Raw genomic sequence first — 72089 nt, 5'->3', positions numbered from 1 at the left:
TCTCTCTAGCCCAGGCTGACATGGAATTCACTATGTTGTCTCAGTGTGGCCACAAAAACACAGCAGTTCCCCTACCTCTAATTTATGAGTGCTCTGTGATTAAAGGTGTGCAACATCACACCCAGTTACATATGGGTCTTGTTTTAAGGAACATGTTTTTCAATGTTTCTGACATAATGATTACTTATCCTTTGATAATGTGCTTGGGAGTTATATTTCTGGTATGTTTGATATCTCTGTTTTTAAATTTTCACAGAACTTCTATGTAATGTTTTCCGTAATGGTTGTACTGATAGCATTTCAATAAATTTTTCTCTACATGCTCACCAATACTTGTCAGTTCTCTCTCTCTCTCTCTCTCTCTCTCTCTGTGTGTGTGTGTGTGTGTGTCACTCTGATTTTTTATTTTTTTTTGAGGTAGGGTCTTACTCGGGTCCAGGCTGACCTGGAATTCACCATGTAGTCTCAGGGTGGCCTCGAACTCATGGCAATCCTCATACCTCTGCCTCCCGATTACTGGCTTCTCTTTTTTATTATAGCCATTTTAACAAGTTTAAGTTGATACCTCTCTGTATATTTTGTTTGTATTTCTGTAATCATTAGTGATATTGAGCAATTTTTAATTGTTTTGAATTTAATGGCTTGAATATATGTCCCCCATAGACTCAGGTGTTTTATTCAAGCTTGTAACTTGGGTCTCCAGCCACCCGGCTGAAGGGCATGTCCCTAAAAACACATCTAAATTCCAGCCTAAATGTATGCATAACAGTCTGACCTCTGGGGGTCCTGCTTTGCAAATTCCAGACACATGTGCATATAGCTTTATGTGGGTACTGGGGAATCAAACCTGGGTCCTTAAGCTTTGCAGGCTAGCACCTTAATTTCTAAGGATCTCTCCAGCCCCTAAATTCATTTTGAGTTGCTTTTTGTATGCACATGACATAAGGATCAGTTTTCATTCTTCTGTATATACATGATGCAGTTTTTCATCATTATTTATAGGAAGCTTGTTCTTTCTTAAATGTATGTTTTTGCTACACATACTAAAAATTAATGAAACAAAAGAATGATGATTTAAATGGAACTAATATATTCTATTTTAATGGTTATGTGTATATTTTTATGTAAGTGCCATACTGTTTATAACTCACTATATTTTGTGATTGGTGTAATATGATGTTTCTAGCTAAATTCTTTTTATTAAATGTTGCTTTGGCTATTTGGAACTTTTAATAGACTGTACAAATATTTGTACTGTTATTTCTATGTGAGCAATATTATTGGCATATTGGTAGATACTTCATTAAATAAGTATATTGTTTAGGATACTATGGACATTTAAATGATATTAGTTATTCCACTTCATGAACACCTTTTGTCTTTGAATGTATTTAGTTCTTCCTTCATGTTTTGTGGGTCATGGTTTCACTATACAGCTTTCATAACCTTGGATATAATTATTCCTCTTTACAGAATTTTGTTGATAGCCTCAATTTAGTAACTGTTTTTTTTTTTAAAATATTTATTTATTTATTTACGAGTGAGAGAGAGAAAGAGTGGACAAGCCAGGGCCTCCAGCCACTGTACATTTTGGGCAGCAGTTGTCCTTTCTCCTGACAATTATACTATTTTATTGTATTTTCCAGTTCAGTTTCCTTCTGTATTTTAATCACTAGTCTCCATTCCATGAGCTCATCAATGAGACTATGCCTTAGCAGCAATTTCTTTCAATGTATGTAGCCTAAAAGCTAAACACAATCCTATCATTCTTTACTGATGGACTTTGGGATTGTCATTCCTTCCCTTGTTTTCAGAGGCTCTCTTTTTTTCTTCCTGTGCTTGTTTTTATTTTGTTGGTGGTGTTTTTGAAAGAAATTTTCTCAAATATCTCCATTTAAACTCCACATTCTTATAGTCTAGTAAATCTAAAATACAGTTTGGTTTGTGCAATAGTTAATATCCTTTCAGTATGTGCTAGGGAAAAATACCCACTTCCCTGTAAATTCCAGTATTTAGCGGTCTTCTATTTTTCTTGATTTTTGGCCTACTTCATTTATGTTCATAGACAGCAGGATTGGATATTCTTTGTGAACATTCTTCTGTCTTTGCATCTGCTTTTGGTCACAGCTTTGAAAGATTTTTTGTTCTTAAGTTCTGCTTACATGTTATTAGACTGAGCACACATGGCTAACCAGAATAATGTCCAAATCTTAAGACCTAAAGCATTAGTCATATCTTCAAGTATGGACACATTCACAGCTTCTAAATATTAGAGCACAGACATCTTTGGACAGCATATTATCTTGACCAACATTATACTTTTACTGTAGTTTTTTTTCACAAATCTCTGCAAAGTATTTCTACAAGCATCAGTATTTGAATGAGCTTTGGGTTTTATTGTCTGTTTGCAGTCATTCACAGTGTGAGTAATCTACCTCTCTAGGAGGTAATTAATTAGGCCATCAAGATAAAATTCTTTTTTATTCCATTCAAACTGCCTTTAGATTATATTATAAGCATTGTTGTTGTTACACAGCAGACATTTATTTCTTAAATTTAAATTCAGTCGCTTGTGAAGCTTCACTTCCTCATATATACCACATTTCTTTCTATATCCTTACATGGTAGAAGGAATATAACATAACAGGTCTCTGCTTCCTTATGAGTGTAGAGTATTGTTGTCATAATCCCATTATCAGAGATCCACATTTCCAGAATATCACCTGACCAGTTAGGTGTTAACATAACAATTGGAGGGAAATGAAAGCATTTGGAACAACAAACCCTTGTTAATAGGATTGACATCTTATGAGAAGATCCACAAGACACCTTGGTTTTTCGTGTGTTCCCTCAACTGCATGAGGACATATCAATAAGATGATTAAGTCAGAGCTTCCAGTCAAGATGGCAACTACCTAACCACACGGCACCTGCCCAGGAAGGAAAGGCAAGTCATTAAGGGTTCACTGGGTCTTTTAGTGGAGATAAATCTAAAACAGATCACCAGGGGGAGGGTGCAGAGGGAAAAATGGGGAATTGGCTGATTCCTCTACTCTCAGGTAGCCCAACAGCCCCCCAACCCCCAAGAAGATGCCGTAGCCATAGCTCCAGTCTCAGGATACTCGCACACTTACTGCAGGAAAGGGGACCCAGGCCAGCATGGTTCCGCTTGCCTCACTGCACAGTGGTGATCCCCCTGCTACCCATGACCTCAGGCCAGATTTGTTTATTGGCCTGTGCAAGCTCAAGCTTCATCTATCCATTTGCCCGCTCTGTGCATGCCTACCTGCAAGCTCAGGCCAGATACCTCAAAAGACACCACCTTCCCTGCCCATCAAGACCACAGTCCTATTCTCCCTGCCTATATACTATGATGGGCAGACCACAGCACAAAAGAAATAACATGAAAAATCAAATGCAAGTAAATCCAGAAAGATCACCAAGTCCTATAATGAATATCTCTAATCAAAAGAAATAGAAGAAATATTAGGATCAGAACACTAAAAAGAAGCTATGAGCAATACAACCATGACCAAGCAACTGGTAGAACAGGCAGAAATGCAACAAAGGACTGATAATCATGTGGATCCTGCCATCACGAGACTAGACCTAATAGATAAGAAAATGGAAGGAGTTCAAAGAAAGTTAACAGATATGAAGGAGAGTGAAAAGAAAAAAAAAAAAAAACAGGACTGAAAAAATAGCTGACAAAGGTAAATAAAGACATAAACAAATGCAAGGATGAATTCTGAGAAGCTTCAAGAAAATCAGAAAATTATGTGAAAAGGTAACATGACAGAGGAATGGAAACTATACATAGAAAAGTAGTAGAAAATGCAAATGTTAGCAAACAAGCCACAAACACTTTAGGAGTTCTCAAGAATAGAGTTAGCCATGTGGAGGATAGAAACTTAGATCTAGAAGGAAAGACAGAAGAAACAGTTCAAGAGTTCAAAAGTTTCAATAAGTTCAAAAATTTCTGTGAACAGAACATGAAATAATTGTGGGATATCCTTAAATGTCCTAACATCTGGATCATGGAAATAACAGAAGGGGAAGAAATTCAGACCAAAGGCATAGAGAACTTATTTAACAAAGTAATCAAAGAAAACTTTCCCATTCTCTCAAAAGAAAGGCCCATCAAGATCAAAGAAGCTGATAGAACTCCAAACAGATTGGAACAAAGGAGAAACTCTACAAGACATATTGTCTTGAAGACTCTAATCATTGACACACACACACAAACACACACACACACAATCCTAAAAGCACCTAGGAAAAATAGTACAACACTTTTAAAGGTAAACCTATCAGAATTACTTCAGACTTCTTAATGGAAACCCTGAAAGCCAGAAGGGCCTGGAATGACACACTGCAAAGTCTAATAACCTATGGCTTCCAACCCAAACTTACCCAGCAAAAGTATCCCTGATAAAAGGTGGTGAGAAAAAATTTCCATGGCAAAACTCAGCTTTACAATTATATTAACACAAAACCAAACTACAGAGAGTATTTCAGGAAATTCTCCACACAGAAGAATCAAATATTCAACCTCAAGTAATTATAAGAAGCAGACCACAATTACCTCAGAGAAGGCACAAAATCTTCAAAGTCCATGAAAACACCAAACCATATATACCAACACAATATGACAGGGATCAAATCAAACCTCACAGTCATTACCCTAAATATTCATGGTCTTAATTCACCCATCCAGAGATAAAAGCTAACAGGGTGGATCAGAAATTTAGACCCCTCAATCTGTTGTCTTCAAGAAACCCACATCAGCACTAAAGACAGACACTTCCTCAGGGTGAAAGGGTGGAAAATGATATTCCAAGCAAATGGGAATAAGAAACAAGCAGGCATAGCTATACTAATATTGCAAAAAAGACAGAGAAGGTCACTTCCTACTTACCAAAGGGAACGATCCATCAAGAAGATATCAAAATCATAAATTTTTATATGGACCAAACACAGGGGCACCATAGTTCATAAAACAAAACCTACTTGAAAAGAAAATAGAAATAATGACCAACGCCATCATAGCTGGGGACTTTAATATATAATTATCAGTAATAGATAGATCAGAAACTCAACAGGGAAGTAAGAGAGATCAACAAAACCATAGATCACTTAGACCTAATGGACATCTACAGAACATTCCATCCTAAATCCACAGACAACACATTTTTCTCAACAGAACATGGAACATTCTCTAAAGTAGATCATATCCTGGGTCACAAAGACTGCCTCCATATATTTAGGAAGTTTGACATAATTCCCTGCATGATATCACATCCCAGTGCTATATCGCTAGAAATTAACAACAAAAGAGCCACCAAGAATCCAACAGGATCCTGGAAACTGAAGAGCACACTTTTAAACAATAAATGGGTAGGAGACAAAATAAAAAATGAAATTGCAAAATTTCTAGAAATGAATGATGATGAGAACACATTGTACCAAAACTTATGGGACACAATGAAGGCAGTCCTCAGGGAAAATTCATAGCACTAAATGCCTTTATAACAAAGACAGAGAGATCCAGAATCAGTAACCTAACCATCTATCTAAAGGCACTAGAAAAGCAAGAATAATACAACCCGAAAACTCCAGATTGAAAGAAATAATTAAGATCAGAGTAGAAATTAATGAATTGGATACTAAGAAAACAATTAAGAAAATTGACAAAAAAAGAACTGGGTCTTTGAAAAAATAAACAAGATTGACAAACACCTGGCCAATTTGATCAAGCAAAAAATAGAGAGATGCTTCAAATTAAAAAAAATTAAAAATAAAAAAATAGAAATGAAAAAGTGGAAATCACAACAGACACAAGTGAAATTCAGAGAATCATCAGGACTTATTTCAAAAACCTCTACTCACAAAAACTGGATAAATGGAGGAAATGGATAAATTCTTGGAAACATAACATCTACCAAAACTAAACTCAGAGCAGATTAATCTCCTAAACACACCTATCACACTCATCAAGATTGAAAAGGTAATTAAAAAAAAAACCTCTCCTAAAAGAAGAGTCCAGGACCAGATGGCTTCTCTGCTGAATTCTATCCTTCGTGGAAGAATTCAAGTCAATCTTTCTCAAACTGTGCCATACAATTGGAGAACAGAGACAGCTCCCTAACTCTTTCTATGACATTAACATCACCCTAATTCAAAAACCAGGCAGACATGCCATAAGAAAAATAACAACAACAACAACAAAAAAAAAACTACAGGCCTATTCCCCTGATGAACTTTGATGCAAAGTTCCTGAACAAAATCATCGCAAACTGAATCCCACAACACATCAAAATCCACAACCTTGATCAAGTTGGATTCTTCCCAGGAATGCAGGGGTTGTTCAACATCTATGGATGTTCTTGGGCTCTGAAAGGCCCAGACGTGAGGCCTAGTGGAACTTCCTGAGCCTAGCGAAAGTTTGGACTCAGCAAAACAACTAATGGCTTCTTGCCTGCCACCTCCGCGTGGCAATTGTAATTACCATTTCAATAGTTACAGTTTAGGGCTGGAGAGATGGCATAGCGGTTAAGCACGTGCCTGTGAAGCCTAAGGACCCCGGTTCGAGGCTCGGTTCCCCAGGTCCCACGTTAGCCAGATGCACAAGGGGGCGCACGCGTCTGGAGTTCGTTTGCAGAGGCTGGAAGCCCTGGCGCGCCCATTCTCTCTCTCTCCCTCTATCTGTCTTTCTCTCTGTGTCTGTCGCTCTCAAATAAATAAATAAAAAATTCAATAGTTACAGTTTAGTATTGGCCCTTACCTCTCCCCCCACATCCTAAAATACTCACCTTCATCCCCAACATTATATAGGCAAGTGCTCAGAGTAATAAAGCTAGTTATTTCTGCAAGTTCCTGCATCGAAAAGACTCCTGACTCAGTGTGTTTTTTCTCCGGTGGCGAGGAGAGGTTTCTGAGTCAACGTATCCTCATCATCCTTCTCAACCCCTAGGGAGGAACCAGCAAGCCTGGTCCTTCCACAGCACTACCTATCTGCCTGGGAAGGAGCCCGGCATTCTGGTGCCTAATGTGCGGCTCTGGGAACCCAGCAGACTAGTGCCCCCTGGGGGGGGGCAGTCGTTGAGGAGGTAATCAGTGTACATGTGCAGGTGAGCATACCCCCATGAGTTATAAGGCGATCTTCATATTTAATGTGCTAAACTTTGCTTCTATAACCTGTAATTACTTGTCAACATTTCTTCATTCCCTTTCTCTTTCCCTTCACCTTTGGTTAGCCGGCAGATTTTGTATTTCTAAATGCTTGTGCTTCTCTCTCTCTCTCTCTCTCTCTCTCTGCTTGGGCCTGTGAAGGCAGGCTAGCTTTTTCTATGATTATGGAACTTCCCCTGGATCTGTAAGCTTCAGTAAATATTCCTTCCTCCATAACTGTACCTGGTCTGGAAGTTTATCTCAGTGAACCTACAGCTGTCTGATGAGCTGAGATGAACCTGACCATGTGGATGTTAATATTTTGGAATCTTTGTTTTAAAGAAATAGACATAAACTTGATACTTACAACTGCAGGTGTCTTCTGGAGTTGCAAGCCAAATTTTATGGGCTATTCAGATAAAAGTTTAAAAATACTAAATACAGACAGCATTAAACTTTGAGACTTGGCTTATAATCTTTCTAAGAGGAAAGAAAGACTACAGGGGACTTCGTGGTACTGGGCTACTGGCATAAGGGCTGGCTGTGTCCTGATGCCCAGGCCCAAAGAGTTTAATCAAGGTTAAATTTGTAATAGACTGATATGCTTAGCTAGAGATATTGGATTAAGAGATTTAAGATTTGGGTTTTTTGTTGTTGTTGTTGTTTGTTTGTTTGTTTGGTTTGGTTTCTCGAGGTAATGTTTCACTCTAGCCCAGGCTGACCTGGAAATCCCTATGGAGCCTCAGGGTGGCCTAAAACTCATGGTAATTCTCCTACCTCCGGCTCCCGAGTGCTGGGATTAAAGGAGTGCACCACCACACCTGGCTGAGACTTAACATTTTAAGCTAAAAAGCCTCAAACAAGTTAAAATTACAGACACTGAGACTAATTATAGGTTATGATGGTTCAATTTACATTGTTTTAGTCTCCCCTTGCTATGCCTTATACCAGTTAAAAATGTTTACTCTGTGCCTTTATATGTTAGAAGTGTTTAACTTGTTTAATTTTATAGATCTTAATATCTTAAATTGGTCAAGACTGCAGGGACCTTTAAAATTAAACTAAGTACAATTTATAATATATGATAATTATAAATCTATTGGGAGCCAGGGGCAGAATTTGATAATTTAAATAGATGGGCCCCCTCCTGGCAGCTTGTGCCCGACCCTCCCCTACTGGGAAATGGTGGGCAACCCACCTCCTGGGAGACTGCCACATGGCCCCCTTGGACTGACCCAGGTGGGGACAGGGGAGAAGTCTGCCATCTCGTGGTGACTGGGCTCATTGACCTTTTCTCACACCTACTGGGCATTGGCACATGCTGGGGAAAAATCTAAACATGCCATTAGTCATATGCTTCAATATTTTGTCACTCCTGGGCCACCTGATTAAATTAAAACAGATAATGGCCCCTGCTTCATAAGCAAGGCCTTTGTACATTTTCTCCAGACCTGAAAAATTTCACATTCCACAGGCATCCCATACAATCCCTGGGGCCAGGATATCATTAAAAGATATAATCAGACTCTCAAGTCTCAATTACAAAAATGAAAGGGGGAATCCTTACCCCCACATGACCAACTAAAAAGGCCTTATTTACCCTAAATATTTTAAAATTTTTCTAACAATTTATAATGTGTGATAGTTATCTATTGGGAGCCAGGGGCAAAATGTGGTAACTTAAATAAATGGCCCCTGATATATTCAATTGTTTATCTTAAGGTGTGATGGTGGGTTTCAGATTTCAATCTAAAATATACAAAGTGTGCCTAGCAGGAGTTCCTAAAGTGCGCTGTGACATTTGGCTTTAGGCTTGTACTTTTAATGTCTAACTATCCTTCATAATCACAGCTTTAAAGTAGCTCTGGAGGAAGTTCAAACTGTGCCTAAATTTAAGATCTTGGGCTTGATCCTTACCCTAGATACAGTTTCACCTGTTAGATGCTCTATATGCTAGGGTTAAAAGTTACAACTCGTTTGGAGTGTTATGTAGATTTTCAATGGATTTCTGTTACTTCTAAAAAAATATAATAATAGTCAACAGCATTGGGAAAATACATTTAAGAGATATTTGGCACAACAATAATATTTCCTTAGATCTGATTCAGTTACATTCAGAGATTTTGCCTTTGCAAAATAATCATCTTACTTTTGATGCAGCTAAAGCTGCTACTGACTTAATATCTGCTTTTAAGTCTGTCTTGCCTAGATGGAATTCTCTCACTTCTTGGATAGGAAGATTTGCTGCTACAGGTGTTTGTCTTTTGCTCATTCCATGTCTGCTGCCCATACTTGTTAAATATCCATTATTAGGTGTCTTGCTGAGTCCAAACTTTAGCTAGGCTCAGGAAGTTCCACTAGGCCTCACGCCTGGGCCTTTCAGATATTTAACATGGAATACAGCTACGAGCTGACCCAGGCTTCCTGAGACATTATCTCAAAGCCCCTGCACAGCCTGGTAGTCAAAGACGAGTAAGATTCTCTCAAGTTAGGTCAACCTAAGACAGGGCATAAATGATGGAATTCATGTACCGATGACTGGTAAGTCCTAAATATCATAGAGAACAACCTAAGACACACAGTCTTTCTGCACTGAGGCACAGAGGGGCCAGGTTCATAAAAAATAATAAATAAAAAAAGGTAAAATTATCTAAAACCATTTGGCTGGCCTTATATCCATAGCTCTGGGCCATTTGACAGCAAGACTTTAGCACCTACATGTAAGCAAGATTATACACATTCAATGTTACTAATAAGAACTAGCCATTCCTTATTATTTGTGTTTGTATTGCTGGGATCAAAGGATTTGTTTGTTTCCCAACCTTTGTACTGAGAAGTAATTAAAATACAAAAACTCTGTAACAAAAAGGAGGTTTTTGATAAATCTTATATAAAGCTCATGGAATTTTTGTTCATGAAAAAACTTTATAAAAAGAAAAAGACCCATTTGGATACCAGCAAGACACCTAAAATATCTGGGCCTCTCCAGCTGCTTGCAGTACAATTGCCCATACAACCTTAAAAAACTACTCAGCCACCTTCCCCATCCCCATCCAGCTTTTCCCAATATTTCCTCTGGGCATTTGGGTCCTGCCTTCTCCTAATAATTCCAGTACAGATGTGGGATACATTCATCCTTCCCTCTGTACTTTTAATACAACTGAGCCCAGTGCTCAACGCTGCCCGCCTTCTGGAATGGTTTATGTTTATGGAGGCGGGATGGCCTATAAATTTCTGCCCAATGATTGGACAGGCCTTTGTGCCCCAGCCACCTTAATCCCAGATGTAGATTATCATTCCTGGAAGCTAGATTCCCTGGCTGAGGTAGTCCTACAAAACAGGAGAGGACTAGACCTACTAATAGTCGAAAAGGGAGGCATATGTTTGTTTTAACAGAAAAATTGCTGCTTTTACGCCAATAAATCAGGAATCGTCTGGGACAAGATTAAGAGGCTCCAGGAAGACTTGGAGAGGAGGCAGCGGGACCTCCAGGACAGCCAGCTGTGGATGGGCTTACATGACTTCTTACCCTACCTTCTCCCTCTACCTGGGCCCCTCCCCCTCCTTCTCCTTTCCCTTCTCCTTATCCTCACTGTTGGGCCTTGTGTAATTAACAAAATTACACAATTTATTCACTAGCAGCTAGAGATAATAAAACTTCATCAGGTCGAGATATCACAGGCTGGCAACTCAGGAATAAAGTTCCTCAGATGACCCACTGCCACCTTCTCTGCCTTCCATGTGACCAATGACAGGTAAGATCCCAAGAGGGGGACAACCTAAGACAGGCCATGGAGTGGGTTCTCACCAGCTGAACACATGGTACCCAATGATTGGTAAGATCCCCAGAGGGGGACAACCTAAGACAGGGTCCATGGTGACTAATGGTCTTACAAAAACAAAAGGGGGAGATGTTGGGCTCTGAAAGGCACAGGCATGAGGCCTAGTGGAACTTCCTGAGCCTAGCTAAAGTTTGGCGACCTCTCTCTGGCCAGCTAGGACTCAGCAAGACACCTAATGGCTTCTTGTCTGCCACCTCTGCATGGCAATTGTAATTATCATTTCAATAGTTACAGTTTATTATTGGCCCTTACCTCTCCTCCCCATCCTAAAATCCCCACCTTCGTCCCTAACATTAAATAGGCAAATGCTCAGAGTAATAAAGAGAGTTATTTCTGCGAGTTCCTGCATCAAAAAGACTCCTGACTCTGTGTGGTTTTTCTCCGGTGGCCAGGAGAGGTTTCTGAGTCAATGTATGCTCATCATCCTTCTCAACCCCTAGGGAGGAACCAGCAGGCCTGGTCCTTCCCTCAGCACTGCCTGTCTGCCAGAGGAGCCCGACAAATGTAATACATCATATAAACAAGGTTAAACACAAAAGCCACATGATCAATTGGATAGATGCAGAAAATGCCTTTACAAAATACAACATCACTTCATGATCAAAACATTGGAGAGAATTATCATGGTTGGTTCATACCTTAACATGATAAAGGCAATATACAAAGCTTCTAAAGCCCAAATAATACTTAATGGAGAGACACTGGAAGAATTCCCTTTGAGATCAGGAACAAGACTGGGGTGTCCACTTTCACATCTGCTCTTCAACATAGTGATGGAAGTCAGCTCAAGCAATAAGAGAGGAGAAAGAAATAAAAGGGATGCAGATTGGAAAGGAAGATGTCAAGTTAGCTCTATTCAAAGACGACATGATTTTATATGTAAGAGACCTGAGAGTCTCCAACCCAAAACTCTTGAAGGTGATTAAGTCCTTTAGCAAAGTAGCAGGATATAAAATCAATGCACAAAAATCAGTAGACTTTCTATATGCAAATGGCAAATATACGGAGATAGAAATAAGGGACATTGTTCCATCTTCAATAGCAACAACAACAAAAAATAAATAAATATGTAAATTACCTTGGAATAATGTTAACCAAAATAGTGAAAGATCTATATAATGAAAACATAAAAACACTTGAAAAAAAAAATAGAGGAGGACTTGGGAAAGTGGAAAGTCCTCCAATGCTCCTGGATAGGTAGAATTAACATTGTGAAGATGGCAATCCTACCAAAGGCAATATACAGATTTAGTTCAATTCCAATTAAATCCTAACATTGTTATTTACAGAGATAGAAAAAACTGATCTCAAAATTCATATGGAAAGGCAGAAGGCATCAGATATTCAAGCATAACTTGGCAAAACAAACACCCCTGGTGGCATCACCATACCTGATCTACACTATATTACAAAGCCATAATAATACAAACAGCATGGTACTGGCATAGAAACAGGAGTATAGACCAATGGAATAGATTTGAGGACTTGGACTTTGGGTCAAGCAACTACAACTACTTGATATTTGACAAAGGCCCTAACAATATAGGAAGGGAAAAAAGACAGTATCTCCAACAAATGGTGCTGGACAAACTGGATAACCATATGCAGGAAATTGAAACTTGATCCAAACACCTCGCCATGCACTACACTCATGTCCAAATGGGTCAAAGACCTCAATATAAGACCAGAAACGTGCTTAGTTCTGGAAGAAAATATAGGAAGAACTTTCCATGATATAGGAATGGAAAAAGACTTCCTGGACAAAACCTCAGTAGCTCACAATCTTAAACAGTCATTCAACCAATGAGATCATATGAAGCTGAAGAGTTTCTTCACAGATAAGCATACAATAAGCAGAGCCAATAGATTACCCACAGAATGGTAGAAAATATTTGCTGTCTTTCTAATTGACAGAGGCCTAATTTGTAGAATCTATAAAGAACTCAAAAAATCTATACAACAGAAAGTCAAAGAGCCACCTCACAAAATGGGGCAAAGAACTGGATGGGCAGTTCTCACAGGAAGAAATACAAATGGTAAACATACACTTAAGGAAATGTTCATCATCCCTAATCATCAGAGAAATGCAAATCAAAACAAATATGAGATTCCACTTACCCCAGTAAGGATAGCAAACATTAAAAATCAAATGAAAATAAATGCAGGTGAGGATGTTGAGAAATAGGAACCCTCATCCACTCTTGGTGGGAATGTAAGATTGTACAACTACTTTGGAAAGCAACATGGACACTCCTACAAAAGCTGCCTATAGGGTTACCAACAGACCCAGTTATTCCCTTACTGGGCATGTACCCAAAAACCTCCAAGCTTCACTCCACAGAGTTTTGCTCAACCATGTTTATGGAGTCTAAGAGGTGGAATCAACCTAGATTTCCATCACTAGATTAATGGATAACTAAGATGTGGTATATCTACAGGATGGAATTCTACACTGCATGTATTAGTCAGGGTTCTCTAGAGAAACAGAACTGCTAGAATGAATTATTTTAAAAAGGGTATTTATTGGATCATCTTACAGTAGTCCAATAGCAGTTGCAGGCCTGAGAGTCACTGAACCTGGTAGCTGTTCAGTCCATGTGAACAAATGCCTCAGCAGTCCCAACCTGGCACTGCAGATGGTGCTGAAAAGCCTGGAGGTTTCCTGAGGAGCCGCTGTGTTTTGATCCACATGGGTCTTCAGTTGATGCTGGTCTTTAGTCCGCACTGGTCTTCAATCCATGCTGGAAGGTAGAGAGCAGCTCTGGCAGCCAAGTGGAAGGGACATAAATCTGAGCCCAAATGGCAATGGTACCATAAAATTCTACATCCTAAAAGGCAGAGCACTTGGTTGAACTTTCACCAGGCCCTTAGAGTGAACACCTGGGTCACAAGGCACTACTGTTTCTCTCTCTCACCCTCTTCTCTAACTCCTTTATGTTAGTTATCTTTTTTTTCCCCCTTGTTTTCATGTACACTGTCCTGGTGGCTATCATCTACAATGAGCTTTTGATCAGAGAGCCCTAAAAGGTTTCCTAAAAGAAAGACAGATTTCTGTCAGAATACTTCATGACCCACCAAAGGTAATACCCTACTGCTTAAGACAACATATGCGGTAGACATGGAGTGACATGGCTGGAAGCTGGAAGAGAGGCAGTCCACAGACTGTCAGCAAATATAGTGCCAGAAGTTGCTACATGGGAGACTGGGGGAAACTGACCAATATCTGTCCAAGCAACCTGCCTAGCAGCAAATAACCTGTAGTGATGCTCCCACAAGTGCAAAAGTGTTGTACAGCCATGGTTAGAAACCAACTGCTCTTGATTTGGTTAACTGATCCAATTAGTGGAATGGATCCCACAGCTGGAACTGGGAAACAAGTCAGAACCAGATGCAAAAATTAGCCCGCTCTCCATTATGAAGCTATCACCAATTGTGGGCTACAAGAGGACCTACACCTATTAAATTCTCTCTAAAAAAAAAAAAATAATGGTTATCATATTTATCTGGTGATAACTTTACTCTCCATTGGAGAATCTTCTTCTCTTTTTCATATAGACACAGATCCTAAAGATAGAACCACCCCATCATACCTCAAAAGGGCCCAAGCTGAAAATGAGAATAATTGGTAAAACAAGCAAGGGTGCTGTTTTCTTGGGAAACTGGAACCAGCACAAGGTAGAAGGAGATAAACACAGAGAACAACCAACTCCTACCAAATCAGATACAGAGACACAGAGACACTGAAGACCTCATCACTGAAGCAGAGCTAAAATGAACCCAACATGGCTCAGAGAAATTCTATAGAATGGAGCAGAAAGAATATCAGAGTCATATGTTGGGTCTTGATACACAGAGACATTTCCTCCTACCCATAACTGAGGGCTAATCCACAATGCATGACCCATATACCTCAACAAGGAGGGTCCAGAAGAGGGAGGGGATGGACAAGGAGGAGGCTACCAATGGTACCAACTTGACTGTATTCACTGAGTACAAAACCAATTATTAATAAAAGATGATTAAGTCAGTCTGCTCACATGTTTTATTGGGCTTTTCTCTTCCAAAAGTGTTAAAAGTAAATATTTGTTATTCAAAACACATACCTATGGTAATTTATTAAAGCAACATAAACTATACCTAATATTTTATTCTTGTTTTGATATTTAATACTTATTCATTTGGTACCATGTAGGAAATGCTACATTTTGAAGTTTCTGGGTTTGTAGTTGCAATCATATTTTATTTACTTATGAGTGTTAATAGAAAAAAATATCATAGAACTTAAATGCAATGATACACTACTCTTTTAGAAGTTCACATGATGCATGCAATAAAATCTCATAAACATGAGCACCATTTACCTTTTTGTTGCTTCGACAAAATACCTAGGCAAAAATATTTTAAGAAATTATTTATTTCAGTTAAAAGTTCTAGACTACAGTCCATCATTGTAGGGAAAGCATAGCAGTCAGTTTGAACTTGAGGAAGCTGGGTAAATTAAGTCTGTAGAGTGGAAGCAGAGCAGAGTGATGACTACTGCATGTTCATTGAGGTCTCTCCTTTTTTATATAGTTTAGGATGCCAACACATACAATGGTGCCATCTACAAGTTAAGGTGGGTATTCCCATGATAATTAACCCAACCAAGGTAATTTCTCACAAATATGACCTTAGATTAGTTTCTAAGGTGATTTCTAAATCCTGTCAAGTTGATAACCATAGATTAAGCATCAGAACTTGAGAAAGATTTGTCACAAAGTGAATTATATCCTTTTTTGAGAAAGAAATAATCTGTTTTTGCATTTATGAGGCTTTATTACAATCTGCTTTGGAATATCTTGCTACCTTATTTGTGTACAGACAAGTTGTGTTCCACAGAGTTTATTATTATTTTACATGAGTGTGCATCTATGAATGTGTATGGGCAGCCAAGTATTCACATAGGTGGGTATATACTTGTGTGGAAATGCATGTGAAGGCCAGAGGTTGGCATCCCATAACAATTCCTCAATTGTTATCCACTTTATATACTGATATAAGGTCTGTCTCCTGAAGCCAGAGCTTACATATTCAGCTAGTTTAGCAGGCCAGTTTACCCAGGGGGCCCTTGTTTCCCCCATGGTCATTAGATTTGGTCAAGAACATCCATTTCCATTCATTTGTGGGCAGACATCCAAACTTCAGTCTTCATGCTTTAACAGAAAGCCCCTCATCTAGTGAACCATCTCCCCAAACTCTAAAATAGTTTATTTTTTTAAGAAACCATTATGTGACATTAGTATGAACCCAAACAATGTTTCCCAATTCCTAAATTAACCACGACTTTCATCAATTTTAGTATCTCCTTCCAAATTTTCAATTACTTTTCTCATTACAAGTGTCTCAATTTCAAAGAAACCTTGTAATAGTTTCATTATTTTTTAAAATTTTTATTTATTTTATTTATTTGAGAGCGACAGACACAGAGAGAAAGACAGAGGGAGAGAGAGAGAGAGTGGGCACGCCAGGGCCTCCAGCCTCTGCAAACGTACTCCAGACGCATGCGCCCCCTTGTGCATCTGGCTAACGTGGAACCTGGGGAACCGAGCCTCGAACCAGGGTCCTTAGGCTTCACAGGCAAGCGCTTAACTGCTAACCCATATCTCCACCCCAGTTTCATTATTTTTAACACACATTAAAAGTATAATCAGACTTCTGGTTGACATGGCGGAGTAGTAACCACGCCAAAACAGCCTAGGGGGGAAAAAAGACCAAAAAAGCTCAGCAAAATATATACTTTTACTAAAAAGTGAGGTGTATAGGAAATTGAAGAGGCAGCGGAGAAGTAGAAGAGATCCAGAGCATCCAGAGCCCACACATGCCAGCAAAAGCGGCTCCGTCAGCTCGGGCAACTGTGGCGGCGGCGGTGCACCAGAAAGCTGCCAGTCTCAGCTTCAGCCGCAGGAAAAGCCAGGTGCAAGAGCTTGCCCACACACCGGTGCTCTATGCAACACAGGAAACGTGAAGGGAGAGAGGCAGTGAGCAATGGAGGAGCAGACTGCAAGGAAGAAGAATATGTGGAGCAGCGAGAGAACCAGAGCAGCTGCGGCTCCCTCCCCTCCCCCACTGCCTGAGCCCAGCTTCAGCGAACAGAACAGTGGTCCCAGGACCCGGCCATGCCAACTTGAGCCGACAGCAGGACCCAAGCAGGAGCAGAGTTCGGCAGCAAAATCAGTGGCTCCCGCACCGGTAACAGCGGCCCCAGCAGTAGCAGCTCCAGTTGCAGCAGCAGCGGCAGACCCAGCAGCAGCAGACCGAGGAATGGCAGCAGCGGCAGACCCAGCAGCAGCAGACCTAGGAGCGGCAGCAGCAGCAGACCCAGCAGCAGCAGCTTCTGTGGGAGCAGTGGCAGTGCACACAGCAGCAGCAACTTCAGCAGCAGTGGTGGCTCCAGCAGTGGCAGCTACAGCAGCAGCAGAAGCAGCAGCATCGGTGGGTCCAGCAGCAGCAGCTTCAGCAGCAGCGGCTACAGACCCAGCATCGGCAGCTTGAGCAGCAGTTCCAGCAGCAGGGGTGCTGATCTGCAGGGCCACACTTGCCAGGCTTGGTTTGCCCCGCAGGAAAAGCCAGTGCCCAGCTCCAGAAATCAGAACAATAGCCTGGCGACATAGGCAACATCCTCGAGGCTGTTTTTGATTGAATGTGTACAATGTTTAGTTAACCTAGAAAAAATAAGCAATACTCAAATACTAGTTAACTGAAGAGAGCACAGGTAGAACCGGAAGCACAAAAAAAAAAAAAAAAACAGGCAAACATAAATACACACCTTTCAATAATATCTCTTAATATCAACGGCCTCAATGCCCCAACGAAAAGACATAGGTTTGCAGACTGGGTTACAAAGCAGGATCCTACAATTTGTTGTCTCCAAGAAACTCACCTTTCTACCAAGGATAGACATTATCTTAGGGTGAAAGGTTAGAAGATGGTGTTTCAAAGATATGGGCCTAAAAAACAAGAAGGGGTTGCTATCCTAATATCGGACAGGGTAGACTTTAGACCAACGTTAGTCAAGAAAGATAAGGAAGGTCACCTTAGATTGATTAAGGGCACACTCCAACAGGAGGGCAATACAATCCTAAACATATATGCACCTAACATGGGGGCTCCCAAATTCATCACACAAACAGTATTAGAACTAAGGTCACAGATAACACCAAACACAGTGGTGGTGGGTGACTTTAACACCCCACTCTCATCAATTGACAGGTCATTCTGGGAAAAAATAAACAGAGAGGCATCTGGACTAAATGAGGTCATAGAAAGAATGGACTTAACAGATATATACAGGACATTTCTTCCAAAGGCTGCAGAATATACATTCTTTTCAGCAGCACATGGAACATTCTCTAAAATAGACCATATATGAGGACACAAAGCAAATCTTAACAAATTCAGGAAAATTGAAATAATTCCTTGCATTCTATCTGACCACAATGGAATTAAACTACAAATCAGTAGCAAGAAAGGCTATAGAGCATACACAAAATCATGGAAACTAAACAATACACTACTAAATGATGAATGGGTCAATGAAGAAGTCAAGAAGGAAATCAAAAAATTTATCAGGTCAAATGATAATGAGAACACAACATACCAAAATCTCTGGGACACGATGAAGGCAGTTCTAAGAGGCAAATTTATAGCCTTAAGTGCCTATATTAAGAAATTAGAAAGGTCCCAAGTAAACGACCGAATGCTTCACCTTAAAGCCTTGGAAAAAGAAGAACAAGGCAAACCAAAAATCAGTAGACGGGAAGAAATAATAAAGATTAGGGAAGAAATTAATGAAATAGAAACAAAAAGAACAATCCAAAGAATTAATGAAACAAAGAGTTGGTTCTTTGAAAGGATAAACAAGATTGATAAACCCTTAGCAAATCTGACAAAAAGAAAGAGAGAAGAGACACAAATTAATAAAATCAGAGGTGAACAAAGTAACATCACAACAGATGCCAGAGAAATTCAAAAAATCATAGGGACATACTATAAAAGCATATACTCCACAAAGTATGAAAATCTGAAAGAAATGGATGATTTCCTTGACCTATGTGACCTACCTAAATTAAATCAAAATGAGATTAATCACTTAAATAGACCTATAACAAACATGGAGCTCTGAACAGTTATCAATAATTTCCCAACTAAAAAAAGCCCAGGCCCGGATGGATTCACTGCTGAATTTTACCAGACTTTTTAGGAAGAGACACACATAAAGGGGATACAAATTGGAAAGGAAGAGATGAAGTTATCATTATTTGTAGGTGACATGATTCTATACATAAAGGACCATAAAAACTCTACTAGCACACTGTTAGAGCTGATCAAAACCTACAGCCATGTAGCAGGATACAAAATAAATACACAGAAATCAGTAGCCTTCATATATGCCAACAACAAACACACAGAGGATGAAATCAGAGAATCACTCCCATTTACAGTTGCATCAAAAAAAAAATAAAGTACCTTGGAATAAACCTAACCAAGGAAATAAAGAATCTCAACAATGAGAACTTTAAAAGACTCATGTGAGAAATTGCAGAAGACACTAGAAAGTGGAGAAACATCCCTTGTTCCTGGATTGGAAGAATCAATATTGTGAAAATGTCAATCTTACCAAAATCAATCTATACATTTGATGCAATCCTCATCAACATTCCAACGGCATTCTTCACAGAATTAGAGAAAAACAATCCAAAAATTCATTTGGAATCACAAAAAAAAACCTCGAATATCTAAAATAATATTTAGCAACAAAAATAATGCTGGTGGTATCACCATACCAAACATGAAACTCTGAAACTGCTGGAGGAAAAATAGGGAAACCATTCAACATATTGGTCTTGGCAAAGACTTTCTAAATATAACTCCAATTGCTCAGGCAGTAAAACCACAGATTAACCACCGGGACTTCATGATATTACACAGATTTTGTACTGCAAAGGACACTGTGAATAAAACAAAGAGGCAACCTACAGAATGGGAAAAAATCTTTACCAGCTATATATCTGATAAATATTAATATCTAGGATATATAAAGGACTCAAAAAGTTAAATATAAAAGAAATCAAACAAGCCAATTAAAAAGTGGACTATGGAGCTAAATAGAGAGTTCTCAAAAGAAGAAATACAGATGGCATATAAGCATCTAAAAAATGTCCTACATCCCTAGTCATCAGATTAAAACTACATGGAGATTCTATCTCACTCCTGTTAGATGGCTACCATCATGAGAAAAAATGATCATAAATACTGGTGGGGATGAGGAAACAGAAGAATCCTTCTACACTATTGGTGGGAATGCAGTGTGATCCAGTCATTGTGGAAATCAGTATGGAGTTTCCTAAAACAGCTGAAGATTGATCTACCATATGACCCAGCTATAGCACTCCTAGGCATATATCCTAACAACTCATCTCATTTCCTTAGAAGTACGTGTTCAACCATGATTATTACCACTCAATTCATAATAGCTGGGAAATGTAACCAGCCTCAACTGATGAGTAGATAATGAAGATATGGCAATATACAATGGAATTCTACTCAGTGGGAATGAAAAATGAAGTTATGAAATTCTTGGGAAAATGGATGGGTCTGGAAAGGATTATATTAAGTGAGGTAACCAGGCCCAGAAATCCAAGTGCCACATGTTCTCTCTCTTATGTGGATCGTAGCTGCAGATGATAGAGCTTCTGTGTGAAAAGGGAAAAAAAAAAAAAAAAAAAACAACTCAGTAGTGGAGGCCAGTAAGCTAAAAAAGAGATACAAATGGAAGAGAAAGGAAGAGAGGAGTGTACTTAATAGGTTGATATTGCATACATGTAAGTAGAGGAATAGATTAAAAGGTGTGAAAAGGCCCAAAGTGAGGTCAGGGGAAGAGATTGAGTAACGGAAAGGTGGAGGGAGGGCTAATCAAAATCTAAGAGGATATAAATATGTCATATGGAATCCTCTGGTTTTGTACAATGGAACACTCAGGAGCTGTACATCATTGCTAGAAAATTTTCAGTGCCAGGGATGGGATATCTTCCAGTGAGTTGTTGGCCAGGGAGTTCCCTGATGCCCCCAAAACATTATAGGCCATTGCCAAGGCCCTTGGTTTCCCACCAGGAATAAATGGTAAGACCCTATTGCTGAAGACTCCACATACATGGTCTGCAAGGCCACTGAGAAATCCTGCTGGAACTGAACTGATAACATCCTCCATGTAGACCAACTGACAGAAAGCTCAAAGAAGCCATTCTACATGCAGTTCAATGGGAAAAGAGATACCACCAATGAAGTTATTCAACAGTGGACACTGCAAGCCTTATAATTGGCCACCCAGCCCAAATGAGCCAATGGGTGCAATAGTGGCATGTCTATCATGGTGGTGACCAACTGCCCTCCAATTGGACTTGAGGCCCACTGCATGGGTGGGGGGAAATACATCCCTGACACTGAAAACATAAAACAGGGGTAGTCATGGGCCCCGGGGGCATAACATCTGCTGATGTCTAGATAAATGTATATACTATGCTTATCAAACTGCCCAGTAAGCACTTCTCTTAATATTCAAACCATTATATTAATGCTATTCTCACTTTGTGTAGAGAATCTTCTCTTTTCAGATGGCAGTGACCTAGGGATGACTCTGAAAGTATCATAGTGCTATAAAGAAGTGACTTAATAGGTTGATATTGTATATATGTAATTACAATGATTGTAGTGGGGAGGTAATATGATTGAGAATGGAATTTCAAACGGGAAAGTGTGGGGGTGGGGAGGGAGGGAATTACCATGGGATATATTTTATAATCATGGAAAATGTTAATAAAAATTAAAAAAAAAAAAGTGACTAGAGTACTGAGTAACATCTTGATCACACCTTCCATGGCTCAGGGTCTAATGTGGAAGAGGTGGCAGAAAGAATGTAAGAGCCAAAGGAAGGATAGGCCTCCTTACAACGTGCTCCCTCCAGACATAAAATGACCTGGATATCCATGACCTCATAGTGCCTTACACTACCTACACAAGACCATCATAAGAGGAGGAAGTGTTCATGACATCAAAATAAAAGAGAGACTGATTGAGATGGGGAGGGGATGTGATGGAAAATGGAATTTCAAAGGGGAAAGTGAGGGGAGGGAGGTTATTACCATGGATATTTTTTATAATTATGGAAAATGTTAATAAAAATTGAGAGAAAAATTAGTAAATTTCAAAAATTGGCCATCCTACTATAAGTTTGGTTTTAGTCCATTGTGGTTTTAATTTTCATTTTCCTCATGAATAATTGTTTTAATAAATTTTATATGTGTGTTGTCTGTATATTTTCTTTAGTGTATTAGAGTTTTAAGTAACACACTGCTTTGTATATTTTATTAATGATTTGTATCATTAATTAAAATCATTATTATGTCATTAATAAAAATACATACACTTTTTACATATATTAGATTGGTATGTGGATACAAGATGGCTGATACACTATAGTGGACTTTTGTTGAGGTGTAATAAACCAATTTATGCAGAGCACATGACAGTATCAATGTTCCAATATCAATTATGTTGAAAACTGTTTAGCTAATGCCATAGACATATGCTTACTAAAACATTCATTCATTCTATAGGTATACATAGTGTTACAGCTTGATTTCAGTCTCATTTCCAGATTCATTTTATGATTATAGTAGGTATACTTATATCCAGGAGAACAGTGAAGCCATTTTACTCACAGTTGATTACAATGGCTTTTGTCCTCTTTGTTCTCCAATATTATTTACTTCTTCTGTCCTCAGGACACTGTTACTTGTTTACCATGAGACAATCCCACCCTGAATTTAGGAAGAAAGTTTCTCTGTATTGATAATTTCATATGCTATTTCCTCCTAAAATGTTTCATTAGCAGCTTTTTAATGAACATATGTGATAGAAGTAACATAACTACTTTATGAACTGTGTAGAAAATTGCTAGAAAATAAGTTTTAGGAGGAAAATTGTTAGTTAGCGATAACCCTGGCAAATAGACCATTAGGTAAAATTAAGTTGTACTGGGTATAGACAATTTGGGTCAACAGAAGACTATGTTCTAAGGTTGGAACATGGACCTACAATTGTCAGATGCACTTTTCTAATATCTGGAAAATACATTTAAAAATCATGTTATTTATTCTAGGAAATAGAAATTTACATTGCTATAGCTTTCCCTATACCCTTTATCAATTATAGTACTCTCATAGAGATGAAAAAATATTTTAAGGGAAAACTTACCTCTGGTAAGTGGATTGAATAAGCACAAAGGATGATACAAAAAAGAAAATAATATGATATTATTGGGCAATTGATTATGTATCACCATAACAATTTGTCATACTAAAAGAAAATATTCATAACTATGAAGTATTTATACTGATTTACTGAAAACTCTGAATATTTTCAAATTATATCTTTGGCTTATAGCAACTGAGCAGACAAACAATAAATTATAAATCTAGTTCTGATGTTTGCTCTTTCTTTCCCAGAACCCTTGCCTTCTTCTGTCTTAAATCCAACTCTCTTAAGAGTTCACTTCACCTATATTTATTGGTATTTTTGTGTACCTGGAATGTTGATAAGTATAACTGAGGAGGAAGTTCCCAGATAGCTAATAAGGTCAGAATCAGTGTTTTCACTAAAAGTAAGTGAAGGGCTGAATGGTGAATTACATTTCTGAAGAAATGGTATAAAATATTTTAGAGAGGGCTGTAGAGATGGCTTAGCGGTTAAGCGCTTGCCTGTGAAGCCTAAGGACCCCGGTTCGAGGCTCGGTTCCCCAGGTCCCACGTTAGCCAGATGCACAAGGGGGCGCACGCGTCTGGAGTTCGTTTGCAGAGGCTGGAAGCCCTGGCGCGCCCATTCTCTCTCTCTCCCTCTATCTGTCTTTCTCCCTGTGTCTGTAGCTCTCAAATAAATAAAAAAAATGAACAAAAAATATTAAAAAAAATATTTTAGAGATTAGATAGATAATGCCTCAAAGACCAATGTTGTCATATCTACTATGTATACCAAAAAACAAAAATACTTGCTTTTGTCTTCTTGAAATAAAATCTAAGATATACATTGGAGAAATGCACCCTATGCATTTGGTACCAAATAGTAACACTAGACTCCATTACATATCTTAGACTAAAACAACTTAACAGGATTTAAGTTTAATGGGAAATAGTTGCCATTTTTTTTGTAAATATTGTCTGACCATAATATCTCATTATAATGTGCAAACTGCATGTTCAATACTGGAACTTCATTTAATATTAAGAAAGTATTCTGGAATATAGCTTCAAAGAGAAGTAATCTTTTTTAAGTTTGAGATATTTGATTTCCTTTTTAGAGATATGACTTTAGGAATATTGATGTAACTGTGTGTGATAAGATAGGTGCCCAAGATTCTGAAAATAGGACTATTTTAATCACTTGTACCTTTTTTTTAAATTTTTTATTTTATTTATTTATTTGAGAGTGACAGACACAGAGAGAAAGACAGATAGAGGGAGAGAGAGAGAGAGAATGGGCGCGCCAGGGCTTCCAGCCTCTGCAAACAAACTCCAGACGCGTGCGCCCCCTTGTGCATCTGGCTAACGTGGGACCTGGGGAACCGAGCCTCGAACCGGGGTCCTTAGGCTTCACAGGCAAGCGCTTAACTGCTACGCCATCTCTCTAGCCCACACTTGTACCTTTTTATTCTTGTACCATATATATGTATAACTTTGAAAGAATCATACATAATTTTAAAACAAGTATGCTATTATATTTTTAATATTAGCTTATGCTTTCTTTACTTCAATTATAATATGATAATAATATAAAATAGTTGATGTCTTTCATATTAATCATCAGTATTTTAAACTGCTCATCTTCATCATCAAGTTTCCATTCATTATATATATGGGTTGTATCTCATTGCAGTTTCAATTTCCATTTCCCAGTGAATAATGGTTTTAAGATAACTGTGTTATTCATTGACTGCATGATGTCTTCAGTGTACTGAAATTTGACTCATATATATTGAGTTGTATTCATTTTCACTAATGGTTTGAATGAATGAATGAATGAAGTGGAGACTTACTACATGTTTCCATGATGATACTGGAATAACTTTGCTTACCGAAATGATAAATATGAAACCTAGACAAATCATGGGCAATTTGGGTACCATGGAAGTACTACTAGGCTCCATCTAGTAGAGTGAATAAATAACCTGTTTTACCCTGCTAGTGAACTGGAACCATTACCAAAAATAATATAACCCGTCCAAAATATACAATAATCCAAACATGGCTATGTGGATAATTATATTAAATAGCATAACAAAGATAAATTTATAGCCTGTTTTGTTAGATAAATGTAATTTCTCAGCAATTTCTCCTACAGGTATCTCGACTTCTAGGACTTATACTTTCTGGATGTAAAAATCATAAACCATGTCTAGTGTAATTTCTCAATTGAAAATTTTGTGGAAATAATTGAATAATCTAATCAAGAAATTAATAGATAGTTAATATAAAATTAAGTCTTTAAGTATGCCAGGAGGTCAATGTAATCTGAAAGCTAAGCATATAGTGACCTTCAAAATTTAAAAGCAACTAGATATAGCTAGTTTTATATAACATCTAGTCTTGATCTGTGTTACTAGAGCAAACTTAGATTTTAGTGCTGTGCTTAGTCACATTCACAGGAAAGTGTAGATAAGAAGATGAACACAGTTTGCATTCTATGTGATCAGCTTTGCTTCCTGCACTGTCAGTTTGAAAAAAGTCCAAATTATACTTATGAAAATAAATTGTATATGATATTAGGAAGACATTACCAGCAAAGTACTAATAAGTTTCAGTGCTTTATATGTAGTATGAGTGATTCAGTCAGCTAGTGGTCATAGTGTAAATAATGAGCATTACCTGTTAAAAAATAAATTAGAGATTTCCATGACAGTCTCTGTATTAGAACACCAGAACAATACATGTTTAAATATACAATGTGTAGGGAAATACATCTGAATTGAGGGGCTGGGGAGATGGCTTATTTCTTAAAGCTGTTTGGTAGCAAAGTTTGCTTGTCTGGGTTCAAATCACTGGTTCACATGTAATTTGGGGCCACAAAAATTGGCAATGTGTCTGACATTTATTTGCAGTAGCAAGAAACCCTGGAGCACTCATATACCCCTTCACACATATGTAAATTTAAAAAAAGCAGTAAAAATCTTAGAAGACATGAAAACTGTAATGAGAGCAATTTAGCAAGAATAAGTAATCAGGTTTACCTCACCTGATACATGATATATTTAAATCTGTACTTATTTCTTCACCTTTGAGGCTGAGGATATTTTCAATCTTCATTCTATATGGTAAACTTGAACACAGTAAATATTACCCTCCTTGTTCTATAGAGTTACCAACAGACCCAGTTATTCCCTTACTGAGCATTTATCCTAAAAGCTTCATGGTTTAGTTCAGAGAGATTTGCTCAATCATGTTTATAGCTGCTGAATTCACAATAGGTAAGAGCTGGAATCAACACAGATGTCCATCTTTAGATGAATGGATAACCAATAGGTGGCGTATCTACACAGTGGAATTCTACAGAGCAGTAAGGACACAATGAAATTTGAAGAAAAATGCTCAAACCTGGAACAGATCATTCTCAGTGAACTCACCCAATCACAGAAATATAATTGTCATATAATCTCACCCATCTATGGCTCCTAATCAGAATCTACCTGAGTTGCTGACATACCTAGTAAGCATCTCAAGGACTGAAAAATAGGGTGGGTGGGGTGGAAAGGGAGGGTAAGGGTGGGGGTGGGGGACACAAAACTGGACCCAAATGGCAATGGTACCATAAAGTTCTGCATCCTAAAAGACAGACTAAGTCGTTGAACCTTCATCAGGTCCTTAGAGGGAACACCTGAGTCACAAGGCCCTGGAGAGAGTATGATGAAGATTGACCTTAATCTTCTCCTGTTTCTCTCTCTCTCTCTCTCTCTCTCTCTCTCTCTCTCTCTCTCTCTCTCTCTTTCTAACTCTTTTAAATTACTTATCTTTTTCTTCCTTCTTTCTTGGGTGCTGACCTATAACTCCCAGTACCAGTATGTGTCTAACATCCACAATGAGCTGTTGATCAGAGATACCTATAAGTTTTTCCAAAAGAAGACAGATTTCTGTCAGAGTACTTGATGACCCACCAAAGGTTAGTGGCTAGACCCTACTGATAAAGACACCATATGCGGTTGACACATAACATGGAGTGACCGGGCTGGAATGTGGAAGAGGGTCAGTCCCTAGACAATTAGCTTGTCTAGTGCCAGAAGGTGCTACATGAACAACTGGGGGAAAATGACCAACATATGTCCAAGTAGCTCATGGTATAAGATACTTAGCAGCAAACAACCTGATGTGATTCTCACACATGTGCAATAGTAGTGCACAACCATGGTGGGAAACCTGCTGTTCTCGATTTGGCTAACTGATCTGCTCATTGGAATGAATCCCATAGCTGTAGCTGGGAATCAAGTCAGTACCATATCCAAAAATGAGCTTGCTCTCCATTATCAAACTCCCACCAATCATGGGTTACAAGAGAGCATATACCTATTAAATTCTCTCTCTCTATATATATATATAAAAGGTTATCCCATTTGTCTGGAACTAACTTCACTCTCCACTGGACAATTTGCTTCTCTTTTTCAGATGGATGCAGATTCTAAAGAGCGAACCATCCCATCACACCTCCAAGAGGGCCCAGCTGAAACTAAGTATATTTGGGGAAATGAGCAAGAGTGCTGCTTCATTGATGAACCTGGTACCAGTACAAGGGTGAAAGAGATAGACACAGAGAATACTCAACTCCTACAAACCAGATATCCAGAGGCACAGAGGCTCCCAAGACCTCATCACTGAAGCAGACCTAAAATGAACTCAGCATGGCTCAGGGAAATTTGCAGAAGAGGGGGCAGAAAGATTTTGAGAGCCACATGTTGGCTCATTATGCACAGAGGCATTGCCTGTTACCCATAACTGATGGCTAGCCTCACAATGCATGACCCATATTCCCCAATGAGGAGGGTTCCTGCTTAGGAGGGAGGACAGGGAAGAGGCTAATGATGGTACCAACATGACTGTATACACTGTGTACATAACTAATAAAAAAAGGTATAGGCATTTGAGGGCTTGAGGTAAGTTTTGAAAATTAACTAAAGTAGGGGGTTGGTGAGCCCTCATAGTGCTGTGCATTGCTATATGAGCTGCTGGGGAATATTGGACACCAATAGCATGAATAAGAAGGGGATTCTGCATGCTATAAAATTCATCAGCTGGATAGGATGTAAACACCTGTCGAATAGTGACACACAGCCTATGCATGCAACCAATATTTCTCTGGTAGAAATTTCGTACCTGGAACTGAGAACCAGTTGCAAATGAATAGGAAGTTCATAGACTGCAAGGTTAAGCTCTCATTGGTGTTTGGCTAAGAAAAGTAGCTATATCCATCAAAAGTTTCTTAAATAACTATGCTTGCTTTCACTTACTCTTGGTTGGAGAATCTTGGTTTTTGTTTTTTTTAACATATAGCATCAAAAATAAAACAGGCAAACCAAGATCTATCTATATGACAAAAAAAAAAAATAGCTGATTGTCTAGCATGAAATGAGCCACCTCTTTCACGTGTGCCATAGCTCAAAAGATATTACAGAGGAAGTAGAAATTTATACATGAAAAAATAAAAAAGAAATTTATACATGAGTGCTGCTCTCACTGTTAGCCTGGCAACCAGCTCCATGGAGATGACAGTAGACACAAAGGACACCAAAAACTCATCAAGGTGTGGAGAGATAGCTTAGTTGTTAAGGCAATTGCTTGTAAGGCCAAAGGACCTAGGTTTAATTTCCCAGGATCCACATAAGGCAGATGAGCAGGGTGGTGCATGCATCTGGAGTTTGTTTGCAGTGTCTAGAGGCCCTTGCATGTTCATTCTCTTTCTCTCTGCCTCTCTCGTTTTCAAATTCAAATATACATTCAAAGCATAAATACAGTGGTTGCAGAGAGATTACCACTAAAGTGGACTTGTAACATATTGGCCACAGATCAGTGAACATTTTAGAATAGGGGATGTGAAAATTGTAAAAGCCATATGGTGAGAAAGAGTATCTTGAGGCATTGACATTACCCCCACATAGACTCCCTGATGCATTCATGACCCCATAATGAATACAAATAATTCCACTGAGGAGGAACCTCTGTGGAGTGGAGACAGAGTGAGGGGATATAATAGTATTACCCTATAGGAATATGAAAAACATGATTTGTTCAAGCAATAAAATTCATAATTAATAAGAAAATCAATTTACTAAAGCAGTGACAATAAACGTGCAGTTTTTAAACTTTATTGCATAGTTACTATTGTTCTGGTCCATAACAACCCTGTGGTATCTGCTCATCAACATTGTACTTTCATCTCAGATCATGTGCTTTAGCTGAATATGTGACTTTTGCTTAAGCAAAAAAACACCATTGGTCAGTTTATTGCCACAGATCAAAATTCAAGCCATTGGAAACAAATTGGATTTTGACCAAGATAAGTACAAGAGGAGATCTTTATCCTATGGGTCACATTAAAGTCTTTCACAAGCTGTGCATTACACATAATAGAGGGTGCCATTTATAAAAACTATGACCTGAATAGTGCTGCCTAGAAATGTACGTGCAGCATTATCTCATTTTGTCTTTCTTCTGGGTGTCATTTTGTAAAAAGTAAATTTAACTACAATCAGCCATTTGGTGAGCACTATCAGCTTTTCTCTGAAAAAGAACCAACTAATTTCACTATGAGTTTAAACAAATAAAATAGCTCCCATAATATCATCTAATAAACCTCAACTTTAAACTACTCTCAAGCTTAACTGTGTCACTGGATTTTTAAAAATATATTTTATTTATTTATTTGTAAGTGGAGGGATGGACACAGCAAGGTCCATAGCCACTGCAAATGAACTCCAGATGCATGCATCACCTTGTACATCTGGCTTTATGTCAGTAATAGGGAATCAAACCCAGGTCATTAGGTTTTGCAGGCAAGTGCCTTAACTGACATACCATCTCTTTAGCCCCCTGTCTCTGGATTTGTATACGTTAAATATTAGTATTAAAATTGAATGAGGTATCTCATGTTTATTGTATTCAACTTTCCATTATTTGCACAATAATATATTTGACTTAATCAATGCTGTCTACTGTCTGTTCTCTACAAAATAATAAAAGATGAAATCTTTGCTTATTTACCCTTTATTCCCCTTTCCCAGCAGAATCCCAATTCTCTCAGACAGGGATAACAAATATCTTCCTATATGAATCTTACAGCTATACTCCAAATTTTATCCATAAATACAAAGATTAGTTTGCAAGTAATATTAAATTATTATACTGTTGTAATCAGCTCCACATTGCTAGCACAAATATCCAACCAGATACAGTTTATGGCAAGGAGAGAATTATTTCAGTCTTATAGATCTAGGGGAAATTCCATCAATGGGGGGAAGCTGGTTCCTTTTCATAGATACAAGCAGAGTAAAACAACCCAACAGCCAGTACCACCAGTAAGCATGGCCAGAGCTCACATTATTTTCCCAAAACCTTTAGGCTATAATTCAGATCTTCCCCAGGGGCCAAAACACTCTTGCAGGAATCTGCCTGGTAGGGGATCAAGTATGTAGGTTAATTAAAAAAAGGACTAATCTATGAAGCCAAACATGAAAACTACTACAGATAGCATGTTTGGGATTTCTTTGTTCCACTCTTCACTTCTCACCTGAAATTTGGTAAATGAAAAAACCAATGTGCTATCCTTTGTGTGCAAAGGTGATGTGCCCAGTTCACAGGAAAGGTAATCACATGTAACTGTTTAGAAACGTAGTTTTATTAGATAGCATTGGTCTTACTCCTGTTCCTAAAACATATTGATGTAGGATTTGGAGGCTTAAGGGAGGGCCCCTAAATTTATGAACCCCACATTTAGATCCTGCATTATTTTTTTATTTTGTATGTATACCCTCTTTTCTGTCATCCCTGCCCCCCATTCCACTGGGGACCCTCCTCAGTGGGGTTGCTGGTGTTCCCCATGGAATTGTGAGTAATGCATTGTGGAAGCAACAGTGACTCTTTTGGTGGGAGGCCATTCCTTTGTGAATTGGTAAAAATGGACTCAAGAAAAGTAAGTAAATAAATTATGTATGATTGAGTTTGTTTATGAAGAAATAATATTATGGGGTTTATTTAAGGGAAATTGGGATCTAGGAAGAAGGTTAGAGCAGAGTCATAAGATATGGAAAGTAGGAAAATACAAACTCATGCGTAAAATACAGTATAGTCCATGAGATTCATTTAAAAGAAATGGCTGGGGAAGAGTCATAAACACCTGGAAGATAGAACCTAGGTGCTTATGTAGGGAAAATTAGAAGAGACACAGCATCCACCCTGAGCTTCCCTATGGAAGAAAGCTAAGAGGGCAAATGGTTGTGGCATAAGAAAGAATATAATGGAGAAAACATCAAAGCAGAGACCAAGAAATTCAGATGACAACCGAGTAGTAAAGAGGGTTATAACCATGATTACCCCATGTTTAGAGAAATTACACAGAAGTACCAGAGTTTAGAGGAAGCACCCAGGTGGTAGGTCCAGAGTATAAGGGAAATATACATGTAGATTCAGAGACCAGAGGAAAATCATGCATGTAATTAAAGTGAGAAGTTACCCCAAAGTATGAAGCAGAGGCAAGCAGAAAATTACCCAGGCTGAGAAATAGTACTCTGCTCTCCCTCAATTTAGCCATGCTGGGGAGGTGAGGGAAGCCATACTCACATATAACCCTATGACCAGAGTGAGGAAAAGCAGGAATTCCAGGATTTTGTAAAAATTTGGTGGCCATAATACACTTAACAGTTTGCAATTACTCTAATATTCTGAGGCAACAAAAGAAAGACCTAACTTCTTATTTGTTGAAACTACTACTTCCTCTGTTGGAAAAAATGCTTCCAAATATTACATAAATTATTAAGTGATGATATGTTTAGAAGTATATCATCAACTGTATCATTTCAATATTACCCATTATTTTTATGTCAGATTAGTTGTAAAATTATTGTCAAAATGAACACAGGCTAAAAATAGTTCTTTTGCCTCTTGGAAATCTTTTATTTTAGATATAAATATCATAGCACTAATATAATATGACTCACCTGAGTGCCACCCAAAATATACATATATTATTTAGAATATGTAACTAGTAGATTTATCAACTTTGCATTACTTTATGCAAATGCATTTTGTGGTCTAAGGGGCCCAATAATCCCAAAACAAATTGTCATTTAAAAAAATGCTGGTCTGGAGAGATGGCTTAATGGTTAAGGTGCTTGCTTGCAAAGCCTAAGAATCCATTTCCACTCTCCAGGTCCCACGTAAGCCAGAAGCAAAAGGTGACACAAGTGCAGAAATTCACACATGCACACAAGGTGGTGCACATTCAGGAGTTTGATTTCAGTAGCTGAGATCCTGGTGAGTCAATTTTCTCTTTTTCTTTCCGTTCTCTTTCTTGTTCTCTCACATAAAGGTGTGTGCCACCATGCCTCTCAAATCTCTTGCTAAAGTAAATTTTGCTTCATACTCAAATAAAGGTAAAAACTCTAAACAGTGCTTAAAGCTGATATTAACAGTCTACAAAATGCCATATTAGGGGACATTTTCTAGTACCATCATGTTTTCAACTGAACTAGGACCTATCTATTGGTGGATGACACCTTCTATGCTAACCCTATCCTGCTGGACTCTTAGTTTTAGCTCAAACTTTTGGTCTGTAGAACTGTAAGATAATAAATATATATTATTTAGTCTACTAAATTGAGAGAGAGAATGAAATGGTATACCAGGGCTTCTTGCGACTGCAAATGAACTCCGGATTCATGAGTTACTCTGTACATCTGGCTTTATGTGGGCACTGGGGACTTGAATTCAGATATTTAGATTCTTCAGGCAAGCACCTTAACTGCTGAGCCATCCCTACTGTTCCATTTTTTTCATATTTATTTATTTATTTATTTATTTATTTATTTAATAGTGATAAGGGGGGATGGGTGTACCAGGGCCTCCAGCCTCTGCAAAACATAACTCCAGATGCATATGCCAACTTGTGCATCTGGCTAACATGGGTCCTGGGGAAACTAACCTGGGTACTTTACCTTTGCAGGCAAACACCTTATCCGCTAAGCCATCCCTCTAGCCCTTGTCCCACATTTTTGAAACATTTTAGCTTATTAAGATAAAATTTCATTTCATTCTTAGCTTATTCAGAGTTCTTAATAAGAAAGGCTCATAGAATTTTTCAAATAAATTTTTGGTAACAATTGAGATGACCATGTATTTTTTGCATTTTATTTTGGTAATTTACTTCTTTACACTGAATGATTTTCATGTACTAAATCATCATTATATTCCACTAATATAACCAATTCAATCTTGGTGTGCAATTCCTGCATTATGCTTTAGAATTCCACTACTCAGGTTATTATTGAGGACTTTTACATCAAAAATCATAATATATGTTATAATTTCATTTTTGTTTCTTGTCTGGCTTTATAATCAATGTAATTCTGTTGATGAACAATGAAGGTTTATTCAATCTCTTTTGTTGAATTATTGGGAAGAGTTTAAAGAATAGTGATTAAAATTCCTCCTTAAATGATTGGTAGAATACCTCAGTAAACCCATCCAGCCAGTGATTTTTCTTTGTTGGAAGAACTTTTACTATTGATATAATATGAACTTGTTTATTCAGATTGTCTACTTTTGTTATTGAGTTTTTACAAGTATTTCAAGGAATTTTTATATTACCAACAGCTATCCAGCCTGTTGATCTACATAGTGTCATAGGTTTTACACAATATGTGCAATTTTTTGTAAAATTAGTAATAATATCTCCATTTGTTTTGCTTTCAGAGTTTAAGTTTCTTTTTGATTTTGAAATTTATTTAATTGAAATTGTGAACATAATTAGTTACTTGTAATCTTCAACATATACATATATTGAATAATGATTAAATCTGATTAAACATATCTGTCTCTTCATTTATCAATTCTTTATGACAAAAAGTTCAAATATCCTTGCTTTGAGCATCTTTAACTGTGATGAGTGTGTCTGTGAGGGTATTTCCAGAGAGGTATAATTGTGGGAAGACTCACCATAAATGTGGGTGGTATCATTCCATGGGTAGGAATTCCAGAATGAATAATATGGAAAACAAAAGGAGGAATCCACACAAACACGATCATTCATTTCTCTTGTTTCATTAATGAGGTCATAATATGACCAGCCACTTAACACTTCTATGAAATGTCTACAAAACCATGATGGACCTTATTCCATCAATATGTGAATTATTACAAACCTTTCCTTCTTTAAGTTGTTTTTGTAAGGTATTTTGTCACAGTAGTGAGAGAATTAACTAATAAAGTATCTGATACCTTTTTATCTGTACTCACCCTACTTGGGCAACAGCACACTGGATTATCTTTGCTTTACTCAATATAGCTAATGCATTGTCTACTCTGTTCATCTTCTTCACAAACAGGGATTGGTATTTGCTATTTTTGTTTTGATTTGGCTATCTCTATTCTTGGTGGTGTGATTCAAGTTTCCCCCATAAACTTATGTGATTGAATGCTAGGTCCCCAGATGATAGAAATTTGTCAATTGGAGACAAGTGGAGATAGTGCACTGTTGGAGGTGGGCTTATGAGTGTTATATCCATCTTCCCCTTGCCAGTGTTTGGCACACTTTCCTGCTTCTGTTATTCACCTGATATTGGGAAGTGGGTGATGTCCACCCTCTTCTTGTGCCATCATTTCCCCCTGCCATCATGAAGCTTCCAAATAGACCCTTAATTCTTACAAGCTGTTCTTGGTTGGGTGTTTTCTGACAGCATTGGGAAGCTGACTAAAACACTATTCAAAACTATATTGTTCCAGGGCTGGAAAGATGGCTTAGTGGTTAAGCACTTGCCTATGAAGCCTAAAGACCCCAGTTCAAGGCTGAATTCCCCAGGACCCACTTTAGCCAGATGCACATGCATCTGGAGTTCATTTTCAGTGGCTGGAGGCCCTGGCATGCCCATTCTCTCTCTCTCTCTCTCTCTCTCTCTCTCTCTCTCTCCCTCTCGCACTAGCTTGCTCACTTTGTCACTTTCAAATAAATAAATAAAAATTTAAAAAAATTAAAGACTATATTGCTTCTATCAACTAGCCTTAAGTTTGCTTTGCTCTTCTTTAATTGGTTGCTTAAGCTATAAAGGTAGTTTATTGATTTTAAATATTTTTTCTATTTTAATAAATATATTTAAATTTATGAACTTCTCTCTTAACATCATTTTAACTAAATGTAAGTTTCACATTTTCATTACCATTTATCAAAAAGTGCTTTCTAATTACAATTGTTTTATACTTCTAATTTCCACATATTTTTGAACAGTCTGTATTAAATTTTAGATATTTCATAGTGATATTTAAAGATCAGTTTTTATAGCGTTATTAGAATTAGTTTTTTGAAGAAGAGGCAATGCCTCTGTTTGTAATGTTCCAACTTGTGGCTATAACAATCTTTACGCGCCCCTCCTCCGCAATTTCTCTGAGCCATGTTGGGTTCATTTTAGGTCTACTTCAGTGATGAGGTCTTGGGAGCCTCTGCGTCTCTGGATTTCTAGTTTGGTAGGAGTTGAGTGCTTTCTGTATCTATCTCCTTCAACCTTGCATGACACACAATCCTCATGGGGATAACTGGTATCCTCAAAGAGAAGGGTCCCTGTGGAGAGGGAAGGACAGGGATATGGGTAAGGATAGTACCAACATGTGCTGTTTACACACTAAGTATATACATAAATAATAAAGAAAAAAATGATACAAAAAAGAATTTGTTTTTTGGCCTAAGATGGTATAGACTAGAAAAAGTTCCATGTGTGCTTGAGTAAAACATACCCTACAGTTGTTGAGTGATATGTTTTGTATACATCTATTCTGTCTAGTTGGTTTTAAGAATTAACCTTCCTATTCCTTATTGGCACTCGATGTAGTTATTTAATTCATACTTCAAAGTGAATAGTAGAGTATATAACTACTTGTATAGTAATATGTATGTCAATATATTTGCAGCATATATTTGATTACTCTGGCATTTTGTATATGTATGTGTACAATTTCTATATCTTATCATTCAATTGACCCTTTACCAATACATAGTATAGTTTTAGTCTCTTATGAAAGCACTTCTAAATGTGTGCGTGTGTGTTTTTATAAGAATGTATGCATAGGTATGGATAGGAGCACATTCAAATATGTGTATGTGGAGGTTAAAGATCAACATTGGGTGTCCTACCACTTTCCTACTTATTTATTGAGACATGGTCTCCTAGTGAAATCAAAGCTAAAGGATTCAGCTAGTCTACCTAGCCAGCTTGCCATGGAGAACTATTTCTCTGTATACTGATTTTCTGGTTTACAAGCAGGTACCACTATTCTTAGCAATTACATGGATGCTAAGGTTCCAAATTCATATCCTCATGTTTGTGCTGTGAACAATGTATTACCTGAACCCTGTTTCTAGCCTGCTATTCTTAAAGTTCTTGGTTTAAAATATATCTGAAAAGAGGCTTATTTAGCTAACAGTTTTAGAGGCTGAAAGTTTAGGTGTATCTTGGAGGTTCTATCAAAGATTGTTTCACTGAGTAACATGAAAGGTGTCATGATGAGAATGTATGTGATCACATTGTAAAATAAAAAGCTCTTGTGCATATGGATTGGACAAACTAGTTTGTTTATAGCATATTTTTTTGAGACAAACTTACTCTGGGTCCTTTTAGATTCTGTTTAGTCTCTTCTGAGGGCAGCAATCTCAGCAAGATTTAAAAACCTGTCACTAACCCTAATCTCTAAATGATCCCACTAGCACTTAATATCATCACACTGGGGATCAAAATCTATGAAACCAGAAATTCAAAGACGACTTAGAACTCAACACTAAATCAGACTGCCAATAGGCCTGCTGTGGCTAAGGGAAACATTGTGCAAAACAGGGCAGAAAGATTTTAAGAGCCACAGAGTGGCTAACACCCTGAGGCACTGTACCCCACTACACCACAGGGATTGACTAAGGCCTTAATGACCCCACAATGATTATCATAACCCCACTGAGGAGAACCACAAGGATAACAGGAGTTGGGGCAAATGGATAAAAGTGTACAACCTCTTAATATATATATATATATTTAATTTAAAAAAAAACATGAACATCTGAGGAACAAGCTATATCCAAACCACAGCAATTTGATATAAATATAGTATCTTGACAGTTTTTGGTTACGATTTCACATGGCATATTATGTGGTTTTCCACTTTTATATTATTTGCATCCTGAGATATAACATGTTTTGTGGAAACTGCATTCTACCTAGTTTTTATTTATTTATATGTTGGAGAGAGAAAGAGAGAGAGAGAATAAAATGCAAGGGAATGAAAAACTCAGAATTTTATATTTTTATTTTCAGTTATAGAGGTAAATCCCTAGAAAAATGTTCTTTTCAGTGTTCTCAGTTCCTTTGGTAGCAATTTTGTCAGAGTTCTTTGTCATAAATGGATGAACAAATAAATATTGAAAGGCTATTAGAATCCCAGAAATGGCAATGAGATATCATAAGTGAATGCAATAATTCATAAGACTTTGTGCATCTGAGAATCATCTGAAAGAAAACAACACAGCCAAATATAAAATAAAGCAATGGTCAAAGAGGAAAAAAAAATCTTAGATATAGAACAAGTGATTTCAATGTCACACTGATTAAAATTTAAGATTAAATGTCTTAACATGTTAACATACAAGTTATATGAAGATTATATAACAGTTATAAACATGCATGAACCATAAATATGGCTGATAAATATATGAAATTGAAACATTAGAAATGCTAGCTTGGCTTCACTAATATTATACTGGAAAGGATTAGAAGGGATAACTACCAGGAAAAACAGGAACCAAACAATAAAATCAAGAAATAATATTTAATAATTTGCATCAAATTTTATACAATTCTGAACAAGTCTTATTTGATCTTAACATTAAAAAAATATCATATTAAATTAACAGAAATACCAAATCATCTCATAGTTGAATTGTCTGTCATCTAAATCATTCAAGGTCATAGATGGGAAGAATGACATCTCATTAAGTTCTAATATTTAACCTGATAAAAAGCATGCCAGGAGAAAACTGTCCACTAACATTATAGTTTATTTTCTTAAATAAATTTTAACAGCCAGAATTTTAGTATGAAATAATATTAACTATTTTCAAAGAGAATTTATTCTAAATGCATTGGCTATCCAATGTCATTAAACAATATATAACTAGATAGCATAAAATAGTATGCATCTTGTTACCATAAATCAACCAGCTTGAAAGATTTTCTATCATGTTCAATGGTAGGGATAATGCATTGAGGTCAATGGAATCTATATGGTTCATTGACTTAAATAAAATGTTAGAATTTTATAAAGGTAAGTATGTATGCACATATATTTGTGTATAATGTATATGAAGATGGAAACAGCATGAACGAGTATACAATATGCTATGTGCATAGGCTAAGTAGAATGGGGATGGAGAAGCTGAATAGAGTAGAAGACAGGAAATAAGGAATGGAAAGAGAAAAAAAGACACAAATGAGGCAATATTCACAGGCCGAACTTGGAATGACTCAATCAGTATAAACTGAGAAGATTAGAATGTTTTGAACTATTCTCTTAAGCCCACTCTTTAAAAAAATGGTACTCCTTTAGCAGAATAGATTGGAAAATAATGTCAAGTCCTTATTTACATAATTTGGTTTTTGTTTGTTTATTTTTGCTAGTCAAGTTTTCCACCCCTGGATACACTACCAGCTCTGTATTTTAAGTAGTATATTGCAAAGTATAATACTTGTTTGCTAGAAAAAATAGAACTAAAACATAAAAGAGTCAATAAAATTCGACTTGTTTTCTCTATTATATTCATATTATGACTAGGTTATAACATTATCTTTAAAATATTGAACAGCAGTGATGCTTATCTCATTTATAAAATTTACTTTAAATTTTATGTGTGTTTCACCCATATTTAGTATGCAATTCTATGTATTTATGTAAATGCATAGTTGTATGACTGTTTCCATCCTGAAGATAAAGACTAATTCTATCACTCTCACAAAATGCCTCCATTTGTTCCTTTGTTGGAATGTCCCTTCCTTCTTATCCTTTCTGGCCGCTGAATGGTTTCCTATTCCTGTATTTTTCTATTTGAGAACATCAAATAAATTAATTCAAACAGCATTGTCAATGCAAAAGACACAGCTCTAACATCAAAGGAGATAAGAGTTAGTTTTTCTGGAGCCAAATGTGAGTGATCATGATCAGGAATACAGATTTAGGTTACCTCAGTTCTGTTCTGACTTGTTAACAATTCTGTGAAGGTTTTATAGGCACAGAACAGAAGAAAGACTAATATCAAGGCACTTTTCACAAACATTGACTGACCATAGGGTAGGAGGGTTATAGTAAAGCAGGGACATCTCAACCACAGACTTCAGATGTTATCTGATGTTATGTTTAACCTTTGGGTTGGAAGAATCTACCTGTTTGTTAGTCTATTCCAAAAATGTCTCACCTGATCAACTGATAGTCACCACACATTAGGTCAGATACAGAAGTGGGCAATAATTGCTTTTGGGAGGTGTTAAAGGTAGCCCAAGATAATTTAGCTTTGATCTTGAGCAACATCCTCTTCCTTTGTGATCACAGGACTTTTATCAATCCATTCAGTAGAAAGTTGTTGTGATAGATATACTGCTTTTCTGGCAGCTTTTGTGGTAGTTTGAATCTATGCTCCCCAGTAGACTCTGATGTTATAAAAGTTGTGTTTGCAGCTTCTGTATGTAGCACACAGATTCCTGCTATAGGGACAGATTGTCAATGGAGAAAGTCCTGAATTCTAGACTAAGGTATGCTAAGTGAGCTCTGCTGGGGTACTTGAAGTTTTGGTTCTAGCTTGTGCTTTCTGGTGGTAGTGTTTCTCTCTGTGTGGATCTGTGGTAGAGGACCAGCTTCTTCCACTGTTATAGAACTTCCCCTGGATTTGTAAACCTGAAATTAATCCCATTCCTCTCATAAACTGTATCATGTTTGGAGGTTGATCTTAGTAATGTGTTGCTGACTATGACAACTTTAGTTCACAGTATGTAGATACTGGAGTCTGGTTACTTTTCTTAGGCAAAATTAATTTGAAATTCATTTTCTGTTGGGCCCTGAAAGGCCCAGATGTGAGGCCTAGTGAAACTTCCTGAGCCTAGCTAAGTTTGGTGACCTGTCTCTGGCCAGCTATGACTCAGCAAGACACCTAATGGCTTCTGGCCTGCTACTTCCGCAGGAGTTGAAATTATCATTTCAATAGTTACAGTTTACTATCGGCCCATCCTAAAGTCCCCACCTTCATCCCCAACATTATATAGGCAACTGCTCATAACAATAATGAGAGTTCTTGTGAGTTCCTGCTTCCACAAGACTCCCGACTCAGTGTGGTTTTTCTCCAGTGGCTAGAAGAGTTCTGAGTCTTCCAACACTGATCTCCTCCTCAACCCCTTGGGAGGAACCAGCAGGCCTGGTCTTTCCCTCAGCACTACCTGCCCCCGCCAGCAGAGCCCAGCATTTTCTGCCACTTATCAATAATTTATTGCATGATTAGATCCATATTATAGTATTGAAAATTACCAACTTAATAAAATGTTTTGGGGAATAAAAATGTTTTTTATATCAAGTGACCACTTCAGATTAAAACGTTTTAAACTTGAAGTCATGTTCTATATAATTGTCACAAAACTTCATTAATATAGTCACTACAACTTTATCCATTCCAGATGTATGTGTTGACTAAGTACTACTGTATGTCAAGTGTTTTATACCATATTACAGATGCAAATAGCAAGAAGGAATCATTCCTGCCATACCTCTGTCTACAAGATAAATCAGACATGGCAAAGTAAGACGAAACAAACAAAAGCCTGTGATAACATTAATGATAATAGATTTTCAGACACTTAAGGCAGTGGTTGGGGAGATTAAAAAATACATGAGATTTTTAAACATTCATGAGGTAAAGAGTAGGGGACACATTAGTAGAGATTTTATAAAGACTTACAGTCTTAATCTTGAGGGGCATGGTTGATAGTTCATCATCTACTAAAATGCAAAAGGAATATCAAGATATTGAGTCAGTCTTATAGAACCTGATAAGACATTGAATTAATGTGACAGTCAGAGTACCTACTCTAATCTTAAGGCTGAAAGTGTTCCAGAAGCAAAATAGTGGTTAATATATGTCCAAGTCTGAGATGCCCATGAAAAATATCCAGGAAAATGGTCCACTGCTTTGTCTGTGTGACCATAAGGTGTGTGTGTGTGTGTGTGTGTGTGTGTGTGTGTGTGTGTGTGTGTACATGCATATACGCACCCACACGCACAAGCAAACTGGTGGTAATTGTTTTTCTCGCCTCTATCATAGTCTCAGGAAAGCATTATTAACCTGAGGTGGCTGGGGGAAATTCAACTAGCAAATAAAAAGCTTAGCTTGAAAGGGGAAGAACAAATTGATTTAGTCATCTGTAATTTTCTCCCCAAAACTTCTGTTCACCTTGAAGTTAAGATATTCAGAAGCTTATGAAATTGATAATGAAAAATAAACTTGTAACCTTTAATGAATTAGGGACAAGGAGGTAAACTTCTTAAATGCAGAAAACAAACTCAAAGAATATATAACTTTGAAGAAAAAGTAAAAAATAAGTACCAAAACTCATTTTAAAAACATGTGTTAAGCTGGGTGTGGTGGCACACACCTTTAATCCCAGCACTTGTGAGGCAGAGGTAGGAGAATCATGGTGAGTTCAAGGCCACCCTGAAACTACATAGTGAATTCCAGGTCAGCCTGGGCTAGAATGACACCCTACCTTGAAAAACCAAAAAAAAAAAAAAAATTGTTAAAACAATTGAATAGAATACAGTAATACAACAGGAACTAGATAAAATCAATAATAAGACAAAGGAAGGAATTATATGGGGAAGTATGAAATACTTACAACTGGATGAAAATGAAAACATAACATATTATAAATTTTAAAATATAAATCATTGTGTATATAATAATGTATTAGCTTTGAATACACTTCCCAAAGAACAAGATGTGTTGAAGTATCTTGAGCTAAGACTTTTACTCTTATATTTGGTTATAATCCTATATAACTTCAAAGAAAATATAGTAAATGAAATAAAATGAATCAACATAATATATAGTTCACGAATAAACAAAACAACTATTTAAACATTGAGTATTGCATTAAAATTTCTAATCAGATAAACAAACTTCTTGAAAAACTCACAATGAAAGAATGGTGTAAAAATTAAATTACAAAATAATAATGGAGCATTAACTTCAACCATAATAAGAGCCCTCAAACATTTAGTGGAAATATATGCTTTAACAACTATTAAAGAGAACATCCTATTGCTTTACATGATGTATTGAAATGAAGAAGGCATGGACCTTTTGATTAGAAGCAACCTATTCTGGACATAGATTAAATTTACACACATAGGTTTATGAGGGAATATAATAGTGTCATTATTGTGTCTCTGATATTGAAGAGCTGAAGACTTGTAAGAGACTGATAGCTCCACTCTTGTGCTTTACATTTCTATTGTGATGAAGAAAAGAAAGTCTTGGCCATTGTGAAACTTTACATTTTATGTCATTAAACCTATAATGTCAAGTAGGCATAAGCTTTGTGCTGGCGTTTAAAACAGGATAATATTGGGGACACCTCTATGAGGGGGATATTTTGAAGAGAGATCTGATAGTATTGAGAGTGAAAGACATAGAAAAATCAAAGGAAGTGGGCCGTTCATGTTATTCCCTGTAAAAGTGCTTGCAGAGAATGCAAGTGGATCTAGTTTAAGACCCTAGCATCATAAAAACAGTAGTTCAAATAGCAGTTTCACTTATTACAAAGACCCTATGGATGTGTGAAAGAATGGAGGCAGACAAGATTACCATAAAAGAGAATTGGAAATAAGAAAGAAGGTCCAACAAATATTTGGATAAGCCCTTGATTCAAGGAAGCATAGACTATTACAGTTGTCTTGACATAGGTCTTATAGTAGACAGCTTAAGGTTGCTGGAATGAACCTTCAGAACAGACATAATTTATGGGAGGAACAAGGGATGTAGTTGAAACTTACCAATTCATGTGAAGTTCCATAATGACAGAAGAAGCTAGGCCTCCTTTCACAGGCCCATACAGACAGAAAACCCAACAACAATGCCATAAGCAAACACACTCCAGGAATTCCAACATTTTGCAAAGTTGTATTTGAGTTCAAACATTTTGTATATCTTTAGACTGGAATTCCAAATCCTCCCCAACACCTTAGGGCTGTACCCTAGGATCTGCCCACAGTGACACCTCCTCCAGCCAGACAGCTGGAGATCTAAATTACAAGTTTTAATAAATTCCTGAATCAATTGGGGGACATCCATTTAAACCACATTTTGCCTCTGTGCCCCAATAGATTCATAACCATCTTACATTATATATTATGTTTAGTACAAATTTAAAGATCCCTAAGTTCTTAATATATAACATATGTGATTATATATTAATTATAGTTATATGTTAACAACATTTAAAGGCACAGAGTAAACATTTTTAACTGTTACTAAGCATAGCAGGGAGACACTGGAACAATGTAAACCCAAGAACCATCAAGCAAACATGAAATATCTGTAGTTTAAGACAGTATCATAATCAGTGAATGACAGGCTCTGAATTTTTTTTTATTTCACCCCTTAGCTGGGATGAATAGCCAGAGAAACCTTTCAACTCGAGGCAGCAGCATAACATGGTAGCCTTTGAATAGTCCTGGTATATCTAAAACATATTTGTATTTTCATGAAAATAACAGGTCATCTTTCAAAGGCTTTACTAGCTTATCAGGGATATCACATCCTACTTCATGCCACATTTTAGTAGTGGCTCCTGGAACTGTGTATACTTAGCCCATTCCATCTATTTTTCATATTTTCAAAACAACTAATAGGTGTGCAGGATATAGTCATATTCTTAATTTAGGGATGAAATAAATCAGTGACTTTGAAGAACAGGTTTTTTTTTTTTTTTTAACCTTGTAGATATCTCCTTTTAACAGAGCTTGTATTTTTTACCATTTAGTCTTTTTGGAATAGAATCACCTCAGGCACTTTCTTTATTGTTTTAATGTAAATATCTTTCTTAAGATTGTTAATGTGTTTGACAATAGCAGTTTTATTAACCAGTCTCTGTGTCAGTAATTTTAAATTTATTTGTGTTTTTTTTTTCAATTTTAAATCTTGTATCTTCCAGTTTTACAACTTTGGTGAAGCATATCAGTTTATTACAAAGTTAACTTTGATTAAACTCTCTGGTAGCCACACTAAAGCCATAAATGTCAGTAACCTAAGTTTTAAAAAGTTCTTTGCCATCTTTTTCCCCTTAGAAAATTTATAAGTAGAGTCTGCAAGTTCATAATTCAAACCTTTAAATACATTTTTTTCTGTAAACTCCCATCATAATAGTCTGTGATCCTTGACTTACTGCTACAGAAGGCATTTTCAGTTGTAAGCACCTAGTCCATATCCATTTCTCTAAAACAAAAGTTTCAAAAGACTAAAATCCACATTGTGAGATTGATCTCAGCAGCTCTAAACCACTCTTGGTATGGATTATGTAGCAGACAGCCTCGGGTTGCTGGGGTGAACTTACAGACAAGACACAGTTTATGGGAGGAAGAAGAGATTTATTTGTTGCTTACAAATTCAGAAGAAGTTTCATAATGGCAGAAGAAGCTAGGTCTCCTTTCACAAGCCCATGCATATAGAAAAGCCACCAATAACACCATAAGCAAACACACTCCAGAAAATCCAGGCAAAGCACAAACACTTTGCATATCTTTAGAATGGAATTCCAAATCCACCCCTACACCTTAGGGCTGGACCCTAGGTTCGGTCCACAGTGACAGTTTCTCTAGCCAGGCAGCTGGAGATCTAAATTGCAAGCTTGAATAAACTCCTGAATCAATTGGGTGACCTCTATTCAAACCAACCCAGACCTTATGGTGGAGCCTTAATCCCCCTGTAATCATTTTGAGTATGAGCTGCTTTGAGAAGTATGTGCTTTTGGGTGACAGTCTAAACGACCTGGCAACTGGAATCTGGCTCCCACCTGCAATCTCAGAATCTGAGGCAACAAATCCTTTATTAAGAAGACTCTGGGGCTGGAGAGATGGCTTAGCAGTTAAGCGCTTGCCTGTGAAGCCTAAGGACCCCGGTTCGAGGCTCGGTTCCCCAGGTCCCATGTTAGCCAGATGCACAAGGGGGCGCACGCATCTGAAGTTCGTTTGCAGAGGCTGGAAGCCCTGGCACGTCCATTCTCTCTCTCTCCCTCTATCTGTCTTTCTCTCTGTGTCTGTCGCTCTCAAATAAATAAATAATTTTTTTTTAAAAAAAGAAGATTCTGAACAAGCACTTGTTCATATGAACCAAATAAAGGAGCAAGCTAATCATTTCCTATGTCTTAACACTTGATGTGGATTTCTCTGAAATACTTTTATGTTCTCTCTCTCTCTCTCTCTCTCTCTCTCTCTCTCTCTCTCTCTATATATATATATATATATATATATATATAATTTTCACGGGGAGAGGGACACACACACACACACAGAAAGAGAGAGAGAAGAAGAAGGAGGAGGAGGAGGAGGAGGGGAAGGAATGAATGGAGAATGGGTGTGCCAGGGCCTATTGCCATTGCATGTGAACTCCAGATGCATGCATCACCTTCTGCACGTGGTTTCACATAGTTACAATAGTTACTGGGGTATCAAACACAGGCTGTCAGGCTTTGCAATCAAGTACCTTTTAACTGATGAGCCATCTCTCCAGGCCACATTTTCTGTTTTAAATCCTTCTTGAGATGTCTGTGTGGGAGAAATGTATGAATGTGTATATTGCCTATATTTCCTTGGCCTTTCATCCCAGTTTTTATTGCCTTTGATTTGTTCCCTCTCAAGTAATGAAACAATTAAAGGCTGATCTCAGGATGTCTTATCTCAAAGAACTGGACTGCATTTTTATTTATTTAATTTATTTATTTATTTATTTATTTGAGAGCAACAGACACAGAGAGAAAGACAGAGAGAGGGAGAGAGAGAGAGAATGGGCGCGCCAGGGCTTCCAGCCTCTGCAAACGAACTCCAGACGCCTGCGCCCCCTTGTGCATCTGGCTAACGTGGGACCTGGGGAACCGAGCCTCGAACCGGGGTCCTTAGGCTTCACAGGCAAGCGCTTAACCGCTAAGCCATCTCTCCAGCCCTGGACTGCATTTTTTTCAATAAGAAATGCCTCTTAGAGAAAAAAACTCAGGTCAACTGTAAGATTGGGTCCACAGTCATACAATTACAGGCTATTGATAATATGCAAAGTCATAGGAGTGATCTAAATGACATAGAGTGTAGAGATAGAGAACTGAATAGGCAGAGCACAAAACTAATGGTGGCTAAACACAAAGCTATTTATATTTCAGGTGCCATTTTTCTTATATACTTAATTTTTTCAAAAATAAAAAGTACTCTCAAATATTAAGGCTTGCTGCAGCTGAGCCATATTTTCTTTCATATATAAACTATAGTGGAAATTTACTTCATCTTATCTGGGAGAAAGAGACAGACAAGCAAATTGAGGTGAATCGAATATTATCTTCAAAGGATTAAGGCATTATTTTTTGTGCCTAAGACTTAAGAACATTAAAATACAGTAAGAAATAATATATCCATAGTTTCATTGCAATATTATGCCTGTTATTTTCATAGGAACTTTTTAGCACTTCTGCACTGCCTTTTCTATTGGACAATTTCATCTGACATAGAAAAGACCTCAGAGAGATGAGAGTTAAATTCTTGGCCTTGAGTTCCAAAAATAGACTTTCATTTCATAGCAGGAGGGAAAAACTTGAAAGTAAAGGCTTTCTTTAATTAGAACTATTCCTTTTAGAATTCCAAAGGTTAAGAACTAAATTAATTGTTTATAATTCTAGTTTCATACAATAGAAACAAAGTAGACTAAAAGAGGGCCTACTAGATATAAGCAAAAGGACTGGAGCTGAAACAAATAATTCAAGACATGAATGCTTGAGAAAAGTAATCATTTTTAAAACTAACTCAAAATTGTATAAGTAAAACTGAATTTGAAGCCTGAGAGATGAATTTAGTCAAAGAAATCATGTTAGCCTTTATATCGCGGTAGTTTGTGAGTATGTTCCCCCTAGTTGCAGGTGTTTTATTAAACTTGTAACTTGAGAAGATGTCACTGCAGGTGGATCCTGGAATTCAGCCCAATGGTGTGTTTTGGGGTGAATCTCATTCCAATCTAAATCTGAGCTCTGGAGAGCCTCCTGTTTCCTGCAAGTTCTGATTTGTTTCTTTTTGCTGTTACTGGCTGCTGGTGGCTTCTCTCTCTGCTTGGATTTATGAATGGGAGACAGCTTCTTTTGCCAACAACAGAACACCCCTTTGATCTGTAAGCTGAAATAAATCCCTTCTTCCCTAAACTGTTTCTGGTTGGATATTTGGACCAACAACATGAAGCTGATTGCAACACATATAAAACATTAAGTTTTTGATGTGTAAAATTTGCTGTTTGCATGTGCTTTCATTTATGTTTCTGCTTGTAAAAGAAATAAAAATGACTATGAGTGCTGCTCTCACTGCTAGCCATGGAAGCTTCTCTATGGAGATGGCAATAGACACTCAGGAGACTCAAAATTTATCAAAGTTGAAAATAAGAAGCTGTTATGAGCTCAAAATTATTGTGTGTGTGTGTGTGTGTGTGTGTGTGTGTGTGTGTGTGTGTGTGTGTCTGTGTAGGGGAAAGACATGATTGATCTCTTGTCCCTGAAGATGCATGTGCCTCTTATGTCCTTTTATTACATGATTTCTGCATAATTGAACCCAGGCCAGCATGCTTGCCAAGAGAGTGTATTTATCCATTGAGCAATATCCTCAGCCCCTACAGTAAAGGAGATATGTCCATCATACCCTGCAAGGCTTAGGGAACATTGCAGAAGAGAGGGTAGAAAGAAGGTAAGAGCCACAGTGAAGGATATTGTACTTTGGGAGACTGTCCTAAAAAACTGACTGGAGTATTCATGACCCCACAGTGGTTACCAATATACTCATAAGACCTGCAGTGTTGTGAGCCCATCAACACTTTGATAAGAAGAAAGCAGGAGCACAAAAGATATGAGACATCAAAACTGGGGGAGAACTCTTTGAAAGGAAGATGGTCTTCAGTGGAAAGTGTGTGGAGTAGAGAGTCGAAAAGAAGATTGTGGGACATAAATACAATTAAATTACAATATGTTTATGCATTAAAGTCTTCAATAAAAATGTACAAAAAGGACCAGGTGTGGTGGTGCATGCCTTTAATCCCAGCACTTGGGAGGCAGAGGTAGGAGGATCGCCGTGAGTTCAAGGCCACCCTGAGACTCCATAGTGAATTCCAGGTCAGCCTGGGATAAAATGAGACCCTACCTCAAAAAACAAACAAAAAAAAAGTACAAAAAGAAAATACAGAAGCAGTTTACATATAACATAATATTTAAGACTTGACAAAAAAATTAATTTGATGAATTTATACAGCATTTAATCCACATTCCCATGTTCCTTTGGGTTTGAGAACTCTTGATAACAACTTCCATATGTCTTCTTCTTCCCAAATATGTTCAGATTAGCACATTCTTCTATCAGAAAATGAATTAGGATTATGATACTGTGGTGGTTTGATTCAAGTGTCCCCCATAAACTTAGGTGTTCTGAATGCTAGGTTCTCAACTGATGGATATTTGGGAATTAATGCCTTCTGGAGGGAGTGTATTGTTGGGGGGGGGGTCTCACGGGTGTTATAGCCAGTTTCCCCATGCCAGTGTTTGGCACACTTTCCTGTTGCTATTGTTCACCTTATGTTGGCCAGGGGGTGACATCTACCCTCTGCTCATGCCATCGTTTACCCCTGCCATTGTGTAGCTTCCCTCCAGCCCGTAAGCTGAAATAAATCTCTTTTTCCCAGAAGCTGCTCTTGGTTGGGTGATTTCTACCAGCAATGCGAACCAGACTGCAACAGTAAAGTGGTACCAAGGAGTGGGGCTACTGCTAGACACCTGACTATGTGTCTTTGACCTTTTGGAGCTGATTTTTAAGAGGAATGTGGAAGGATCTGAAACCTTGTCGTAAGAGACGCCTTGCAGTGCTATAAGTACAGCTTGATAGACTATTCTGGTTTGAGCTGCAAGACCTGAATGCAGTAAGAACTATGGACTGTGAGGTTTGGCTTATGAGGGTGAGAAAGAGCTTTGCTTGGTCAGGGCTAGCATTTTGTGTGAGAATCTTGCTCTTATGCCCATGTCCTGGGATGTTGTGCAGGGTTGCTTTGCATATAAATGAACTGGTATGAGCAAAGGGATATGGCACAGAAAGAAAAATATTTGGGTGAACTTTTGCCCATTCAACTGCAACTGAGAGATTCCAACCATTGAGACTGGGCTAGCTGACCTGTGCTTGGACAACAGGAAGAATACTGATTCTTTTGAAGGGGCCTGAGTGGTCAAGGAGTGTCCTGTTCTTCAAAGTCTGCTTTATTCCCACCTGGATTAACAAATTGGCACCCTACCTGGTATTGTGGAGCATAAGAAATGCTGGAAAGAGGGTCACTGAGTTTGCAACACGGTCTTATGTTTTGGAAATGGCCATGGGCAGTGTGAAGCAGGATTGCTGAATGCCTGCATGGAGACCCTAAGGGGCCATGAGGACGAACCGTGGCTTGCAATGGAGACCCAGTGGAGATGCCAGGACCACGAGATGACTGCCCAAGAGAGCTGCTGGCCCTGATGAAGTTTCCCAGGACTGTGAGTAAGCCTAGTTGGAGGGGTGGAATTGGAAGTCCAGAGACTTGTTACTGGTTAGAGTTATCAGTCTTGGAGATTTGTCACTAGCTAGTGTTGTTGGCCTTGAAGCTACAGAGAGTAATGCTTGCCCTGGTTGTTTTAAATCTTGTATTGGTTGAATGTTTCTTTGTTATGCCCAATGCCATCTTTTGCAGTGTGAATATTTACTCTGTGCCATTATGGTTTTTTTCAATTCAATATTAAAGAAAGTGAAAATAGACTTTTTTAAGGAGAGGGAAAATAGGCTTAGTTCTAACATTGGCCTCAGAGGAATCAGACAGTACTAACTAATTATATATATGATTGGCAGATTATTTGGGGGCCTCTTATACTTCAGGCATTCGAATTAGACTTTGAGTCAATGCAGGTTGAGCTTGCTAATATTTTTGATGAGGTAATTAAATTATATTTACTCATAAGTGGATATTTATCTATTATATTTTAGTATATTTGTCAGGTCTTACTGTGACAATTATGCTAAAACTCCTTATTTGGGTATTCTAACAAATTTTGAATACTTTCCTCATTGGAGATATACAATACTTTATTCCTCAAAACATTTATATCAGAAAATATTAGTAGAGTTGGAAGTGCTAATCATCATTTCTTCTGGTTACTTAACTCTCAGATTTGTCTTTATGTTTTGGTGCTTTTGTGTTATTTCACCTAGACTTGCTAATATTTTACCATTATACTTTGTGTATAATATTCTCCTATAATTCAAGAGATTTTTTTCATTTTTCAAATTTACATGTGTATATTGTTTTAAAATTATTTATACATTTTTATGTTTATAGCCACCCTAATTAGGGTGAGATAATATCTCATTAGGGTTTAATGTTTATTTCCTTGGTGACTTGTGGTGTTGAATATTTTTTTTTCTTATACTTATAGGTCACTTGTATATTTTCTTTTGAGAAGTATCTATTATGCACATCTGTTGACAATTTTAAAACAGACTTCTTTTTCAGATTTCATTTATTTTTTATTTTTATTTTTTTAAATTTTTTATTTATTTATTTGAGAGTGACAGACACAGAGAGAAAGACAGATAGAGGGAGAGAGAGAGAATGGGCGCGCCAGGGCTTCCAGCCTCTGCAAACGAACTCCAGACACGTGCGTACCCTTGTGCATCTGGCTAACGTGGGACCTGGGGAACCGAGCCTCGAACTGGGGTCCTTAGGCTTCACAGGCAAGCGCTTAACCGCTAAGCCATCTCTCCAGCCCTCAGATTTTATTTTTAAGTTCCTTGAATATTTTAGATGTGAAATCTGTGTTGGATAGGTTTTCAGATATTTCCCCAGATTCTATAGCTTTTTTTATTTATCATGTTGTTTTTCTGTGCTTTGTCTTTATTCTTAGATTGATATAATCATATTTGTCTATTTTTGCTTTTTGAGACTTATGTTTGGGGGTTCTCACATCTCTCTGTGATTATATACTAGACTAGTGATCCAATGAGTATCAAAATTTCTTATAGCTTTTTGGTAGGTCAGTGAGGATAACCACATGGAATTTTCATGTGGAAACTTCACCAAACCAACAAAAAATGAAGAGTCTTGGTACTCTATAGTGGCATCCTCTGAACAAGCAAGTTAATTAATATCATGGTTGACAAGCTTGCAACAAGTTTCACCTTTAGTAATTGATCATTTGTAGCTACCATGGTACATATGAATGTTCTATATGACATAACCTTTCTTGGACATGTATACCAGTTAAGCTTCTGTGTTTCTCGGATGTCGGAGCTTTTCAAAGGGGATCCTCAAGGGAAGAAGCTTGTTACGAGGGGTAAGCAGACCTTGGAATTTTATAATTAAGTCTGCCTTGTCACTGCTGCTAGGTCACTTTTGTTGCTTCCTCCAAGCTGATGTGACAAGTTGTGGTGTCCTGCTGTTTGTCCTTGCCATGCTTTCCCTGCCATGGTTAAACTTCTCAAAACTATAAGTAGAAATAAAGCTTTCCCTTTCATAAACTGCTTGTAGTCAGGTAAAGTTTTTCTCAGCAATGAGATAGTAACTGCCACAGCAGTTGGATGGGGCAAGGTACTGCTAGTAATGACATTGGATTGGTTCATCTTTCATAGCTCATGGATGTTCTGCTATATAGCCATGTTGATTTGTCTGACACCTACCACAAGACCAAAATGAAAGATCCTTTCTTCCACAATCCTGTTTTAATCTCTTCAACTATTTATGTCTTAGTGGAAGCCTTTTTAAAAATATTTTTACAGCCAGGCGTGGTGGCATACACCTTTAATCCCAGCACTCGGGAGGCAGAGGTAGGAGGATTGCCATGAGTTCAAGGCCACCCTGAGACTCCATAGTGAATTCCAGGTCAGTCTGGGCCAGAGTGAGACCCTACCAAAAACAAAACAAAACAAAACAAAAAAACAAACAAACAAAAAAAAAACAAACAAACAACAGAACAATCACTGAGGACCCTACAAGGGCAAATACTTGCTTCTCCCTTAATAAAACAAAATGTTTCATTAGGTGGGGAGACCCATCCCCAATGCATAAAAAAAGCAACAAAAAGACAACAAAACAAGAGATCTCAACCAAGATTGCCTAATTAAACAATGGAAATATCCAATGAAAACATAGAGGAGAAAACAGAACTAGAATCCCCAAATGAAAGCACAAAAACTCTGACCAAGTGAATCATATTGAGCTGGAAACGAATCTTCAAGTTAAGTGAGACTATTGGTATAGTCTTCCTACAGTAGACCTATTTTAGAGGACTCGAAAAGTTTATTGGTGATCTTATAGTGTGGGAAGAAACCTATGATTCTTGGATAAAGACATTGTCGGGGAAAAATGGGAGAAATCAGGGAAAATCAATCATCAGGTAAATTGGAGTTTAGAGAGGTCTTCCAGGTACCCTTTCATGTAGCATTTCCAGCCTTGGAAGGTGATCCAGGGCATCAGGTATGCAGAGTTGGATTGCCACAGGGCCATCTAAGTGTGGGCTAACTGCAGACAGGAGGATACTGGTTAAGATAAACACACAATGTCTCAAAATTAGCAGAATCTTTACCAGAAATGGAAGGCATGATTCTGTCTTACCATGAAGATCTAGAAATTTACCAAATGGTGTTGTCTATACCTGTTCTTATAAAGCAGATGAAATATTAGTGGAATTATCAAGAATGTATACATAGCATTTAACTTTTATAATGGTACAGATGTTGTTGTAGTCAGCTTCACATTGCTAACAGAAAACATCTGATCAAGAGCATCTTGTGTGTGTGTGTTGGGTGGAGGGTAAAATGTTTATTTTGGCTTACAGACTTGAGGGGAAGCTCCATGATGTTTGGGGGAAAAGATAGCATGAGCAGAGGGTTGACATCACCTTCTGGGCAACATCAGATGGACAACAGCAACAGGTGGGTGGGCCAAAAACTGGCAAGAGGAAGCTGGCTATAACACCCATAATCCTGCTACAACAATACACAGTCTCCAGGAGGCTGTAATTCCCTTATTGCCAGAATTCAGAACATGTAAGCTTATGGGGGACACCTGAATCAAACCATCACATTCTGCCCCTGGTCTCCATAAACTGATAACCATATATGATCTAAAATACAATGCATTCAGTTGGACTTTAAAAATACCCATAGTTTTTATCAATCCCTATTATGTTCAAGCATTCCCATATTTCAATATATTTTAACTGAGCCATAGCATCAAAAAAAAAAAAAAAAGAAAGAAACCCAGAAAACCCATAATGGCACAGAATAAACATTTGCACTACAAAAGAAGATAGCACTGGGCATAGCAAAGAATTATTCAGTCAATACAAGATTTAAACAGGACAGACATCAAACTCTATAGCTCCAAGTCCAACAACTCTAGTCAGTGACAAGTCTCCAAATCCAATAATTCCAAACAATTATGAGTCTCTGGCATTCCAATTCTGTCCTTCCAAAGAGGCTACTCACAGTCCCAGAAAACTTCATCTGTTGCTGGCAGCTCTCCTTGGCCACTGGGTCTGCACTGCAAACCATGGTTCATTCTTATGGCTCCATTGGGTCTCCATGCAAGTAATCCAACAAGCCTGCTTCACACTGTCCATAGCCTTTTCCAAAAAACAAAACCATGTTGCAAATTCAATGACCCTCTCTTTCCTGTATTTTTTATACTTCATAATACTAGGTGGGCTGCTAATATGTTAATCCAGGGGGAATAAAGCCAACTTTGAAGAATAGAACACTTCTTTAGCTTTCAGGCCCCTTCCAAAGAGTCTGCATTCTTCCTGTTGTCCCAATGTAGGCCAGCTGACCCAATCTCAAAGGTTGCAATCTCTCAAACAAATGAAGCTGAATGGGCAGCAATTTTGGACCAAAGATGTCATTTGTTCCATGCCATATCCCCCCTTTCACCCAGTCCATTTCTAAACAAAGTAACCCTGCACAAGTTCTCATTACACAGGCATAATAGCAAGCTTCTCACATAAACTGCTTCTAGCTCAGTCTAGGCAAAGCCCTTTGTCACCCTTATAGGCCAAATCTCACAGTCCTTAGTTCTTACTGTGTTCAGGTCTTTCAACTCTGACCAGAATGGCCCATCAAACTGTGCTTACAGCACTGCAAGGCTTATCTTAGGCCAAGATTTTAAACTTCCAAATTCCTCTTGAAACTCAGTTCCAAAAGGACAAAAGCCATGCAGTCAGGTTGATAGCAGCTATTATTCCACTTCTCAGTATCAATGTTTCTGTTGCAATCAGGTATACATTGCTGGCAGAAAACACTTCACCAACAGCAGCTTGTGAGAAAAAAGTTTATTTTTGCTTATAGACTCTAGGGGGAGCTGCCTGAAGGCAGGAGAAAATGAGGGTATGAGCAGAGGTTGGACATCATCTCCTGGGAAACATCAGATGGACAATATTAACAGGAGAGGATACCAAACACTGGCAAGTGAAAGCTGGCTATAACAGCTATAATCCCACCCCAACAATACACAGCCTCCAGGAGGCATAAATTTCCAAATTGCTACCTGCTGAGGGCCTAGAATTCAAAACACATAAGTTTATGGGGGCACCAGAATCAAAACACCACAAATGCCATTGAGTCATTGTGAGTACATATATCTAAAGTTATATTCTTGGCTGTGATGTTTAAATTTTTTAAGATATACTTTATTATTTGGTTATATTTTTCTACTGGGTGATTAAGACCAAGCAGGTAACCAAAGTTTAATTTTAAATTGTAATTTTCAAAGTCAATTGTGGCACTTTAGGTGAGATTTTTAGGGACCTGAAAGGAGCTCTATGGCTTTCTCAGTATTTGTGCCATCTGTTGAGATGAGTCAGGACCATACTGACCATAAGGCTTTACTTTCCTTGGAAGCATTGACAATTTTTTCTCTGTTCTGACTCTCATTCTGTAGACTGGATATTGATTGGAATCTAATCTCTGGGTCTCCACTTCTTCTATGAAAAAGAAGATAAGTGACATGCCAACAGTAGTAGGACCTTCTAGAAGAAGAAGTGTTATGTTATCTCCTGAACCTTTTTGACCTGGATGAACTGGGACCAAAATATTATAGACCATTGCTGAGGCTTTTGGTTTCCCACCAGGAGTAGATACTAAGATCCGATTGCTGAAGAATCCACATGCTTGGGCTGCAAGGTCACTGAGAAATCTTGCTGGAGCTGAGCTGAAAATATCCACTATATAGACTAACTGATAGAAAGCTGGAAAAAACTGTATGCAGCTCAATGGGAGAGAGAAGTCATCAGTGGAGACAAACAACATTGGACACTATAAACCTTAAGTTTGGTCAGTCAGGCCAAATGAGCCAATTGGTGCAATAGTGGCATGGCATGTTTGTTATAGGGGAACCCAACCACTCTCTAATTGCACTGCAAGCATGATTCATGGGTGGAAACACATGCCTGATACTGAAAACCTATGCAGGAGAAATTGAGACCACTAGAGTTGTAACACCTGATGGTATCTGATTAAAAGCATATATTATGCTTTCTAAACTGCCAAGTAAGTGCTTTTCTTAATGTTCATACCCACATCTTAATGCTACTCTCTTTTTGGGTTAAATAAGCTTCTCTTTTCAGAGTGTGATGACCTGTGGGATGACTCAGAAGGCACATAGTGCTGAGAACTGACATAGGAGTTCTCATCACTGAAACATCTCTATCACATTTTCCAAGGCTTAGGGCCCATTTCAGAAGAGGTGGCAGAAAGAATATAAGAGCCAAAGTATGTGTAGGACTTCCTAAAGCTCACTCTTGATGACACAAAATGGCCTGGATATCCATGAACTTGCAGTGCCTAGCACAACCTACATAAGACCATCATAATAATAGGAAAAGATGATGATGTCAAAAGAAAAGAAAGACTTTCCAGGCATGGTGGTGCATGCCTTTAATCCCAGCCCTGGGGAGGGGGGGCAGAGGTAGGAGGATCACCATGAGTTCAAGGCCATCCTGAGACTACCTAGTGAATTCCAGGTCAGCCTGAGCTAGAGTGAAACCCTACCTCGAAAAAAAAGAAAGAAAAGTAAAAAAGAAAAGAAAGATTGATTCAGAGGGGTAAGGAATATGATGAAGAATAGAGCTGTGAAGGAGAAAGTGAGGGGGAGGGAATTATTGTGGTTTATTGTTTATAATTATGGAAGTTGTCAATAATAAAAAAAGTTTTAAAAAAAAGCATGTGGGCTGGAGAGATGGCTTAACGGTTAAGCGCTTGCCTGTGAAGCCTAAGGACCCTGGTTCGAGGCTCGGTTCCCCACGTCCCACGTTAGCCAGATGCACAAGGGGGCGCACGCGTCTGGAGTTCTTTTGCAGAGGCTGGAAGCCCTGGCGCGCCCATTCTCTCTCTCTCCCTCTATCTGTCTTTCTCTCTATGTCTGTTGCTCTCAATAAAGAAATAAATAAATTTTTTAAAAAAGAAATTGTTATGTTTGTAGCTTTGATTCTTATTCTCTGCCTATGAAATTCCATTGCTGTATTCCATGTGAGTGAAGTCTGCCTCTTATAATGGTAGAAGAGGATATATTTGAGGAGTATTGGAAGCTTAAGCAGGCTTTAGGACCTGGGATAAGGAGGACAAGAAGGCAAAGATGCCTGTTTCTATTCTAGAGGTAACTGTGCCTATAAGAGGCTTTTAGTAGTTTGCCTTGATATGGGGGCAGCTCGGAGGGTTGAACCTATATTTCATTCCCTACATAAGTTTGGGTTTTCTCTTAGAGCAGGACTAATTATAAAATCATGTTGTATTAAAATTAGTATTTCCCTCTATCTCACTACTAGTATATATTCAGACCAAGCTCGGTGTAGAAGAACATCAGGCACTTCTTTTTCTCTGAATCAAAGAGATCTCAGTCAGTAATGTATAGTTTAGATGAGCCTTTGTCAAAGAAATATGACTATCCATCTGGAAGACAAAATGATACACTGTAACCTCTTCTCAATCCCTTTTGTCTTATGTCATGTAGCTTTCTATAGAACTCCCTTAATTTCTCCATGGTGTAGTTACAGGGAAACAACATCTTTGTATTTAGCCTCCAATTACCAATGTGATTTGTAGCACCCTGTATCTTTGGCCCCATCTTTTGCAACATGATGAGGAAGTGGAGCCTATGTGGTTTTGGGCTGTTATTTACCATGTGACCTTCATTTGTACCCCCAATGTTTGAACTCATTCTGTATTTTGAATGTCCCCACAGAAATCAACATTAAAATCTCTGGATTATATCTTTTGGAGTCAGAGAAGTCTGGTGATTTCTAATGTTTACATGAGCAGGAGGAATTCTAGCACACACACACAAGTTGAACTTTGGAGATTTCCCTAGAGCTCTTTTTGATTCTTTACCTCAGATTTATAATTTCTTTTGTCTATGCAATATTTTCTAGATTAATTCTGTCTAGTGAGTCTTGGTTGCATGACCCCAGCCTGTGTGTCTGGCTATGACATGGACTATCATCATGTTGTTATTTGCAATCTAATATGGGTCACAGCCTTGATGTGTCTGTGTATCCCATAACATATCCTGTTACACAGTCCCACATGGAATCCCACCCATGTGAGTATCTGTCTGCACAGGCTGTTTGAATCTATGTTCCACAGTACTGTTGCAGATAAGAATCAGTATAGCCAGAGCTGTATTTTCCACAAACTAGCATTGGCCATTAATATCTGCAATTCAGTTCAATGTTTCACAGAGCAAACAAAAATACCTACTGACAAAGTTCAGTTAACATTCTTCTACATACAGCCTTTACATTTGGTTATTAGATTTGAGAGCAGGTGGAAAGAGAAAACAAAAAACCTAATACATGTCTCCCACAGAAATTTCCCAAATCTACCATTTGACAAGTTTCAAATGTGTCCAGTTCACAAGTGGAAGAGAGTTGCACTAAAGAAAATGGAGAATAGAGAGAGAACAGATCATGCCTTTTGCCATGAGGAAGGCAGGGATCAGGAGAACACATACCCTCTGAGATTTCTGGTCAATGCACCAAACACTGATACAGAAATTTTGGCACCAATAAATTGGTGTGTACCAGGATCTTTTTCCTATTAATTCAAAGAATGAAATCCATGAAGCAGAGGATAATGTTCAGAAAGATTTTATTATTGCTTAACTCATTAGGAGAACAAAATGTATGGAGCTTAAGCCTAGAACATAAGAGAAGGAAACAAAAGGCCAGAGATGGTTTTATAAGGGTCCAAGAATCACTGAAGAAAGACCCCAGTCTCAAATAGTATGTAAAAGCTAAGAGTGTTTATTCTGCAGAATCACCCATCATGCGGGGACCAACCATTCTTACAAAATGGTAACCCTGAGAAGAGTACACAGGCCCCTTTTAAGCACAGGTAGTGGAATTTTAGGAGGGTTAGGTCACATGTCAGGGTCACTGTTAATTAATAGCCCTTTGTTTGTGGTTTTTCCCAGAAGTCTTGCCTGCCTCTCTGTGAAACTGAAACTTAGGCCTAGCTGTAAAATGGAGCACATTTGATCCTCTCAGTTTGAGAATCCCCATGAGGAAAGAAGGCAGAGCGCTTGCCTACAGAGGTAAGAGGGGATTTGAGAAGCCCACCTTGAGACTCAGATCTGAGTGTTTTATGGAGAATGGCTACATGACAAAGACCAGGTCGTTAGGTTATTTTGGACAGACCAGATTTTACAGCTTTGCCAGTAATCTTAGGTAAGGATCATAGCTTCTGTCCTCTAGGAAGGGTACAGGATTAATCTAGAAATCTTTCCTGGAGAGTGTAATATCCAGGTTTCTGCAAGCTTGGTGACATTTCCTGCTTTTAGTCAAGGACTAAAAAAAATTCACTCTTGAGGTTTTGTTGGCTGCATTTTGCTACATATACCCAGAGAGTTGGATTAAGGTTAAATTTGTAATGAACTGAAGTGCTTGGCTAAAGATAGGAACTGAGAAATTTAAGATGTAAAGTTGGAAAAAACCCAAGCAAGTTTAAGGTTACTGGCACTGAGACTGGTTGCTAAAGCTGCTATTGTTAAAGAGATATTACCATGATTAAAGAAGATCTCCCAAGTTATTTTACTGAATCAATGAAAAAAGCATGCCTGAGGAAAAACTGAATGACAGAAATGCAAACTCTTTTGAAAGGAGATGACTGAAAAAAAAGAACCTGCTCTTAAAAGTCAAGATTTATTTTTGTCCCTGAATTAAGAATAATGCTTGCCCTGCACACTTGGTTTTGGAAGCATGGAAAACACTTAGAGTAGGTCATGAAGTGTGCACGGTTCCAGGAGCCACTACTGATATTTGGCATATAGGCAGGGTGTGATGACTCTGATATGCCAGGAAACCATGGTTTTCATGGAGAGCCAAAGATTTTTTTGGATATACCAGAACTGTGGAAGGACTACCATGAAGCACTGTTGGTCTGGAATGGAAATGTCCCACGGGTACTCAGCCAAGCTGGAGGGGTGTAATTGGAAAATCCAGAGAGTTTTCACTGGTCACTAGTTATGGTATTAGATTGAACTGTAGATATTTGATGATTGCTTGATGGTTATTGAGTTTGCATTGGTCCAGTCTCTCCTTGTTATGCCTTATAGCAGTTGGAAATGTTTACTCTATGCCTTTATATTTTGAAAGTATATAAATTGTATTCATTTTAAAGAACTCACAGATTAAAGACCATCTTAAATCTCAGGTGAGACTTGGGACTTTTTAACTGTCTTAAGCTGGTAAAGACTATGGGGACCTTGTCATATGGTTATGAATCTATTGGGGACCAGAGGCAGAATGTGATAATTTAAATGGATTTCCCCCAGTTGATTCAGTTTTAGTAAAGCTTCTTGGATTTCCATCTACCTTTCTGGAAGAGGTGTCATTGTGGGTGGATCTTGAATTTCAGCCTGAATATATACAACATGCTTTTGGTTCTGAGTGTGTGCTTTTTTTTCATGGTGCTGATAGGTCTTTCTGAGTGGACCTGTGAAAGAGGGCCAGCTTCTTTCTCCATTACAGATCTTCCCATGGATCTGTAACCTTCAAATAAGTTGCATTCCTCCTATAAACTGAGGGACCAGAAAGAAATAACACGTAACTAATTAAACAATGACACTGCCATTGTAGGACAAACCATTGTGAACAAAGGAGGATCCTGGCTTGGCTCAGATAAGGAACTAACTGATTAAAGTGCTGACCTTGGGCCTAAAATCCACAATGAGCTTTTGATCAGAGAAACCTACAAGGTTTCCCAAAACAATGACAGACTTCTGTCAGAGTAATTGGTGACCCACCAAAGGCCAGTGGTAAGACCCTATTGCTGAAGACTCCATACGCAGCTGACACGTAAAATGGAATGACATGGCTGGAAGCCAGGAGAGAGTCAGTCCCCAGACAGTCAGCGTGTCTAGTGCCAGAAGGCGCTACATAGGCGACTGGGGGAAGTGACCAAGATCTGTATAAGCAACACATTGTTTAACCTAAGTAGCAACAATTAACCGGATGTGATACCCACACAAGTGCAATAGTGGTACACAGCCATGGTGAGGAATCAATTGCTCTTGATTTGGCTAACTGATCCACTCAGTAGTACTAGACCCTTAGCTGGAGCTGGGAAACAAGTCAGAACCATACCCAAACACAAGCCCACTCTACAATATCAACCTACCATCAATCACGGGGTATAAGAGGGCCTACACCTATCAAACTGTCTATCAAAAAAGTAAGTGTTATCTCAATTTTCTGGGTGCTAACTTACTCTCCATTGGAGAATCTGCTTCTCTTTTCCAGATAGATGCAGATCCTAAGAAGAGAGCTGCCCCAACATACCTCAGAAGGGGCCCAACTGAAACTAAGGACAACTGGCGAAATAAGCAAGGGTGATGTTTTCCTGTGAACTGGATACCAGCACAAAGGGGAAGGAGATCAATGCAGAGAAAAATCAACTCCTACCAAATCAGAGAGCCAGAGCCTCAGAGGCCCCCAACACCTCAGCACTGAAGCAGACCAAAAATGAACCCAACATGGCTCAGGGAAATCTTGCGGAAGAGGGGGTGGAAAGAATGTCAGAGTTACATGTTGGGTCATGATTTGCAGAGACATTTATCATACTAATAACTGTGGGCTAACTCCACAATGCACGACCCATTTTCAATAAGAAGGAGGGTCTAATGGGAGGGGGTAGATCACAGATGAGCCTAAATAATGGTACCAAACTGCCTGTATTTACTGAAAAGAAAACTAATAAATTAAATTAAAAAAAAAAAAGGGCTGACCTTTGCTTCTGTAACTCATGCTCGCTTGCTCAACAGGACATTCCAGAAATACTTAGCTCTGGGGACCTCCGGCCCCTTGCAAAAGATAGGATCTGCAAGCAGTCTGCTGACCAGAGATGAGCAACTAGAAATGTTCCCGCACGCGCCTTTTGGAACCAATCATTTTAAAAAGATGCTATGTGATGTAACCCTTTTGTCCCCTTCCCACTCTTTTCCTTTATAAACCCCTACTTTTAGAAGGTTGAGGCTCTCTCCCACTCCCGCTGTGTCGGTCTGTGTGGATTGAGTCCCTGCTTAAGCTTGACATTAAAAGAAACCTGTTGCTTTTACATTAGAGTGTCTCGGCTTCTGTGGCGGTCCTCTAGGTGACTCCTGGGTGACCGGGGGTCTTGGCTCCTGGTCAGGGGTCATGGCACAACAAAACCATGTCTGGTCTAGAGGTTCATCCCAGCAATGGAGAAGCTGACTACTATATCTGCTAAACACAAAGAATGATTCTTTACTTGTATAATGCAATACAATATAGACCCAAATGGAAAATTTTAAAGAATTATTTACAAACTAAAGTATTTGAGCTGAAATAGAAGCCCATAGCTAATAGAGACTTTGAGAACTTGAATATGAAGGAAATGAACATATAATAACCAGTTTCTCCTAGAGCATCTGAGAGAGACACTAAATATCTGCAGATGCTCCCATTCAGGACTGTTTTTCAGAGAAATGGTACTATTCTGCATCAGGTGAATTTGTAGAGCTACTCTCACCGTCATTGAGAAATATTGAAATATTCTCTAGTTGATAAACTACTTTGTCTTAGTAGTAGTTAGAAAGTTCCTGTAGATATTGGCTACAATGTTCATAGGGAATCAATTATATGCTTACCAATAGGTAATGTTTTATGGTGAGAAATAACCAATACATTCCATGAATCTTAAGTAAGGTGTATGTTCTTATTAGTAAGAACAATTTCATCCTATTTCAAGAAGTCCACTTATACTTCAGGTAAAGGTATATTAACTCTCCCTCTAAAATTTCACTTCTAAATATCACACATTTTGAATGTCTATTAGCCTATTTTTCCTGAACTTTCGTTAAAACTGCTTAAAAAGTGAACATTAAATTTTAGAAGTCTCACACACATGTATGTATGCATATACATGTATACACACACACACACACATATATATGATGGGTGTGTGCCCATGTATGTATACACACATATGTGCTTGTAATATATATCCTATTAAATTCTAACTTAAGTTTTGGTACTTGGGCAGAAATATTTTAAAATCCTATACCTCTTTTATTTCTTTCACCTAAATTCTGGGAAGTTAAGTGAAATTACCTTCATGTCCTCCAATTTATTCTTTTGTTGCTTGGGGGCAGAAAATTAAACCCCACAAACACAGCAGGGCAACTTCTCAGTCACAGGAGGAAAAATTACCTGTATTCCATTAATTTAAGCCATTTTGGTTAAATTTTTATGCAATCCTTTTCCTTTTTAGAAAACTTTGCCACATCATGTTATAGATAACTTCTAGATGCTGGAGTAAAGCACCTCAACAAAAGCAGTTTATGAGAGGAATATACTTCCTTGGTATATCAATATAACTAAATATGAACTAAATATGAGGAAGAGTTGACCTTACAATCCATGGCAAAACATTATATATCTGTAGAACTATAACTGAAACAGAACTTTCATATAATATGTACATTTGTTTCATTTATTTTTTGTTCATGTGTGCACACATTTGTGTGTGTGTGTGTGTGTGTGTGTGTGTGTGTGTGTGTGTGTGCCCATGCATGTTTGTGGTGTGTCTTTGATATATCCCATATGCTTTCCACTGGCATGGGGGTGGGGGGGATGCACTGCTCTTTCTCATGGACTAATTTTGAGCTAGTATCTACTAATACCAGAGCTTGTAAGGATTTCCCTATGGGCGGATCTTAAATTCCAACCTAAAGATATGCAAATCCATGCTCATTCCTTACCTCAGATGTGGAGATTAGATCTCTGGTGGCCTCAGGCCCCTTCAAGCCCTTCTGCTTGTACATTTAGTGCACTTAACCACTGAGCTATCTCTCTGGCCTTCAATGTATTTTTATTTACTTGTAAATGCTCCTATGGTTTACTTAAAACTTACTTAATGATCCTTTATTAGCTTGTGATTAACACCACTCAAGTGCTTTGCATTTTGAAAACTGAATTACCTTGGTCCTATCTAGTGATGAGAAGGCATAGTTTTAATCTTATGTCTTATCACTCTCTGTGCAATATCTTTTCAATTATACCATGAGTGTCTTGTGAACAGTAGGAAATCTATTCTGCAAAAAGGCAAGCCTTCTGTTCTTATGATATAATGTCTACAAGAAAGGAACATCATTCTAATGCTCATAGTCAACCTTCAAGTTCCACATTAATATTCTTTTCATGTTTTTCATACAAGCATCTTCAGTAGGATAGAAATATTATGGTTAAATTTACTAGTATCTTCTAAGTTTAAAAAGGACACTGGCTAGCTATTTTTCAACTCACCATGTCTAACAAGAGCCACTTTGTATGCAGCAGACTAAAATATTGACATGAGTTTGCATACTGATTTTTTCTTTTTTTACAATGTTCATGCTGTTTTAGAATTGGAAATTTGCTCTCGAAGATGGGATTCTAATATTTAAAATGTCAATGTATAACTCATATTGAAGAAGATTCTGTATGCATAGTCAGCATGCAAAATTATATATGCTTAAAGCAAAGCCATAAAATAAGTAATAATTTGTAAGAAAATTTATGTAATTTAAATTTAATCTATTCTGTGTGGAAGAAAGATAGACAATCATAACTTTTAAAAGACCCTTGGCACTATTATTTGGCACTGTATTATTTACGAAAAAAAAATGTCTGTTTTAAAGAATATTTTGTATGTGATTCATGAACTAAATACAATTCAACAGAATGCTGTGACATTTAATTTAGTTAAATGAAATAAAATTCAGAAATATGATTAGATTTATATCCAAAGCAATTCATTTTCCCTGTGCATGCTTCAGGCATAGTTAACAAATTCTCTACTCATGAAGAGAGATGAATACATATACATAAAGATAGGAATATAGAAATGTAAATCCAAAGATGAGGAAGTCTGAAGGTCACTTTTGAGAACTTGTTGTATAAGGTGTAGGTTTAAATGTATTTCCTTTGTAGATTTAGGTTAGCCTTAATAAGAATAGAAAATATTAACTTTTTCCATGGATAAAGTGTTTTATAAATCTGAATCCACAAGTTTTTTATTTCATTTGATACATAAAACCTAAGACTTGAAGGAAAATGAATCTATGTGCTCAATATATGCCCTTCTAAATTCATAGCCCCTCAGTTTTCTTGTCTGAATAATATAAATAGCAATTATAACCATCAGAGATCAAATATGTATATATTTGATTAAATGTTTTATATATATATATATATATATATATATATATATATATATATATATATATATATATAATTTCTACTGGAAGTCTTGTTATTCAGACCAAATACTGATGAAAAAAAAAAAAACTGACAAGTGTTTGTTATATACTTTTTTTTTTTGGTAAAAATGTAAAATGTTCACATCAAAAAAAAAAAAAAAAAGTTTCCTTCAGCATTTTTGTATCCTTGATACTAACTATCCTATTCAGCAAAAATCAATTTAAAATATTGGATTGTCTACCTTATAAGAGGTCAAGTATTGTGGGCATGGAATAATTTGGTGCCAAATTGCCAACATGAATGACCTAAACATATAATCTTTTAATGAAGTATAACCTGTTCATTATGTCTGATTATACTTCTCACAAATGGTTAAACAAAGAGTTAAATCTCTCTCTTCAGAATGCACAAGAATTTCTGTGTATTTTATGAACTACAGTTGTTAATTTTCCCTCATCTTTTATGTTTGACATCAATTAGAACTTGATTGTATGAAGAACAAATATAGTAGTTCATCAGTTTGATTTTTTTATAACTGGCACTTGTATTGTAATGTAGAATTTCACGCTTTCTATTAGGTAAAGTAATAAGTCAATACTCAAGTTGAAAAGGGTGCTCAGTATTCAGACACACAAAATGATTTTTTTTTTAATCCTGAGGAAGAGAATTTTTTATTGAAATCATCTGAATGTCTGGTCACAAGTATTGGAAAACACAAATTAACATTGGCTTGCCAAATGCTGAAGTACTGCAATCCAAATATTTTCATTTATTTTAGGAGAAAATTATTCTGAAAGAGAAGTAAAAGGTGGTAATATTTTGCATTAACATTTAAACTGTTTTTATATACTCTGTGAAGAAGAAAAAGAGTTATATTACTTTTAACACATTTTTGTCAATTGCAATTTGTTGACACACTAGAAGAATTTACAAGAAAAATGAATTTCCCAGATTTAAGTGCTTAGGGAAAGGCATAATTTTCAGTGAATTGGCAAGATGATTGCTTCACTTGTTGAATCTTTTGTTTCTGTTCCTGAATATTTCAATGTATTCACTTGAACATTTCATAGATGAAGAATTTTAAAATAATTTATGATTTTTTCATACAGCAGTGATAAACTTGAAATCTTGTGTTATTTTCCCTTGAATATTAGAAAACAGTTTATGTATAAGAAGTCAGAAAATTTATTTTTCAAGTTGTTCCAGTACTGATTCTAAACTTAAGAATGGAATTTTACTCCAATGTATATTTTAAGTAGACCCTATATTGCTTCTACCTAAGAAAATAACTACCTTTGAGTCAATCACATCAATTTATTGATAATGTCATTTCTCTGAATGTTTTAGCTTTTATATTTTTTAATTTAAAATCTTATTTTCATTTTATAATAAGGATCAAAGAGTCATTAAAATAGTAGTTTACTATTAAATAATACTTTTATGTTACTCATAATGAGAATATAGTAAATGCTAAGTTTTTTTTTTTTTTTTTTTTTTTTTTTTTTTAAGTAAAGTCCAGACTTACCTTGAAATCTTGGCCATCCTGCTTCAGCCTCCAGAAAAGAATTATACTCATGGGCCAGTATGTCCACCTGAAATATGGTAAAACTTAAGTAATCATAAATTCCTTTCTGTCTATCATAAAGTAGAATCCAATATAATCTAGTTCTAAAATTTGTGCATCTGGGCTGATTGTTTTGATTGCTGACCCATTGGTGATATGCACACCTTAAACATAGGCTCTAGAAATCATTAGAGCTTCCAATTCTTTCCCTCTTAGTATTCTATTACTATTTGTTCAAGAACAGGATAATTTGTTGAATGATTCAAGACTATGTGCAGAATAGTAATCTTGGCCACTCAAGTTTTAGGAGTACCTAAGGATCTGCTGAAAATATTGCCACATATGAAACTATGTGTGGGTGTTTGAGCAGTTTCTATAGAAAATGGTATAAAATAATAAAAAGTGAACTGTTCATGTTTGTTGGTTGTTGGAAGCAACTCTCTGCTATGGATGTATGGAAGTGAGCCAGCTTCTTTTGTCATGATGGTGCTTACCCAGGATTCTGTAAGCCTGAAACAAACCCTTTCCTTTCACAAGCTGCTTCTGATCAGGTGTTTTTCCCAACAATGAAAGAGTAAGTACAAAAGGAGGTCATTAATAGTGTCTTTTTTTTTAAATTTAATTTATTACTTTTCTTTTCAGTAAATACAGGCAGTTTGATACCATTATTTAGGCTCATCTGTGATCTACCCCCTCCCATTAGACCCTCCTTGTTAATGAAAATGGGTAGTGCATTGTGGAGTTAGCCCCCAGTTATTGGTATGATAGATGTCTCTGTAAATCATGACCCAACATGTGACTCTGACATTCTTTCCACCCCCTCTTCCGCAAGATTTCCCTGAGCCATGTTGGGTTCATTTTTGGTCTGCTTCAGTGCTGAGGTGTTGGGGGCCTCTGAGGCTCTGGCTCTCTGATTTGGTAGGAGTTGATTTTTCTCTGCGTTGATCTCCTTCCCCTTTGTGCTGGTATCCGGTTCACAGGAAAACATCACCCTTGCTTATTTCGCCAGTTGTCCTTAGTTTCAGTTGGGCCCCTTTTGAGGTATGTTGGGGCAGCTCTCTTCTTAGTATCTGCATCTATCTGGAAAAGAGAAGCAGATTCTCCAACGGAGAGTAAGTTAGCATCTGGAAAATTGAGATAACACTTACTTTTTTGATAGACAGTATGATAGGTTTAGGCCCTCTTATACCCCGTGATTAATGGTAGCTTGATATTGTAGAGTGGGCTTGTGTTTGGGTATGGTTCTGACTTGTTTCCCAGTTCCAGCTATGGGTCTAGTACCACTGAGTGGATCAGTTAGCCAAATCAAGAGCAAGTGATTCCTCACCATGGCTGTGTACCACTATTGCACTTGTGTGGGCATCACATCCGGTTATTTGTTGTTAATTAGGTTAAACAATGTGTTGCTTGGACGGATCTTGGTCATTTCCCCCAGTCGCCTATGTAGCGCCTTCTACTAGACACACTGACTGTCTGGGGACTGACTCTCTCCTGGCTTCCAGCCATGTCATTCCATTTTACACGTCAGCTGCGTATGGAGTCTTCAGCAATAGGGTCTTACCACTGGCCTTTGGTGGGTCATCAAGTACTCTGACAGAAGTCTGTCATTGTTTTGGGAAACCTTGTAGGTTTCTCTGATCAAAAGCTCATTGTGGATGGTAGGCCCAAGCTGGAAGTGGGGGTTACAGGTCAGTGTCCACTAAGAAATTGAGGAAAAACATAACTAATATACAAGAGTTAGAGAGGAGAGAAATAGAGGGGAGAGAGGGAGAGGGAGGGAGGGAAGATGTAGGAGATTTAGGTCAGTCTTGATCCTGCCCTCTCCAGTGTCTTGTGGTTCAGGTGTTTCCTGTAAGGGTCTAGTGAAGGTTCAGCCATTTGGTCTGTCTTTTAGGAAGTAGAATTTTATGGTACCATTGCCGTTTGGGTTCGGATTACTGTTTTCCACCCTTTGATTCCCTCCCCGCCCTCCCATCCATCTTATTGTCTAGTCCATGAGGTGCTTGCTGGGTATGTAAGGCATCTTGGGCAGATCATTCTCAGCGAACTTACCCAATCACAGAAAAAAAATCGACACATTGTCTCATTAATAGTGTCTTAATACAAGTCAAGTTCCATAAGGACAGCCCTACCTGGGACACCATTTACCTCCCTAGTTAATGTGGACACTCTATGGGCATCAAACACAAAATTCCCATACTTCCATAGAGACAACTGACAATAGCTATTGACAACCACCATCAGCATTTAAGCCATATTTCTACAGGGACCTGCCTCACCAAAGACAACCCTGAGAGGACAGCAATGAACAGAAGATCACAAAGAGACCAAAGCAGTCCATCCACCAGCTGAGCAACTTTAATCCAAATGACCACCTGCCACCACTGGAAAGCTGGGGAGGGCAGAATTTTTGCCAGCTTATTGCTTCTACCACTGGCAATAGGAAGAAATGGATAGGGCATGTCAGCAATAAGAATGAAAAAAAAAATTGAAGCTTAAGATTTAAGTCCTTTCATCATTTGAAAAAATAAAAACCTGAAATTATCAGCCTTATCTTAGCTTTTACTTATTTTTACTTAAAGAAACCTCTGTTTATAGGTTTTGATTTTTATGTTTTTGTTTCTTGTTTTAAAAAGTTAGCATATAAATGATTAGGTTTCATAATGGCTTTTTACAAACAAACTTGCATTTTTAAAATTCCTTTCCTCCCTCTAATTCCCCCTCCCCCTTTCAGATCTGGTGCTCACCATAGTCTCCTTTCTGCTCTTGTATTACATTTCCCTTTCATTTCTACCCGTTTCTCCTCACTCCTTGTTGTCCTATCATAGTCTGCTATCTTGAATCTACTCATATTTGGTCTCACATCCCCTTACTCAGAGTCATAGAAACATTTAAATATTTTATTTTATTTATTTATTTATTTGACATAGAAAGAGGGAGAGAGAGAAAATGGGTGTTCCAGGGCCTCCAGACACTGCAAACAAACTCCAGACATGTGTGCCCCCTTGTGCATGTGGCTAATGTGGGTTCTGAAGAATTGAACCTGGGTCTTTTGGCTTTGCAGGAAAACACCTTAACTGCTAAGCCATTCCTCCAGCCCAAGAGTCATAGAAACATTGAAAGTTAAGTTCTGGAATGGGGACAAGGATAGGGGACATAAGTACATAACCCAATGGGAATATGACCAATTTACAATATCCATTTCCCTGAAAATTTCCTAAATTCATTTTTCTTTGCAGCTGAATAAAACCTTATATCTTCATTAAATAATTACTGAATGAGGAAAATGTGGTGCACATACATAGTGGAATTATACTCAGCTGCAAAGATTACTTTATTTTTTATTTTTTTTTTGAAGGTAGCTCAACAGACTGGCCTTTTTTAATACAAGAGAGCTAGAGTTAGAGTGAGAGAATTGGTGCACCAAGTATTCCATCCACTGTACTATAACTCCAGATGTGTGTGCCACCTTGTGTGCATGTGCAACCTTACACATTTACAACATCTTGTCTGGATTATGTGGGATCTGGAGAGTCAAACATGGGTCTTTAGGCTTCACAAGGAACCACCTTAGCATCTAAGCCATCTCTCCAAACCCAAAGACTTCTTTTTGAGAAAAAGTCATATTTTTAAATTATTGAATATTCTCAAAGAATTTCAAAAGATTTAAAATCATTATATTTATAGTCTGGTTGAACTTTAAGTGCTTTGCTATTTATTTTTATTTTTAAATGAGAGAGAGTAAGAGAGACAGAATTTGCATGCCAGTGCCTGCAGTCACTGCAATTGAACTCCAAATGTGTGTGCCTCCTACTGTGCATGTGCAGCCTTGTGCTTGTGTCACTTTGTGTGTCTGGCTTAAATGGGATTGGGACAATCAAACATGGATCTTTAAGCTTCACAGGCAAGTGCCTTAACTGCTAAACCATCCCTCCAGCATGAAGTTCAGTTTTTATATAATACAGATATTTAATTTTTTTTTTGTTCATTTTTTATTTATTTATTTGAGAGCGACAGACATAGAGAGAAAGACAGATAGAGGGAGAGAGAGAGAGAATGGGCGCGCCAGGGCTTCCAGCCACTGCAAACGAACTCCAGACGTGTGCGCCCCCTTGTGCATCTGGCTAACGTGGGACCTGGGGAACCGAGCCTCGAACCGGGGTCCTTAGGCTTCACAGGCAAGCGCCTAACCGCTAAGCCATCTCTCCAGCCCATAATACAGATATTTAAAACTTGAGTTTTAAAAGTCAACAAACTTTAAGCACTTGGTAAGAAAGGTCTAAACTACCTTTTAAAGTTTGCATGGATTTTTGACTTCACAGATGTTTGTATCCAAATACAATTTTTCAAGATGGTATTTTTCTGCTATATAACTGAACATGAATATAGATGCAGTATTTAAAGGACTATTTATTTAATAGAAATATAGTCTTCTTGAGTCTTGTTTCTGAATTTACTATCTTCATGATCTTTAGTCATTCCATAATTCTGACTTTTCAGATTAGTTGTGAAAGTAAAATGTCCCAATTGATTTAAAGTATATAGCAAGATGCTTGGTAATTATAAATGCTAAATAAATATATGAAGTTAACATTAAAAGGTGTTTTGCATAATTTTAATGAGGGTTGTATCTGAAGACTTCATCTTCAGAGCAAAAATCAAGTTGTGTTCCAACATCATTATATAATTATAAGATTTTTGCTGTCATAGATTTCAATCATACATGTGCATCAATGCTTTAAGTTCACTGCTATAAACATAACAGGTATATATTTTTCTGCATTTAAATTCCTGGTAAACAAGTGAGATTTGATATATTTATGACATTTGACATGATTTTTAATTAATTTGATCATCCATTTATAATATTTCCTTATTAGTAATTTATACTCTGTGGATTCTCTTGATTTTATACTCTGCATGGATAATAGGAAAAGTATTTTATATAATGTAACACTAGCCTAAGTCATAATCATTGTGATGCCTATTACAATCAACCTTGTTGGAAGAGATTCTGTTATGGTTTAGATAAGAAGTTCTACCCTCAAGAATTCATGTTTTTGAGAAGTCATTGTATCCTCTGGGTGCTAACTTCATCTATGGATTAATTCATTGATGA

Source organism: Jaculus jaculus, chromosome X (assembly GCF_020740685.1).
Source record: "Jaculus jaculus isolate mJacJac1 chromosome X, mJacJac1.mat.Y.cur, whole genome shotgun sequence".
NCBI classification, from domain to species: domain Eukaryota; kingdom Metazoa; phylum Chordata; class Mammalia; order Rodentia; family Dipodidae; genus Jaculus; species Jaculus jaculus.
The sequence above is the reverse complement of the archived record's forward strand: the minus strand, read 5'-3'. Positions refer to the sequence as shown.